This window comes from Mirounga angustirostris, unplaced genomic scaffold, assembly GCF_029215605.1.
Source record: "Mirounga angustirostris isolate CCGP_5_RB_7025 unplaced genomic scaffold, mMirAng1.0.hap1 SCAF_9, whole genome shotgun sequence".
Lineage (NCBI taxonomy): Eukaryota > Metazoa > Chordata > Mammalia > Carnivora > Phocidae > Mirounga > Mirounga angustirostris.
In genome coordinates this window covers 23,783,626-23,855,714 of record NW_026991717.1, presented here as the reverse complement: position 1 = coordinate 23,855,714, position 72,089 = coordinate 23,783,626, and positions in this window count along the sequence as shown.

Genomic DNA, 72,089 nt, shown 5'->3' with positions numbered 1-72,089 from the left:
CTCGCTGATCTTCTGGGGAGGGGCCTGTTACCGTGGTTTCCAAATGTCTCTGCTGGAGGTGGAATTGCCCCGCCCTTGCCCCCTCCCGGCTAAGTAATCTGTTCGGGTTTGCTCTCTGGGTCTTTTGTTCCCTGCGAGCTTTCCGTACAGCTTTGGAGGCAGAGAGTGAAAATGGCGGCCTCCCAATCTCTGCCCCGGAAGAGCCGAGAACTCGGGGCCCCGCTCCTCAGTGAGCCCCCAGAGAAAAGCCATCAGTCACTCCCGTCTCCCCGTTCTCTGGCCACACTCCGTGCTCACCCGGCCTCTGACCGCGCGTTTCTATCTCTGTTATCCGACGCCAGGTGGAGTCTCCAATTCCAGCAGATCCCTGCGGTGCACTCCCGTGCAGCTCTTCCCGGGGTAGGAAGGTGAGTCTCCCCGGATCTGCCACTTGTTGGGTCCCTGCTGGAGGAGCAGTGGCCCGACTATGCTGCAGATCACGGTTTATGGCCACCCCGTGCTGAAAACACGCGTCTGGGCTCCGCCTCTGCAGCTGGCTTCCCTGCTCCATTACCTGGGAGCTCTGTCACATTCAGACACCCCCGGTCTTTCTGTGACCCCAAGGGTCCTGAGACCACACTGTCCCAGAGGGTTCCACCCCCCACTTTGCCACCAGAGTGACATCCCTCAGCAGAGCAGAGTTTTAAAAGTTCCGATTTTGTGCTGTGCAGCTCTATCACTTTCCAGAAGCGGTCAATGGAGGCCCCTCCCCCGCCGTCTATCCTCCCGAATATCACCTAGGATTCACTTCTCCGCACGTCCTACCTTCCAGAAAGTGATCGCTTTTCTGATAAGAGAGTTGTTGCTCTTCTTTTCTTCCATCTCCTGTTGAGTTTGTAGGTATTCAGAATGGTTGATCCCTATCCAGCTGAATTCCTGAGAGGAGACGAAATCCAGGTCTCCTACTCCTCCGCCGTCTTGGTCTGCGCCCCCCCCCCCCCAGTTACTTTCTTATACACTAACAACACATCTGTAGAAAGAGAAATTAGAGAAACCATTCCATTTATATTAGCACCAAAAACCATAAGATACCTCGGAATAAACCTAACCAAAGAGGTAAAGGATCTATACTCTAGAAACTACAAAACACTCTTGAAATAAATTGAAGAAGACACAAAAAGACGGAAAAAATATTCCCCGCTCATGGATCGGAAGAATAAACATTGTTAAAATATCTATGCTACCCAGAACAATCTATACCTTCAATGGCATCCCGATGAAAATTCCAAGGACATTTTTCAAAGTGCTGGAACAAACAATCCCAAAATTTGTATGGAATCAGAAAGCTCCCGAATCACCAAGGAAATGTTGAAAAAGAAAAACAAAGCTGGGGGCATCACGTTGCCCGATTTCGAGCTATATTACAAAGCTGTGATCACCAAGACAGTATGGTTCTGGCACAAAAAGAGACATAGATCAATGGAATAGAATAGAGAACCCAGATATAGACCCTCAACTCTATGGTCAAATAATCTTTGGCAAAGCATGAAAAACATGCAATGGAAAAAATTCTCTTTAATAAATGGTGCTGGGAAAATTGGACAGCCACATGCAGAATGAAACTCGACCATTCTCTAACACCATACCCAAAGATAAACTCAGAATGGATGAAAGCCCTCAATGTGAGACAGGAATCCATCCAAAACCTAGAGGAGAACATAGGCAGTAACCTCTTTGACATCGCCCACAGCAACTTCTTTCAAAGTACGTCTCCAAAAGCTAGTGAAACAAAAGCAAAAATGAACTTTTGGGACTTCATGAAGATAAAAAGCTTCTGCACAGCAAAGGAAACAGTCAACCAAACAAAGAGGCAACCCACAGAATGGGAGGAGATATTTGCAAATGACACTACAGATAAAGGGCTGGTATCCAAGATCGAGAAAGGAGTTCTCAAACTCAACACTCTAAAAACAAATGTCAAAAAATGGGCAGAAGATATGAAAAGACACTTCTCTGAAGAAGACATAGAAATGGCTAACAGATACATGAAAAATTGTTCATCATCATTAGCCATCAGGGAAATTCAAATCAAAACCACATTGCACTACTGGGTATTTACCCCAAAGATACAAATGTAGGGAATCAAAGGGGTACGTGCACCCCGATATTTATAGCAGCAATGTCCACAATAGCCAAACTGTGGAAAAAGCCATGATGTCCATCGACAGATGAATGGATGAAGAAATTGGGGTATATATAAACAATGGAATATTATGCAACCATCAAAAAGAATGAGATCTTGCCATTTGCAATGTTGTGGATGGAACTGGAGGGTGCTATGCTGAGCAAAATAAGTCAATCAGAGAAAGACACGTATCATATGACCTCACTCTTATGAAGAATTCTTAATCTCAGGAAACAAACTGAGGGTTGCTGGAGTGGTGGGGGGTGGGAGGGATGGGGTGGCTGGGTGATAGATATTGGGGAGGGTATGTGCTATGGTGAGCACTGTGAAGTGTGCAAGACTGTTGAATCACAGATCTGTACCTCTGAAACAAATAATGCAATATATGTTAAGAAAAAAAGAAGAAGAAGAAGATAGCAGGAGGGGAAGAATGAAGGGGGGAAATTGGAGTGGAAGATGAACCATGAAAGGCGATGGACTCTGAAGAACAAACTGAGGGTTCTAGAGGGGAGTGGGATGGGAGGATGGGTTAGCCTGGTGATGGGTATTAAAGAGGGCACCTTCTGCATGGAGCACTGGGTGTTATATGCAAACAATGAATCATGGAACACTATATCAAAAACTAATGATGTAATGTATGATGATTAACATAATAAAAACAAAAACAAAAACAAAAGCACATTTAGATACCATCTTACACCTGTTAGAATGGCAAAAATGGACAGGGAAAAAAAAGAACAAATGTTGGAGAGATTGTGGAGAAAGGGGATCCCTCTTACACTGTGGGGTGGGAATGCAACTTGGTATAGCCACTTTGGAATACGGTGTGGAGGTTCCTCAAAAAATTAAAAATAGAGCTACCCTATGACCCAGCAATTGCACTCCTGGGTATTTACCACAGAGACACAGATGTAGTGAAAAGAAGGGCCATATACACCCCAATGTTCATAGCAGCGATGTCCACAATAGCCAAACTGTGGAAAGAGCCCAGATGCCCTTCAACAGATGAATGGATAAAGAAGATGTGGTCCATATATGCAATGGAATATTACTCAGCCATCAGAAAGGATGAATACCTAACTTTTACATCAACATGGTTGGGACTGTAGGAGATTATGCTAAGTGAAATAAGTCAAGCAGAGAAAGTCAATTATCATATGGTTTCACTTATTCGTGGAACATAAGGAGTAGCAGAGAAGGAAGGGAAAAATGAAGGGGGTAAAATCAGAGGGAGAGATGAAGGATGAGAGACTATGGACTCTGAGAAACAAACAGGGTTTTAGAGTGGAGGGTGGAGGGCAGATTGGTTAGCCTGGTGATTGGTATTAAGGAGGGCACGTACTGCGTGGAGCACTGGGTGTTATACGAAAACAATGGGTCGTGGATACCCACATCAAAAACTAATGATGTATTGTATAGTGACTAACATAATAAAATTAAAAAAAAAAATCAAAAAAAGAAAAACAAAACATTCAAGTTATAGGAGTCCCAGAAGTATAAAAGAGAGAAAAGAGGGGCAGAAAATTTATTTGAGGAAATAATAGCTGAAAACTTCCTTAACCTGGGGAACAAAACTGATATTTAGATCGAGGGGGCACAGAGAACTCCTATCAAAATCAACAAAAGCACACCAACAGCAAGACATATTGCAATTAAATTTGCAAAAAGTAGTTATAAAGGAAAAAAAAATTAAGAGCAGCAAGACAAGAGAGTAAATTACAAGGGAAAACTCATAAGGATAGCAGGAGATTTTTTGACACAAATTTTGCAAGCCCAAAAGGAATGGTTTGATATATTCAAACTGCTCAACGGAAAAATCTGAAGCCAAGAATACCCTATGCAGCAAGGCTATTATTCAGAATAGGAGAGATAAAGAGTTCCTCTAGAAAAACTAGAGGAGTTCATGACCACTAAACCACCCTGCAAGAAATATTAAAGGGGACTCGAGTGGAAAGGAGAGACCAAAAGTGATATTGAGAGCAGAAACACAAAAAACAGTAAAAATGAATATTTCTCTAAAGAATCAGTCAAGGAACTCAGAAAATAAAAGACTGTAAGATTTTACAACATATACCTAAAACACTAAAACCTGGGGAGGAGAGGATTAAAGAATGGGTTCAAACTTAAATAATCATCAAATTAATCTAGAGTGGTACAATCAGAAACGCTTTTATACAAACCAAGTGGTAACCATATATCAAAAACCACTAAAAATATGCAAAGAAGAAAAAGGAAGAAATTCAAATATATCACTAAAGAAAATCAACAAAACATGAAACAGAGAAAGACAAAAAAGGGTGAGAGAAAACTTTCAGAATCAACCATAAAACAAATAATAAAACAATAAATACATATCTATCCATAATTACTTTGACTGTAATGGACTAAATGCTCCAATCAAAAGACAGAGGATGACAGAACGGATTAAAAAAAAAAAAAAAAAAAAAAAAAGAACCATCTAATGAAGTCTATAAGAGACTCATTTCAGACCTACCAACACCTGGACATTGAAACATCTATCATGAAAATGGATCAGAAAAGAAAGCTGGAGTAGCAATAGTTATATAGGACAAAGTAGACTAAAACAAAGAATGTAACAGGAGACAAAGAAGGATGATATATAATAATAAAAGGGACAATCCAACAAGAAGATACAACAATTGTAAATATTTATGCATCCAACATAGTAGCACCCAAATACAAAAAACAGTTCATAACATAAAGAAAATTATGGGGAGTGATACAATAATAGTAGGAGACTTTCACATCCCAACTACATCAATGGACAGATCATCTAAGCAGAAAATCAACAAGGAAATTATGGCTTTGAATGACACACTGGAATAGATGGATTTAACAGATATAGTCAGAATATTCCATCCTAAAAGAGCAGAATACACATTCTTTTCAAGTGCACATGTAACATTTTCCAGAATAGATCACATATTAGGTCACAAAACAGGCCTCAACTAATTTAAAAGGATCAAAGTCATATCACACCCCTTTTCTGACCACAAAGCTATGAAACTAAAAATCAACCACAAGAAAAAAAATCTGGAATGACCACAGAAATATGGAGGTTAAATAACATGCTACTAAGCAATGAATGGGTCGACCAGTAACTAAAAGAAAGAAAAAATTACAAAGAAATAAATGAAAACGAAACCACAATGGTTCAAGACCTTTGGGATGAAGGAAAAGTAGCCCTAGGAGGGACATTTAAAGCAATACAGGCCTACCTCAAGAAGCAAGAAATATCTCAAACAATATAACCTTACACATAATCGATCTAGAAAATGAACAACACACAAAACCTAAAACCATCTGAAGGAAGGAAATAGTAAATATTAGAGCAGAACTAAAAGATACAGAAAAACAAAACAAAACAAAACAAAACAGTAGAACAGATCAATGAATGCAGGAACTGATTCTTTGAAAAATCAAGAAACTTGATAAACCTGTAGCCTGACTTGTCACAAAAAAGATAAAAGACTCAAATAAAATCACAGATGAGAGGGAAGAAATAATAACCAATACCACAGAAATATAAACAATTATAGAGAATATTATAAAAAGTATACGCCAAAAAAATGGGCAACATAGAAAAAATGGATAAATTCCTAGAAACATATAAACTACCAAAACTGAAACAAGAAGAAATGGAAAACATGAATAGACTGATGACCAACAAAGAAATTGAATCAGTAATCAAAAACCTCTCAGCAAACAAAAGTCCAGGACAAGACAGCTTAAAAAGGTGATTTCTAGCAAACATTGAAGGAAGAGTTAATAACTATTCTCAAAATATTCCAAAAAATGGAAAAGGAAAGAAAACTTCCAAATCCATTCTATGAGGCCAGCATTACCCTGATACCAAAACCAGATAAAGATACCACTAAAAAAGAGAACTAAAGGCCAATATCACTGATGAACATAGATGCAAAAATCCTCAACAAAATACAAGCAAATGGCAAGATGGCGGAGGAGTAGGAGACCTGGATTTCGTCTCCTCTCAGGAATTCAGCAGGATAGGGATCAAACCATTCTGAACACCTACAAACCCAACAGGAGATCGAAGAAAGGAATAGCAACAACTCTCTGAACAGAAAAGTGACCACTTTCTGGAAGGTAGGACGTGCGGAGAAGTGAATCTGAGGCGATATTCCGGAAGATAGTGGGGGAGGGGCCTCCGTCAGCCGCTTCTGGCAAGTGATAGAGCCGCGGAACAGAAAATCGGAACTTTTAAAAGTCTGCTCCGCCGAGGGACGTCACTCTGGTGGCTAAGCGGGGGGTGGAACCCTCCGGGACAGTGTGGTCTCAGGACCCTTGGGGTCACAGAAAGATGGGGGGTGCCTGAGTGTGGCAGAGCTCCCAGGTATCGGAGCGGGGAAGCCGGCTGCAGACGCGGAGCCCAGGCGCGGGCCCTCAGCTCGGGGTTGCCATAGACCGTGATCCGCGGCACAGTCGGGCCACTGCTCCTCCAGCAGGGACCCAACAAGCGGCAGATCCGGGGAGACTCACCTTCATTCCCCAGGAGGAGCCACACGGGAGTGCACCGCAGGGATCTGCTGGGTTTGGAGACTCCACCCGGGGTCTGGTGCCAGAGATAGAAATGCGCGGTCACAGGCTGGGTGAGCACGGAGTGTGGCCGAAGACCAGGGAGACGGGAGTGACTGACGGCTTTTCTCTGGGGGCTCACTGAGGAGCGGGGCCCCGAGTTCTCGGCTCCTCCGGGGCGGAGATTGGGAGGCCGCCATTTTCACTCTCTGCCTCCAAAGCTGTACGGAAAGCTCGCAGGGAACAAAAGACCCAGAGAGCAAACCCGAACAGATTACTTAGCCGGGAGGGGGCAAGGGCGGGGCAATTCCACCTCCAGCAAACCACGGCAACAGGCCCCTCCCCAGAAGATCAGCGAGAACAGCCAGCCAAGACCAAGTTTACCGATCAATGAGAACTGCAGAACGCCAGCGCTAGGGGAATACTGCACATAGAATTCATGGCTTTTTTACCATGAGTCTTTAGTCTTTCAAAGTTAATTTTTTTAACTGTCTTTTTTTCTTTTTTTTTGAATTTTTCTTTTTCCCTTTTTCAACCAACATCTTATCAATCCCTTTAAAAAAAAAAAAAAACATTTTTATTTTTCATTTTTAGAGTCATATTCTATCCTTTCATAGTAGTTACCCGTATTTTTGGCTTATATATATAAGTGGTTCTCTCTTTAAAATTTTGAGATAGTTTCTTCTAACAGATTAAAATATACCCTAAATCTCTAGTATATGGTATTTTCTATTCCCCTGCCTGATCACATCCTCTCCCTTTCTTTTTCTTTTTTTCTTTTTTTAAATCCTCTTCTTTCTTTTTTCAAACAACTCCGGATCAATTCCTTTTATAATTTTTTTTATAATTTCCATCTTTACAGTCATATTCCATCCCTTCATCATCTCAACCCTTATTTTTGTACATATATAAGTTTTTCTTTCTTTAAAATTTTGGGAGGCACTTTCTTCTAAAAGACCAAAATACACCCCAAATCTAGTGTGTGGCACTGATCTATATACCAGCCTGATCATATTTGATCGCATTCTGGTTTTTTGTTTTTTGTTGTTGTTTTGTTTTGTTTTTATCTTTATCTTTATCTTTATCTTTTTCTTTTTTTTCTTTCTCTTTTTTCTGTCTTTCCCTTTCTTTTCCTGCTGCTTAAGGTCTTTTCTGATTTGTTTAGAGTATATTTTCTGGGGATGTTGTTACTCTGCTAGCATTTTGTTCTCTCATTAATCTATTCTCCTCTGCACAAAATGACAAGATGGAAAAAATCACCTCAACAAAAAGAACAAGAGATAGTACCAACTGCCAGGGACCTACTCAATATGGACATTAGTACGATGTCAGATCTAGAGTTCAGAATCATCACTTTAAAGATACTAGCTGGGCTTGAAAAAAATATGGAAGTTATTAGAAAAACCCTTTCTGGAGAAGTAAAAGAACTAAAATCCAACCAAGTAGAAATCAAAAAGGCTATTAATGAGGTGCAATAAAAAATGGGGGCGCTAACTGCTAGAATAAATGAGGCAGAAGAGAGAATCAGTAATATAGAAGATGAAATGATGGAAAATAAAGAAGCTGAGAAAAAGAGAGATAAACAACTACTGGATCATGATGGCAGAATTCGAGAGATAAGTGATACCATAAGATGAAACAACATTAGAATAATTGGGATCCCAGAAGAAGAAGAAAGAGAGAGAGGGGCAGAAGGTATAATGGAGCAAATTATAGCAGAGAACTTCCCTAATTTGGGGAAGGAAACAGGCATCAAAATCCAGGAAGCACAGAGAACCCCTCTCAAAATCAATAAAAATAGGTCAACACCCCAACATCTAATAGTAAAACTTACGAGTCTCAGAGACAAAGAGAAAATCCTGAAAGCAGCTTGGGAGAAGAGATATGTAACCTACAAGGGTCGAAACATTAGATTGGCAACAGACCTATCCACAGAGACCTGGCAGTCCAGATGGACTGGCAGGATATCTTCATGGCAATAAATGAGAAAAATATGCAGCCAAGAATCCTATATCCAGCTAGGCTGTCATTGAAAATAGAAGGAGAGTTAAAAAGCTTCCAGGACAAACAAAAACTAAAGGAATTTGCAAACACAAAACCAGCCCTACAGGAAATCTTGAAAGGGGTCCTCTAAGCAAAGAGAGAGCCTAAAAGCAACATAGACCAGAAAGGAACACAGACAATATACGGTAACAGTCACCTTACAGGCAATACAATGGCACTAAATTCCTATCTTTCAATAGTTACCCTGAATGTAAATGGGCTAAATGCCCCAATCAAAGTCACAGGCTATCAGACTGGATTAAAAAACAAGACCCATTGATATGCTGTCTGCAAGAGACTCATGTTAGAACGAAAGACACCCCCAGATTGAAAGTGAGGGGGTGAAAAATCATTTACCATGCTAATGGACACCAAAAGAAAGCTGGGTTGGCAATCCTTATATCAGACAAATTAGATTTTAAAGCAAAGACTGTAATAAGACACGAGGAAGGACATTATATCCTACTTAAAGGATCTATCCAACAAGAAGATCTAACAATTGTAAATATCTATGCCCCTAACATGGGAGCAGCCAATTATATAAGGCAATTAATAAGAAAAGCAAAGAAACACATCGACAACAATACAATAATAGTGGGGGACTTTAACACCCCCCTCACTGAAATGGACAGATCATCTAAGCAAAAGATCTACAAGGAAATAAAGACTTTAAATGACACACTGGACCAAATGGACTTCACAGACCTATTCAGAACATTCCATCCCAAAGCAACGGAATACACATTCTTCTCTAGTGCCCACGGAATATTCTCCAGAATAGATCACATCCTAGGTCATAAATCAGGTCTCAACTGGTACCAAAAGATTGGGATCATTCCCTGCCTATTTTCAGACCACAATGCTTTGAAACTAGAACTCAATCACAAGAGGAAAGTCGGAAAGAACTCAAATACATGGAGGCTAAAGAGCATCCTACTAAAGAATGAATGGGTCAACCAGGAAATTAAAGAAGAATAAAAAAAATACATGGAAACCAATGAAAATGAAAACAACTATTCAAAATCTTTGGGATGCAGCAAAGGCAGTCCTGAGAGAAAAGTATATAGCAATACAAGCCTTTCTCAAGAAACAAGAAAGGTCTCAAGTACACAACCTAACGCTACACCTAAAGGAGCTGGAGAAAGAACAGCAAATAAAGCCTAAACCCAGCAGGAGAAGAGAAATAATAAAGATCAGAGCAGAAATCAATGAAATAGAAATTAAAAGAACAGTAGAACAGATCGACGAAACCAGGAGCTGGTTCTTTGAAAGAATTAACAAGATTGATAAACCCCTGGCCAGACTTAACAAAAAGAGGAGAGAAATGACCCAAATCAACAAAATCATGAATGAAAGAGGAGAGATCACAACCAACACCAAAGAAATACAAACAATGATAAGAACATATTATGAACAACTCTATGCCAGCAAATTAGATAACCTGGAAGAAATGGAGGCATTCCTAGAGATGTATCAACTACGAAAACTGAACCAGGATGAAATAGAAAACCTGAACAGACCTATAACCACTAAGGAAATCGAAGCAGTCATCAACAATCTCCCAAAAAACAAAAGCCCAGGGCCAGATGGCTTCCCAGGGGAATTCTACCAAACATTTCAAGAAGAATTAATACCTATTCTTCTGAAACTGTTCCAAAAAATTGCAATGGAGGGAAAACTTCCAAACTCATTTTATGAGGCTAGCATTACCTTGATCCCAAAACCAGACAAAGACCCCATCAAAAAGGAGAATTACAGACCAATATCCCTGATGAACATGGATGCAAAAATTCTCACCAAAATACTAGCCAATAGGATCCAACAGTACATTAAAAGGATTATTCACCATGACCAACTGGGATTTATCCCTGGGCTGCAAGGTTGGTTCAACATCTGCAAATCAATCAATGTGCTACAATACATTAACAAAAGAAAGAACAAGAATCATATGATCCTCTCAATAGATGCAGAAAAAGCTTTTGACAAAGTCCAGCATCCTTTCTTGATCAAAACTCTTCAGAGTATAGGCATAGAGGGTACATACCTCAATATCATAAAAGCCATCTATGAAAAACCTACAGCAAATATCCTTTTCAATGGGGAAAAACTGAGAGCTTTCCCCCTAAGGTCAGGAACGCGGCAGGGATGTCCACTATCACCACTGCTATTCAGCATAATTTTGGAAGTCCTAGCCACAGCAATCAGACAACAAAAAGAAATAAATGGCATCCAAATCAGCAAAGAAGAAGTCAAACTCTCACTCTTTGCAGATGATATGATACTTTATGTGGAAAACCCCAAAGACTCCAACCCAAAACTGCTAGAACTCATGCAGGAATTCAGTCAAGTGGCAGGATATAAAATCAATGCACAGAACTCAGTGGCATTCCTATATACCAACAACAAGACAGAAGAAAGAGAAATTAAGGATTCGATCCTATTTATAATTACACCCAAAACCATAAGATACCTAGGAATAAATCTAACCAAAGTGTCAAAGGATCTGTACTCAGAAAACTATAAAATACTCATGAAAGGATTTGAGGAAGACACAAAGAAATGGAAAAACGTTCCATGCTCATGGATTGGAAGAACAAATATTGTGAAGATATCAATGCTATCTAGAGTAATCTACACATTCAATGCAATCCCCATCAAAATACCATCCACTTTTTTCAAAGAAATGGAACAAATAATCCTAAAATTTGTATGGAACCAGAAAAGACCCCGCATAGCCATAGGAATGTTGAAAAAGAAAAGCAAAGCTGTCGGCATCACAATTCCGGACTTCCAGGTCTATGACAAAGCTGTCATCATCAAGGCAGTATGGTTCTGGCACAAAAACAGACACATAGATCAATGGAACAGAATAGAGAGCTCAGAAATGGACCCTCAACTCTATGGTCAACTCATCTTTGACAAAGCATGAAAGAATGTCCAATGGCAAAAAGATAGTCTCTTCAACAAATGGTGTTGGGAAAATTGGATATCCACATGCAGAAGAATGAAACTGGACCATTTCCTTACACCACACACAAAAATAGACTCCAAATGGTTGAAAGACCTCAATGTGAAACAGGAGTCCATCCAAATCCTAAAGGAGCACAGAGGCAGCAACCTCTTCGACCTCAGCCGAAGCAACTTCTTCCTAGAAACATCACCAAAGGCAAGGGAAGCAAGGGCAAAAATGAACTCTTGGGACTTCATCAAGATAAAAAACTTTTGCAAAGCAAAGGAAACAGTCAACAAAACTAAAAGACAACCGACAGAATGGGAGAAGATATTTGCAAATGACATGTCAGATGAAGGGCTAGTATCCAAAATCTATAAAGAACTCATCAAACTCAACACTCAAAGAACAAAGAATCCAATCAAGAAATGGGCAGAAGGCATAAACAGACATTTTTCCAAAGAAGACATCCAAATGGCCAACAGACACATGAAAAAGTGCTCAATATCGCTCGGCATCAGGGAAATCCAAATCCAAACCTCAATGAGATACCACCTCACACCAGTCAGAATGGCTAAAATTAACAAGTCAGGAAACGACAGATGTTGGCGGGGATGTGGAGAAAGGGGAACCCTCCTACACTGTTGGCGGGTATGGACGCTGGTGCAGCCACTCTGGAAAACAGTATGGAGGCTCCTCAAAAAGTTGAAAATAGAGCTACCCTATGATCCAGCAACTGCACTATTGGGTATTTACCCCAAAGATACAAAAGTAGGGATCCGAAGGGGTACGTGCACCCCGATGTTTATAGCAGCAATGTCCACAATAGCCAAACTGCGGAAAGATCCAAGATGTCCATCGCAGATGAGTGGATAAAGAAGATGTGGTATATATATACAATGGAATATTATGCAACCATCAAAAGGAATGAAATCTTGCCATTTGCAACGATGTGGATGGAACTGGAGGGCATTATGTTGAGTGAAATAAGTCAAACAGAGAAAGACATGTATCATATGATCTCACTGATATGAGGAATTCTTAATTGTAGGAAACAAACTGAGGGTTGCTGGAGTGGGGGCTGGGGTGGGAGGGATAGGGTGACTGGGTGATAGACTCTGGGGAGGGTATGTGCTCTGGTGAGCACTGTGAATTGTGCAAGACTGTCGAATCTCAGATCTGTACCTCTGAAACAAATAATGCAATATATGTTAAGAAAAAAATAAAGAAGAAGAAGAAGGTAGTGGGAGGGGAAGAATGAAGCGGGGGAAATCAGAGGGGTAGACGAACCATGAGAGACAATGGACTCTGAAAAACAAACAGGGTTCTGGAGGGGAGGGGCGTGGGTGGATGGGTTAGCCTGGTGGTGGGTATTGAGGAGGGCACATTCTGCATGGAGCACTGGGTGTTATACACAAACAATGAATCATGGAACACTTCATCTAAAATTAATGATGTAATGTATGAGGATTAACGTAAGAATAAAAAAAAATACAAGCAAACAGATCCCAAAATACATTTTAAAAAATCATTCACTCCTGGGTATTTACCCCAAAGACACAGATGTAGTGAAAAGAAGGGCCATATGCACCTCAATGTTCATAGCAGCAGTGTCCGCAATAGACAAACTGTGGAAAGAGCTGAGATCCCCTTCAACAGAGGAATGGATAAAGAAGATGTGGTTCATATATACAATGGGATATTTCTCAGCCATCAGAAAGGATGAATACCCAACTTTTATATCCACATGGATGGGACTGGAGGAGATTAGGCTAAGCGAAAGAAGTCAAGCAGAGAAAGTCAATTACCATATGGTTTCACTTATTTGTGAAACATAAGGAATAGTGTGGAGGACATTAGGAGAAGGAAGGGGAAAATGAAGGGGATGAAATTGGAGGGTGAGATGAACCATGAGAGACTATGGACTCTGAGAAACAAACTGAGAGTTTTAGAGGGGGTGGTGGGGGGATTGGTTAGCCTGGTGATGGGTATTAAGGAGGTCATGTACTGCATGGAGCACTGGGTGTTATATAAAAACAGTGGATCATGGATCACTACATCAAAAACTAATGATGTATTATATGGTGACTAACATAACATAATAAAATAAAATTAAAAAAATCATTCACCACTAACAAGTGGGATTTATTCCTGGGCTGCAAGGGTGATTCAAAATTCACAAATCAATTAATGTGATACATCAATAAGGAAAGGGGTAAGAATACATAATCATTTCAATAGATGCAGAAAAAGCATTTGACAAAGTACAACATCCATTCATAATAAAAACCCTCAACAAAGTATGTTCAGAAGGAACATATTTCAACCAAAGGCCATCTATGTAAAACCCACAGGTAACATCATCCTAATGGGGAAAAACTGAGAGCTTTTCCTCTATGGTCAGGAACAAAAGAAGGATGTCCACACTCACCACTTTTATTCAACATAGTACTGTAGTACTAGAAGTCCCAGCCACAGTGATTAAACAACAGCAACAACAATAACAGCAGCAACAACAACAACAACAAAATAAAGGCATCCAAATTGGTGCAAAAGAAGTGAACCTTTCACTATTTGAAGATGACATGATGCTGTATATAGAAAACTCAAATGAATTCACCAAAAACCTGCTAGAACTGATACACAAAGCTAAATAAAAGGCAAACTTCAGAATCAGAGAAGGTATTTGCAAATGACATATCCAATAAAGGCTTAGTATCCAAAATATATGAAGAACAGATACAAATGAACACCCAAAAAACAAATATTCCTATTAAAAAATGGGCAGAAGGGCGCCTGGGTGGCTCAGTTGGTTAAGCAACTGCCTTCGGCTCAGGTCATGATCCTGGAGTCCCTGGATCGAGTCCCGCACCGGGCTCCCTGCTCAGTGGGGAGTCTGCTTCTCTCTCTGACCCTAACCCCTCTCATGTACTCTCTCTCATTCTTGCTCTCTCAAATAAATAAATAAATCTTAAAAAAAAAAATGGGCAGAAGACATGAATAGACATTTCTCCAAAGAAGACAGATGGCCAACAGACACATGAAAAGATGATCAACATTTCTCATAATCAGGGAAATGCAAATAAAAACTACAGTGCATTATCACCTCACATCTGGTAGAATAGATAAGATCAAACCCCAAGAAACATCAAGTGTTGGTGAGGATGTGGAGAAAAAGGAATCCTCTTGCACTGTTGATAATGTAAACAGATGTAGCCACTATGGAAAGAACTCTGGAGGTTCTTCAAAAATTTGAAAATAGAACTGCCTTATGATCCTTCAATTACACTACTGAGCATTTACCCAAAGAATACAAACAACAACAACAACAAAAACAACAACAACACCTAATGCAAAGGGACACCTAAGCCCTTATGTTTATGGCAGCATTATTTACAATAGTCAAGATATGGAAGCAGTCCAAGTGTCCATCGATCAATGAATGGATTAAAAAAAGAGAGTTGGAGAATATTACTCAGCCATAAAAAATGAAATCTTGCCATTTGCAATGATATTGATGGATCTAGAAAGTACAATGCAAAGTGAAATGAGTCAGTCAGAAAAAAACAAATACCATATGATTTCACTCATATGTAGAATTAAGAAACAAAACAAATGAGCAAAGAGAGAAAGAGACAAACCAAAATATAGATGCTTAACTATAGAGAACATACTGATAGTTCCCAGAGGGGAGGTGGTTTTGGGGATGGGTTAAATAGGTGATGGGGATTAAGGATTGCAACACCAGGTGTTGTATGGAATTGCTGAATCACTATGTTTTACACATGAAACTAAGATATCACTGTATGTTAACTAGCTGGAATTAAAATAAAACCTTAAGAAAAAAAAAAAAAAAACCTTTGATGAGGTCTCCCTTTGGTGAGCATTCACATAAGAAATAAAATCATGTTCTTTTGCCCAATGTGAGAGGTCTATCCACAAATCTCCTCCTCGAGTTTATGTCACCAATTTTCCAACCATTTCTCTTTCAACTGTATGACCACCAAGCCAAAGCATAGGCCACAGCCCATAAATCAATACATAATCATAATTCTGGTCATTTCTACTTCTAGGAAAAGTGAACAACCAGGTTAACTGCCCCACATTCTGCCCACTGGAATGTATTCTCTTCACCGTTGTTCATAAGAGATTTCCCAGAAGGGGCTCTGTGTTTGGGGCTTTCCACTCTTGGAGCCTACCTATGGTGCAGAACCACCACTAAGCAAGGCCTATATCTATATTATCTATCTCTATCTATATCATCTCTATATATCTCTATCTCTATCTTCTATATCTATATCCATATTTATACCTATACCACATCTGTCAGCTGATTGAAGGGAGTTCATGAGGCCATAAATATAGGTTAAGAATGAGAAGGCAGTGTAGCAGAAGTAAGGAACATGAGCATTTTGGCACTTCTTCCTGTAACTTGTTATATCACCTCAGGGTGAACTATAGCCCAATCATGTAAATACCACTTTATTTTATTTTTTATTTAAATTTAATTAGTCAAAATATAGTACATCTTTAGTTTTTGATATAATGTTCAATGATTCATTAATTGCCTATAACACCCAGTGCTCCTCACAGCATGTGCCCTCCTTAATACCATTTTAAGTTCAAGTTTCAGTTTTGCAGTGTATTCCCCATTTTATGATTTTCTGGGTTCCATAATATCCATGATAGGCAGCTCTTATCACATGGTAATTTAGAGGCAAGTGTCTAGTATTCAATCTCTTGTAGGTCCAGGAGCATGCCAAAAGTTGTTTTTTCAAGAGTAGAGTAGCTTTCTGTGGATGATAGCAGGACCTTGCTCCAACATCCTAAAAGCCAGTTCTGTGATTTATTTATAAGGGCTGCCAAAGACTCCAAATAAAATCAGTGATAATAAAACTTTTAGAACCACTGGCTCTGTTGGACTATATGGTCCAAATGGCAGAGCACCATGCACAGCAGTCTGGACCTGTTTCAGCACTTTATCTTGATCTTGAATCCATGCAAAACTAGAGCTTATTGGATCATTCAACAAATGGACAAGAGTCACACACCCACATTAGCAGCAAGTTGCCTCATATAACTAAAGAGGACTACTGGGCATTGTACAACTTTGTTGGTTGTAGGAGGGGTCAGATTAAAATAAAAATTAAAATAAAAAACTTGGGCGAGATTAAAAAACAAACGAACATCCTCAGGGAAGATGGTGGGGTAGGAGGACCCTAAACACATCTTGCACCACAGATACAACTAGATAACATTGACATCAGTGCAAATAACCTATAAATTGTCCCAATGACTGGCACAACAAACTCCACAACTAAATGTAGAGAAGAGGCCTCACTGAAAAGGATAGGAAGGGAGGAGATCTAGTGGGGAACTAAATGGACCGTGGGAAGGTCTGTGGAAAGGAAGGTTCTCTAGGCAAGGAGAAAGGAGAGAAACAGTCTATCACACCAGTTGGTCCACACAGGAAAAATGATTCCCCATAACATTTGCCTTTGAAAAACAGATGTCCATTGACAGGTGAATGGATATAGAAGATGTGGTATATATATACAATGGACTATTACTCAGCTATCAAAAAAAAATGAAATCTTGCCATTTGCAGTGATGTGTATGTAACTAGAGGGTATTATGCTAAGTGAAATAAGTCATTCAGGGAAGGACAAATACCATATGATTCACTCATCTTTTGAATTTAAGAAACAAAACAGATGAACAAGGAGAAGGGAAGGAAAAATAAAATAAGATGAAAATTGAGAGGGAGGCAAATCATAAGAGATGCTGAACTCCAGGAAAAAATTGAGGTTTGCTGGAAGGGAGGTGGGTGAAAGGATGGGGTAACTGGGTGATGGGCATTAAAGAGGGCACTTGATGTAATGAGCACTGGGTGTTATATGCGCTGATGAATCACTAAATTTACCTCTGAAAATGAAAAAAAAAAAAAGAAAGAAAGAACAAAAGAAAGAAGAAAGAAGAAAGAAAGAAAGAAAGAAAGAAAAAGAAAGAAAGAAAGAAGAAAGAAAGAAAGAAAGAAAGAAAGAAAGAAAGAAAGAAAGAAAGAAAGAAAGAAAGGCAGACCAGAGGGGGTGATTTCATGAGTTCTTGCAATCTGTGGGACTAAAAGCCTAGAATTTTATTTATTTATTTATTTATTTTTAATTTTTTAAAGATTTTATTTATTTATTTGACAGAGACAGAGATAGCGAGAGCAGGACCACAAGCAGCGGGAGTGGGAGAGGGAGAAGAAGGCTCCCCGCTGAGCAGGGAGCCTGATGCGGGGCTCGATCCCAGGACCCTGGGATCATGACCTGAGCCAAAGGCAGACGCTTAACGACTGAGCCACCCAGGCGCCCAAGCCTAGAATTTTAAAAATCAACAGGCTCAATGATGGGAGAGCCAGGATGGTGACAGGAAGATAAGTCCTCACCCTTAAATAGAGAGTACAACAAACAGCCTATAGAGATTCAGCATAGGAGCAGCAGTTTGGAATATACCGGTGGCATACACGAGGAAGAGATATTTCTTTATCTCAGAGCATGTCCCTCAAGGACAGATTACTTGGACACTTCTCCAGGAACAAAGGAGCTGGCAGGTGCCATTTCGCCACCCACCAGTATAAACACACTGTGCCTAAATTTGTTACCCACGTTGCTTACAGTGCACCCCCACCTCCAACCCATCCATTGCCCTTGTTTCTCCTATCCCCTTTCCCCACCCCCACTCCCTGGCTATAGGGATCCATCCCTCCAGCCAGGCTTACTTCAGACCCTGCACAGACCCTGATGCAAAACTTGCCAACACCATGACACCCAACCTGAGCACTTTTCAAGCCCTCAGTCCCAGTGGCAGCAATAACAGATACCATCTAGAAGAGGACTGGCAATGCAAACCATGCTAAAAGAACCAGCCCTGACCCTGCATGCCTTGCAGATCTGCACAGGCAAGTCTTGGTCCTGGCAACAGTGACACATTCCTTCTCTCAGAGGTCATGTGCAAACCTTGCACCACTCCAAAGCAATTCCTGACCTGGGGAGAGGTAAAGATTACCACACACACCAGTCAGATGGCAGCCCCATCAGTGGGCTAGGGGCACACAGCTGGTGTAATTGCAGGCACCACCCACCAATGAAAGCTTCTTAGGGGACAACACAGGGAAAATGCCTTGTACTTTGATGCTACAGCATTTCTGGCAAACATTTGGTCTGGCTCAATAGAAGCCCAAGGTGACCCTGGATTGGTCCACTAATAATACAGGAGCCAAACACTGTCCACAAAAAGCAAGGAGAGCCATGGAGACAACAGGACTGAAGGGAAAAAATGGCTTAGCCACAACAGCAAGGAGCACTCAACACACATAGGAACACCCCTTAAGTGCCAGGGGACACTGCACTGCAGGGCACTATAGGACCACTTCTTCATAAGGCCAGTACTTTCAAGAGAAGGAGACATAGCTGAATTTCCTAACACAGAGAAACTGACACAAAATGAACAGGCATTATAAGGATCACAAAAGGAGAAAACAGAGGAGGCAGAAATAAAATAAAAAAATAATAATAACTGGGGAACCTGGGTGGCTCAGTCAGTTGGGGATCCGACTCTTGGTTTCAGCTCAGGTTATGATCTCAGGATCCTGGGATCAAGCCCCACATTGGGCTCTGTGTTCAGTGGGGAGTCTGCTTCAAGACTCTCTCTCTATCCCTCCTCTGCTTGTGTTCTCTCTCTCTCTGTGTCCCTAAAATAAATAAATAAATCTAAAGAAATAATATTAACTGAAAATTTCCCCAAATTGGGGAAGGAAACAGAAGTTAAGATCCAGGAGGCACAGAGCCTCCGCCCCCTGAAAAAATCAAGCTGAGAAGCTCTGCACCAAGACACATAGTAATTAAAATGGAAAAAATGTAGTGATAAAGAGAGTATTTTAAAAGCAGCAAAAGAGGGGTGCCTGGATGACACAATTGGGTAAGCATCTGACTCTTGGTTTTGGTTCAAGTCATGATCTCAGGATCTTGAGATGGAGCCCTGTGTCAGGCTTGACACTCAGCAGGGAAGCTGCTTGAGACTCTTTCTCCCCTGCCCTCTGTCCCCCACCATGCACACTCTCTTTCATTCTCTCTCTCTAAAGTAAATAAATATTTTTAAAAATAAAAGGAAAAAACTAAAAGCAGCAAGAGGAAACAGTTACAAACAAAGCAAACACTACAAAGCTATCAGCAGATTCTTCAGCAGACATTCCAAAGGGGGTGGCATAATATATTTAATGAAGGATAGTTGAAAGACAGTCAGGCAGGAACAAGGGACCCCGCCCTAAGAAGAAGCTACCCTTAAAAGGATTTTACACTATCCTGGAAGGACCCTCCACCCTTTCCCATGTGAACAACTACTTGGTAGGTAGATGAGGGCATGGACAAAAACCTGATTGGGTGACAGGCACATGGAGGGTTAATCAGATTAAAACAGTCTACCAACATTTTCATAAAAACCCCCTAGAAGTAGAAAATCAGTCTGAAGCTCCCTGCTCAGCGGGGAGTCTGCTTCTCCCTCTCATTCTCCCTCTACCGTTTCCTCCGCTCATGCTCTCTCTCTCTCTCAAATAAATAAATAAAATCTTCAAAAATAAATAAAATGCCTATACTCAGAGCAATCTACACATTCAAGGCAATCCTTATCAAAATACCACCAGCTTTTTTCACAGAGCTAGAACAAACTATTCTAAAACTCGTATGGAACCCCCAAATACCCTGAATAGCCAAAGCACTCTTGAAAAAGAAAAGTTAAGCTGGAGGCATCACAATTTTAGACTTCAAGTTATATTTCTATAGTTTGTTACAAGTTATATTACAAAGTGGTAGTGATCAATACAGTATGGTACTGGAACAAAAAGAGACACATAGATAAATTGGAACAGAATAGAAGACTCAATAATAAACCCACAACTATTTCACCAATGTAGCTTTGACAAAACAGGAAACAATATCCAATGGTAGAAAGAGAGTGTCTACAATAAATGTTGTTGGGAACACTGGACAGCAACCTGAAAAAGAAAGAAACTGGACCACTTCTTATACCATGCACAGAAATAAATTTTAAATCAATGAAAGACCTAAATATAAGACAGGAAACCATCAAAATCCTAAAGGAGAACACAGGCAGTAACCCCTTTGACATCAGCTGTAGCAACTTCTTTCTAGATATATCTCCTAAGGCAAGGGAAACAAAACCAAAAATAAACTATTGGGACTTCATCAAGATAAAAAGTTTCTGCATAGCCAAAGAGACAATCAACAAAATTTTAAAAAGTAACCTTCAGAATGAGAGAAGATATTTGCAAATACACATATCTGACAAACGGTTAGTATCCAAAATACATACAGAACTTATAAAACTCAACAACACAAAAGTGAATAATCCAGTTAAAAAGTAGGTAGATGATATGAATGGACATTTCTTTTTTTTTTTTTTAAGATTTTATTTATTTGACAGAAAGAGAGAGACAGCGAGAGAGGGAACACAAGCAGAGGGAGTGGGAGAGGGAGACGCAGGCTTCCCGCTGAGAAGGGAGCCCGAAGCAGGGCTCGATCCCAGGACCCTGAGATCATGACCCGAGCTGAAGGCAGTCGCTTAAACAACTGAGGCACCCAGGCGCCCCATGAATGGACATTTCTTCAAAGAAGGCATACAAATGGCTAAGAGGCATGTGAAAACTTTCTCAACATCACTCATAATCAGAGAAACACAAATGAAAACTACAATGAGATACCACCTCACACCAGTCAGAATGGCTAAAATTAACACAGAAAACAACAGGTGTTGGTATGAATGCAGAAAAAGGGGAACTCTTTTACACTGTTGGTGGGAACGCAAACTGGTGCAGCCACTCTGGAAAACAGTATGGAGGTTCCTCAAAAAGCTTAAATGAGAATTACCCAATTATCCAGCAATTGCACTACAAGGAATTTACCCAAAGGATACAAAAATACTGATTTAAGGTAATAGACGCACCCCAATGTTTATAGCAACATTATCAACAATAGCCAAATAATGGAAACAGCTCAAGTATCCATCAACTGATGGTGTGGTGTGATGTGGTGTGTGTGTGTGTGTGTGTGTGTGTGTATGTATGTGATGAAATATTACTCAACCATAAATAGAATGAAATCTTGCTATTTGCAAAGATGTAGATGGAGCTAGAGTGTATTATGCTAAGTGAAATAAGTCAGAGATAGACAAATACTATATGATTACACTTACATATGGAATTTAAGAAATAAAACAAAAGAACATAGGGGAGAAAAGAAGAAAGGCAAACCAGAAAACAGACTCTTAACTATAGAGAAAAAACTGAGGGTTACTGGAAAGGAGGTGGGCAGGGGGGTGGGTTAAATGGGTGATAGGTATTAATGAGGGCACTTGTTGTGTTGAGCACTGGGTTCATATATAAGTGATGAATCACTAATTTTACACCTGAAAGTAATATTACATTGTATGTTAACTAGCTGGAGTTTAAATAAAAACTTGAAAAAGATAGTATATTTTTTGTATCATTCATTTATAATCTTTTTTAAAATTTTATATTATTTTATGTTATGTAGATCACTACATCAAAAACTAATGATGTATGGTGACTAAAAAGGTAGTATATTAAAAAAAAAAGCTTCTACACAGTGAAGGAAAGAATCAACAAAACTAAAAGGCCACCTATAGAATGGGAGAAGGTATTTGCAAATAACATATATGATAAAGGGTTAGTGTCCAAAATATATAAAGAACTGATCCAACTCAACACCCAAAAAAACAAATAATCCAATTTAAAAATGGGCAGAAGGCATGAACAGATATTTTTCCAAAGAAGACATGCAGAGGGCCAAGAGACACATGAAAAGATGCTCAACATCACTCATCATCAGGGAAATGCAAATCAAAACTACAATGCAGTATCATCTCATGCCTGTTAGAATAGCTAAAATCAAAATCCCATGAAACATCAAGTATTGGTGAGGGTGTGGAGAAAAAGGAACCCTCTTGCACTCTTGGTGGGAGTGCAAATATGTGCAGCCACTGTGGATAACAGTATGGGCATTCTTAAAATAATTACAAAATAGAACTACCATATGATCCAGTGATTGCACTAATGGGTGTTTATCCTAAAAATCCAAGCCACTAATTCAAAAGGATACATGCTCCCCAATTGTTATTGCAACATTATTTATAATAGCCAAATTGTGGAAATAGCTCAAGTGTCCATTGATAGATGAAGGGATAGAGAAGAGTTGGTATATGTAATAGAATAAAAAGTAATTTAATCTTGCCATTTGCAACAACATGCATGGAGCTACAGAGTATAATGCTAAGCAAAATAAGTCAGTCAGAGAAAGACAAATACCATATGATTTCACTCATATTTGGAATTTAACAAAACAAAGAAACAAAGGGAAAAAAGAGATAGAGAAAGACAAATCTGGACACAGACTCTTAACTATAGAGAACATAATGATGGTTACCAGAGGGGAGGTGGATGGTGGGATGGGTTAAATAGGGAATGGGGATTAAGTAGTACACTTGTGATGAGACCCAGATGATGTATGGGATTGTTGAATCATTTTGTTGTACACCTGAATCTAATATAAAACTATTATGTTAACTATAGTGGAATTAAATTAAAACTTCATATAAAAAAAGAAAATAATAATTAAAGGTAGAACTACATATGATCCAGTATTTGCACTCCAAGTATTTACCCAAAGTATAGAAAAACACTAATTTGAAGGAATATATGCACCTCTATGTTTACTGCAGTATTATTTACAATAGTCAAATTATGGGAGCAGCCTGAGTGTCCACCAATAGATGAATGGATAAGTAAGATGTTACACACACACACACACACACACACACACACATACTGGAATGTTGTTTATCCATAAAAAAGAATGAAATCTTGCCATTTGAAACAACATAGATGAATCTGGAGAGTATAATTCTAAGCAAAATAAGCTAGTCTGAGACAAGTACCATGATTTCACTTGTATGTGGAATGTAAGAAACAAAACAAAAAACAATCAGGGAAAATAAGACAAATCGAAAAGCAGACTCTTAACTCTAGATGAAAAACAGATGGGGGAGGGGAGGGAAAAGATGGTCAGAAGAGTAGGGGACCCTACTCCAACTGGTCCCCGGAATTGAGCTGGATATCTACCAGACCACTCCGAACACCCACAAAATCAGCCTGAGATGTAAGAAGATCTGGATCTCTACAAACAAAATATCTCAGGCAGTTGATTTCAAGGTACGAAGCAGGGAGCCGTGATTCCGAGGGCAGATACCAGAGGATAAATGGCAGCGGGAGGGAGCCTGGCCATGGGGATCCTACACCACCGGTGAGTGATAGCCTCCTGCCCTGGGGATGGGGCACAGACCCACAGGCTGGTAGCAGCAGGGAAAGGACTTTAGGGCAGCCCCCCTGATGGAAACCGGAGCAGCGGGGCCACACATGTGAGCTGGGCCTGGCTGGCGGTTTTAGAAGCACAAAGCTCAGAGACGAGCCTCAACCTGGAGGCGATGACTGGGAGTGCTGTGGAGGGGCACACAACCCAGGATGCTGCAGTTTATAGAAGCACAGACAGAAACAGGGGTAGTGTGGCCTGGAGAGCTCACTGAAGAACAGACTGCATGATCTCTCTGCTCTGAGACAGAGGGTTGGAAATGGTCTCTTCTGCTCTAACTCTTGGAAGAGATGCAGAAAGCCACCAGGGAAAGCTGCCAGAGAACAAAAATTAAAAAAACAACAACAACAAAAAAAAACAAAAAAAAAACATACTACTGAGCCCATCCCCTGCCACAGGGGGCAGGGCAACTCTGCCCAAACAGGGTTGCCTGAGTAAGAGAGTGACAGGCCCCTCCCCCAGAAGACAGGATGGGAAAACAAGAGGCCAGCAACCCTAAGGTCCATATAAAACAGATGCATCTTGTTTGGGTTCTGGTCAATAATTTGGACTCTGTACATTCCCTCAACAACCCATCATCAGAATGACTAGGAAGAGGAACTCCCAAAATAAGAAAGACTCAGAGATTATGACTTATGCCACAGATTTACAAATGGATTCAGATATAACCAAGATGTCGGAGATGGAATTCAGGCTAGCATTGTGAAGACAGTAGCTAGAATGAAGAAATCAATTAATGGCAACATAGAGTCTCTAAGGGCAGAAATGAAAGCTGAATTGGCAGAACTTAAAAATGCTATCAGTGAGATCCAATCTAATCTAGATAATCTAACAGCTAGGGTAACTGAGGCAGAAGAACGAATTAGTGACCTGGAAGGCCATTTTAATAGATAAAAAGGGAAAAGAGGAGGCCAGGGAAAAACAACTCAGAATCCATGAAAATAGAATCAGAGAAATAAGTGACACCATGAAGCATTCCAATGTCAGAATTATTGGAATCCCGGAGGGGGAGAAGAGAGAGAGAGGACTAGAAGATATATTTGAGCAAATTGTAGTTGAGAACTTCTCTAATATGGGGAATGAAACAAACATTCATGTCTTAGAGGCAGATAGGACCCCTCCCAAGATCAAGGAAAACAGGCCAACACCCTGGCACGTAATAGTAACACTCACAAATCTTAGAACGAAGGAAACCATCTTAAGGGCAGTTAGGGGGAAGAGCTTTCTTACATACAGAGGGAGGAACATCAGAATAATGTCAGACCTATCCACAGAGACCTGGCAAGCCAGAAAGGCCCGGCAAGACATATTCAAGGTACTAAACGAGAAGAACATGCAGCCAAGAATACTGTATCTGGCAAAACTGTCATTTAGAATGAATGGAGAGATGCAGAGCTTCCAAGACTGGCAGAAACTGAAAGAATATGTGACCACTAAGCCGGCCCTGCAAGAAATATTAAGGGGGATTCTATAAAAGGAGAAAGACCGCAAGAGTGGTATACAACAGAAATTTACAGGGACCATCTATAAAAACAACGTCTTCACAGGCAACATGATGATAATTAATTCATATCTTTCAATAATCACTCTCAACGTGAATGGCCTAAATGCTCCCATAAAATGGCACAGGGTTGCAGATTGGATAAAAGGACAGGACCCATCCATATGCTGTCTACAAGAGACTCATTTTGAACCTAAAGATACATCCAGACTGAAAGTGAAGGGATCGAGATCCATCTTCCATGCCAGTGGACCTCAAAAGAAGGCTGGGGTAGCAAATCTTATATCAGACAAATTAGATTTTAAACTAAAGTCTGTGATTAGAGACACAGAAGGACACTATATCATTCTTAAAGGGTGTATCCAACAAGAAGATCTAACAGTTGTAAATATCTATGCCCCCAACATGGGAGCAGCCATCTACATAAGCCAACTGTTAACCAAAATAAAGAGTCATATTGATAACAATATGTTAATTGTAGGAGACCTCAATACTCCACTCTCAGCAATGGACAGATCATCTAAGCAGAAAATCAACAAAGAAACAAGAGCTTTGAATGTCACCCTGGACCAGATGGACCTCATAGATATATACAGAACATTCCACCCTAAAACTACAGAGTACTCATTCTTCTCGAGCACACATGGAACTTTCTCCAGAATAGACCACATAGTGGGTCACAAATCAGGTCTCAACTGATACCAAAAGACTGAGATTATTCCCTGCATCTTCTCAAACCAAAATACTTTGAAACTGGAACTCAATCACAAGAAAAAAATTTGGTAGAAATTCAAACACTTGGAAGCTAAAGATCACTCTGCTTAAGAATGTTTGGGTCAACAAGGAAATCAAAGAAGAACTTAAACAATTCATGGAAACCAATGAGAACAAAAATACATCATTCCAAAAACTATGGGATACTGCAAAGGCGGTCCTAAGGGGGAAATACATAGCCATCCAAGCCTCACTCAAGAAATAGAAAAATCTCAACTTCACCAACTAACTCTGCACCTTAAACAACTAGAGAAAAGGCAACAAACGATACCTAAGCCATGCATTAAAAGAGAAATAATTAAGATTAGAGCAGAGATCAATGAATTAGAAACCAGAAACACAGTAGATCAGATCAATGAAACTAGAAGCTGGTTTTTGAAAGAATTAATAAGACCAATAAACCCCTGGCCAGACTTATCCAAAAGAAAAGAGAAAGGACCCAAATTAATAAAATTATGGATAAAAGGGGAGAGATCACAACTAACACAAGAAAATAGAAACAATTATTAGAAATTATTATCTACAACTATGTGCCAATAAATGGAGCAATCTGAATGAAATGGATGCCTTCCTGGAAAGCTATAAGCTGCCAAGACTGAAATAGGAAGAATATGACAACTTGAATAGGCTCATAACCAGTAATGGGATTGAAGCAGTTATCAAAAAGCTCCCAAAAAACAAGAGTCCAGGGCCTGATGTATTCCCTGGGGAATTCTACCAAGCATTCAAAGAAGAAATAATACCTATTCTACTGAAGCTGTTTCAAAAAATAGAAACAGAAAGAAAGCTTCCAGACTCACTTATGAGGCCAGCATTACCTTAATCCCCAAACCAGGCAAAGACCCATCAAAAAGGAGAATTTCAGACCAATATCCCTGATGAGTATGGATTCCAAAATCCTCAACAAAATCCTAGCTAATAGGATCCAACAGTACATTAAAAGTATCATCCATCACAACCAAGTGGGGTTTATCCCCAGGATGCAAGGTGGTTCAATATTCGTAAATCAATCAGTGTGATAGAACACATTGATAAGAGGAGAGAGAAGAACCATATGGTCCTCTCAATTGATGTAGAAAAAGCATTTGATAAAAAAATAGCATCTTTTCTTGCTTAAAACTCTTCACACTATAGGGATAGAGGGAACATTTCTCAAGTTCATAAAATCCATCTATGAAAAACCCACAGGAAATGTCATCCTCAATTGGGAAAAGATGAGAGCCTTTCCCTTAAGATCAGGAAAATGACAAAGATGCCCACTCTTGCCACTATTGTTCAACATAGCACTAGAAGTCCTAGTAACAGCAATCAGAAAACAAAAATAAATAAAAGGTATTCAAATTGGCAAAGAGGAAGTCAAACTCTCTCTCTTCACAGATGACATGATACTTTATGTGGAAAATCCAAAAGACCACACCCACAAATTAATAGAACTCATACAGCAACTCAGTCATTTCACAGGAAAGAAAGTCAATTCACAGAAATTAGTTGCTTTCTTATACACTAACAATGCACCTGTAGAAAAGAAATTAGAGAAACGATTCCATTTACAGTAGCACCAAAAACCAAAGATACCTCGGAATAAACCTAACCAAAGAGGTAAAGGATCTATACTGTAGGAACTACAGAACACTTATGAAAGAAACTGAAGAAGACACAAAAAGATGGAAAAATATTCCATGCTCATGGATTGGAAGAATAAACATTGTTAAAACGTCTATGCTACCCAGAGCAATCTATAACTTCAATGCCATCCTGATCAAAATTCCAATGACATTTTTCAAAGTGCTGGAACAAACAATCCTAAAATTTGTATGGAATCAGAAAAGACCCCGAATCGCCAAGGAAATGTTGAAAAAGAAAACCAAAGCCGGGGGCATCACATTGCCCGATTTCAAGCTATATTACAAAGCTGTGATCACCAAGACAGCATGTTACTGGCACAAAAAGAGACATATAGACCGATGGAACAGAATAGAGAGCCCAGATATGGACCTTCAACTCTATGGTCAAATAATCTTCGACAAAGCAGGAAAAAACATGCAATGGAAAGAAGACAGTCTCTTCAATAAATGGTGCTGGGCAAATTGGACAGCCACATGCAGAAGAACAAAACTCGACCATTCTCTAACACCATACACAAAGATAAACTCAAAATGGATGAAAGACCTCAATGTGAAAGAGGAATCTATCAAAATCCTAGAGGAGAACATAGGCAATAACCCCTTTGACATCGGCCACAGCAACTTCTTTCAAGATACATCTCCAAAAGCTAGTGAAACAAAAGCAAAAATGAACTTTTGGGACTTCATCAAGATAAAAAGCTTCTGCACAGCAAAGGACACAGTCAACAAAACAAGGAGGCGACCCACAGAATGGGAGAAGATATTTGCAAATGACACTACAGATAAAGGGCTGGTATCCAAGATCTAGAAAGAACTTCTCAAACTCAACACCCAAAAAACAAATAATCAAGTCAAAAAATAGGCAGAAGACATGAACAGACACTTCTCCAAAGAAGACATACAAATGGCTAACAGAAACATGAAAAAATGTTCATCATCATTAGCCATCAGGGAAATTCAAATTAAAACCACATTGAGATAACACCTTACACCAGTTAGAGTGGCAAAAATTGACAGGGCAAGAAACCACAAATGTTGGAGAGTTTGTGGAGAAAGGGGAACCCTCTTCCACTGTTGGTCGGAATACAAGTTGGTACAGCCACACATTACATCATTAGTTTTTGATTTAGTGTTCCATGATTCATTGTTTGCGTATAACACCCAGTGCTCCATGCAGTACGTGCCCTCTCTTTAATACCTATCACCATGCTAACCCATCCCCCCACCCCCCTCCCCTCTATAACCCTCAGTTTGTTTCTTAGGGTCCATAGTCTCTCATGGTTCATCTCCGTCTCTGATTTCCCCCCCTTCATTTCTCCCTTCCTGTTGTCTTCTTCTTCTTCTTCTTCTTCTTCTTCTTCTTCTTCTTCTTCTTCTTCTTCTTCTTCTTCTTCTTTTCTTCTTCTTAACATATAATGTATTATTTGTTTCAGAGGTACAGGTTTGTGATTCAACAGTCTTACACAATTCACAGTGCTCACCATGACACATACCCTCCCCAATGTCTATCACACTGCCACCCTATCCCTCCCACCCCCCACCACTCCAGCAACCCTCAGTTTGTTTCCTGAGATTAAGAATTCCTCATATCAGTGAGGTCATATGATACATGTCTTTCTCTGATTGACTTATTTCGCTCAGCATAATACCCTCCAGTTCCATCCACATCATTGCAAATGGTAATATTTCATTCCTTTTGCTGGCTGCATAAAATTCCATTATATATATATATACCACATCTTCTTTATCCATTCATCTGTTGATAGACATCTTGGCTCTTTCCATAGTTTGGCTTTTGTGGACATTGCTGCTATAAACATTGGGGTGCGTGTACCCCTTCAGATACCTACATTTGTATCTTTGGGGTAAATACCCAGTAGGGCAATTGCTGGGTCATATGGTAGCTCTATTTTCAACTTTTTGAGGAACCTGCATACTCTTTTCTAGAGTAGCTGCACTCTTTGAGTGGGAAGGAAAAACCATAAGTAAGGGTAAGAAAAGTAGGAAGCACAAAATCAATAAAAATAATATATCTACAAAAATCAGTAAAGGGACTCACAAAATAAAAATTTGTAAAGTATGACTCCATAAACAAAATCATTGGGGAAGAGGAGTAAAGAAGAGGTTCAAACTTAAGCAATCGCCAACTTAATAGAGACTGCAATATACAGAAGATATATACAAACTGTATGGCAACCCACAAATCAAAAAGCTGCAATATATATGCAAAGAATAAAGAGAAATAAATCCAAGTATATCACTAAAGAAAGCTAACAAACCATGAAAGAGATCAAGAGAAGAAAGGATCATAGAAAAACTACAAAACAACCACCAAACAAGTAACAAAATGGCACTAAATGCATACCAATCAATAATTACTTTGGACATAAATGAACTAAATACTCCAATTAAAAGACATAGGGTGATGAGATATGTGGGAAAAAAAAAGAAAAGACCCATCTATATGCTGTCTACAAGAGACATATTTCAGACCTAAAGACGCCTGCAGATTAAAAGTCAGGGAATAGTAAAACATTCAACATGCAAATGGATATCAAAAGAAAACCAGGATAAGGAAGAAAGAAAGAGAGAGAGAGAGAAAGAAAGAGAGAAAAAGAAAGAAAAAAAGAGAGGAAGGAAGGAAGGAAGGAAGGAAGGAAGGAAGGAAGGAAGGAAGGAAGGATGGAAGGAAGGAAGGAAGAAGGAAAAAGAAAGATAAAGAAAGAAAGAAAAAGAAAGAAAGAAAGAAAGAAAGAAAGAAAGAAAGAAAGAAAGAAAGAAAGAAAGAGGGTTAACAAATAGCCTTTAAAATAAAGATTGTAACAAGAGACAAAGATGGACACTATATAATCATAAAGGAAACACTCCAACAAGAAGTTATAGAAATTGTAAATATTTATGCACCCAACATGAAAGCACCCATATACATAAAGCAGTTAATAACAAACATAAAGTGAATAATTGGTAGTAACACAATACTAGTAGAGGACTTTCACACCCCACTCACATCAATGGACATCATCCAAACATAAAATCAAGAAGGAAAAAAGTGGCTTTGAATGAAATATTGGACCAGAAGGATTTAACTGATATTCAGAACATTCCATTTTAGAACAGCAAAATACACATTCTTTTTCACGTGTACATGGGACATTCTCTAGAATAGATCATGAATTAGGCCATAAAACAAGTCACAGTGAATTAAAAAATTGAAGTCCTACCATGCATCTTTTCTGACCCCAACAGTATGAAACTAGAAATCAAGCACAAGACAAAATCTGAAAAGACCACAAATACATAAAGGTCACATAATGCTACTAAACAATAAATGGGTCAGCCAAGAAATCAAAAAGGAAAATAAAAAAATATGTAATGACAAATGAAAATGAACACAATTATATTATAGCAATACAGACCTACCTAAAGAGCTAGAACAATCTCATACACACAACCTAACCTTACACCTAAATAAAGGAGCTACAAAAAGAAGAACAAACACAACCCCAAACCAGCAGGAGGAAGGAAATAATGAAGACTAGAGCAGAAATAAATGAAACAGAACCTAAAAAACAATGGAACAGATTAGTGAAACCAGGAGCTGATTCTTTGAAAATATCAACAAAATTGATAAGCCTTTACCCAGACTCATCAAAAGAAAAGACTCAAACAAAATCAGAAATCAAAGAGGAGAAATAACAATAAACACCACAGAAATACAAACAATTATAAGAAAGTATTATAAAAATTATACACCAACAGAATGGACAACCTAGAAGAAATAAATACATTTTTTGAAAAAAATATAACTTCCCCAAGCTGAAGCAGAAAGAAATAGAAAATTTGAACAGATTATCAGCAATGAAGTTGAATCAGTAATCAAAAAACTCCCGACAAACAACAGTCCTGGACCAGACAACTCACAGTTGAATTTTACTTAACATTTAGAGTTAATAACTATTCTTCTCAAACTATATCCCCCCCAAAATTGAGTTCATTCCAAATTCATTCTATGAGGCCAGGATTACCCAGCATGCAATCAATGAAAATCTATACCCAGAATCAATCTCTACTCCAGTATGGATAAAATTCTACCCCTTTCACAATAGAAACACTCCAATGTAATTAACCTGCTAGCAGGTTATCTGCCTGAAAACCCCCTCAAATGTGCCATATGAGGAATTCAGTGTTTCTATCCATTTATGGTTGATAAGGAACTCAATCTTGGTGAGTGGAAGTACATGTCAATAAGCACATGCACAGCCTCCATTCCTGCCACCATAGGCTCACTGTTTATGAACCCACTGGGGAATAACTGTTATGGTATAGAAAGAGGCTTACTGGTATCCATAGAATGTTTCCTTATATACACTTAATTATTGAAATCCTTCACTGCTGAAGTCAACACTTGGTAAGTATTCACATGGACACAAATGTCTTAATTTTTCTCCTATTGAGAGATGTCTATCCACATACCTCTTCCCCAAATTTAATTGCCACCAATTTTCCAATCATATTCCTTTCAAGTCCTTGACCATCAAGCCAAAGAATTGATTACAGCCTAAAACTATTATGTAATCACACTTTAGGCCATTTCTCTTTCAAATAATATGTGCAACCCAATTCACTGCCCAAACTTCTGAACACTGGAATTATTTTCTTACTCCGCTGTCTTTGAACAATGTCCTAGAGAGGGTCTGTAGGACTGCAGCTCTCCACTTTCAGGTGATGTCTCCAAGTGGTGCAGAACCATCTGTAAAACAGACCCACATCATTTTTACACTGTCCACTGATTTTAGGGAACTCCACCTTTTGGGATAGGTGTTGACTGGTAGAGAGGAGAAAGTACAGCAGGATATTAACAATAAGCCCTTGGGCCTCTTCCTCATGTAACTTCTGCATTCATGGCCTGTCCAGACCCAGTCATGTATACACCACTTCCATTTGATGTAGTATTTCTGTTAATGCCCAACTTCAAGAATTATTAGTTAACCCTCAGTTCAGGCAGCTCCAGTCATATGGTGATTTAGTGGCCTGTGGAAAAGCACTCAGTAACTGATAAAGCCCAGTAGCAGGATAAGAGTTGTTTTTCAGAAGGAGAGTATTTATCTGAGGTTGACAGCAGCACCTTGTTCTAAAATTATTAACACCTGTGCTGTGATTCACCTGAGACTGCCAAAAGCCTCAAAAAGCATCCCTATGAAATAGTGGAGAGTCAAGAAATATTAGATCTTCCTGGGTTATATGGCTTAACTGGCAGAACAGCTTGAATAGCATGCTGGAACTGTTGCAAAGCATTCTTCCATTCTGAGCCCAATGAAAATAGTAGCTTCCTGGTCGCTGGACATATGGGATGAACTAACACACCCAAATGTGGAATATGTTTCTTCCAAAATCCAAAGATGTTCACTAAGCATTGTGCCTCCTTCTTGGTTTTAGGAGGGAGCAGATACAATTTACCCTTTACCTTAAAAAAATATATATGGGTAAATGCCACATTTTTGGATCCCTAGAAATTTCACAGAGGTAGAAGTCTCCTGAATTTTAGTGTTTTTCCCTACTCTCTGATACACAAAAGCCTTATTGTTGAGTTGAGAGTAGCTACTATCTCCTCTCACTAAGTCCAGTAGGCATAATATCATCAGTGAAATGAACCAGTATGATATCTTGTGGAAGAGAAAGGTTATCAACATCCTGCAAACAGAGAGTTGATGTATCTTTAAGGTAGAACAGTGAAGGTGTATCACTGGCTTTGTCAACTACAAGAAAACTGCTTCTGGTAGGCATTGTGATGAGTCATGCAGGAAAAAAAAAAAAAGCCAGATCAATAGCCACATACCTGGTATCAGGTTAAGTGTGAATTTGCTATATAAATAAAAAAATACACCTGGTACAGCAGTTACAGTTAGAGTCATCCCTATGTTAATCTTGCAATAATCCATTGTCATTTTTTCAATATATCTGTCTTCTGCCCAAATCAAATAGAAGAGTTGAAAGTGGGACTTTTAGGCATTGGCCCTTAAAGTCAATCTTAGTTCCTAAAGCTCCTGGACCATATCTAATTTGATGTACATCATTCTCAAATACAAATTCCAGCGAAAGCCTTAGTAATATAAACAATGTTTCCAACTATCGCTTGTTACAATAAGAATATATTTTATTGAACAAATGAAAATAATTATATTTCCATTGTTACGGAACCTGGACTGAATCGCCTAATGGAAGAACCAAGCGGCACTCGGAGATCTTGGAGGATAGGAATTTTATTTAATGCTGGCGGGCTCAGAGGAGAGTGATCTCCAAAGGTCTGAGCCCCAAGCACAAACTAAGGGGGCAATTTATGCACTTCTAGTTCTGCATACTTGACACTTTTGGCGCGTGTGTGAAGCGGGACAGGGAGAAGAATCTGGAAGGGCCCCAGGGAAGGACTGGGATTCTCTCACTGGCTCAGTCAGCCATCTTAGGACAAAGATTTTCCTTATCAATCCCCACTTTGATGCCCCTTTAAACACCTAGTTTAGAGGACATCATTCTGTTTGACTGAGGGTTGACTGCAAGGCTTGGCGTGAATACAGACTTAATCATAAACTTGGCCATGGGGTCAGTCCCTATAGAGTGATACTGGCCCAACAGGAGAGTGATTCTTGTGGCCCATGATGGGGCATTGGGTTCTAGGACTGAGAAAGTGAGCAGTATACAGTGATTGTTAGGGCAAGAGGATGGGGTGGCATTGCGTGACAAGGAAATCCAGATGTCCCTGTGCTGTTTGCGGCTCCACCACCCATTGGACCATTGTTCCATTCCTGGCCAAGTTGCCACCCATGACTCGCATCCCTAGGTCTGTGAGCAGAAATGAGGGCAGGTGTTTGGCCATTGAGGCATCAAGAGGCTGGCATCCATCAAAATGGAGGTTAAACTTTGGTGTGCGTCCAACCCAGGTGGAAGAAGTCAGTGGGGGCACTGGTGCAGGATTGAGGAAGATAAGCTGGAAAGTCCATTTGCCAGTAATGGTGATATGAGAGTTTTCTCCCCTTGCCTGGCCAGGCAAGCTAGAGGCAGTGAGGAGGAACAGCACACCAGGTAGCAGAAAACGGGGACTGACTGGGGCCAGGAAAACCATGGTGAAATGCATGCAGGAGCAGATAGCAGAGGGCCAGTAAAAGTGGGATCTATGACCTTAGGTAGAGGGAACCATTATGGCTAACCCATCAGCAGATGAAATCCGTGGACAGTAATATACCCTAGGGACACCCAATAAGCAATGAGAGTAGTAAGCCTCTGGGGGAAAGTCCAGTCAGGGGGGGCAACAGTGTACAGTCTGACTCCCAAGATGAGGGAAATCATGCCAATGAGAGCCAGGGACCACAGTGAGCAGGTGTTCATCAGTCAGTGGGGGCTCATCAAAGGTGAAGCCAGAGTGGGTTCGTGAAGTCTGGCTGGACTCTCCACTGGTGCAGCTCCTCATCCAAATGATGAGCTTTCTCCATTCTGAAGTGGTGGACCCATGGGGTGACAACTGAGACCTTGAGGGCAGTAGGGGCAGAGGGGCCCTGTCCACTGAGGTTTGAGGGGGTCTTTCTTCCAATCTTTGACCCAAACTGAGTCCCCTGTCTGGAAGGAGTGTACCTGAGACCCTAAGGAGATTGAGGCCCTCTCAATGGTGTACTTTTGTAATTTATTTAGGGTGGCCCCCAGGGCCTGAAGCTACTCCTTTATCCCTTTATCTCCAATCTGATGCAAGTTTCCTGGAAGGGTTCCCAAGCATGGGGTAGGCCATCCGTATGTTAATTCGAATGGGGAGAAACCTGAAGTCCCGGGTGTGCAGCAAGCACGCAGGAAAGCTAGGGGTAGCAGATCCGGCCATGCGAGGTTTTTCTCCTGACAAAATTTTGCTAAGGTTCCTTTGAGGGTGCAATTCATTCGCTCTACTTTCCCTAAACTTTGGGGCTGGTAAGCGGTATGGAGTCTCCAGGTGATGTTGAGAGATTTGGTCAAGACCTGTACAGTGTCTGCCACAAATGTGGGTCCATTGTCACTATGGATTGTTAATGGCAGGCGGAACTGGGGCATGATCTCCCACAAGAGGACTTTAGCTACTTCCCTGCTTTGCTCTGTCCTAGTCGGGAAGGCTTCGGCCCATCCAGAGTATGTGCAAACTATTACTAGGAGATATTTGAACCCCTTGCTCAGCTGCACATCTATGAAATCTATCTCTAGATCTTCAAAGGGGGTTTCTCCCATCCTCTGGACACCTGGTGGGGGCCATGGAGTAGACCGAGCATTATTTTTAGCGTATGTTATGTATCATTCACTCTGGTATCCCGAGTCTGACAGGAGCTGTAGGAGGGTCTTTGTGCCTTTTGTGCTGTCTACTTGTGTGTCACTGGCAAGGAGGAGTTCATCCACATAATGGAGGAGGGTGCATCCTGTGGCCTCTCTTGGGAAGCTGGCAAGGTCCATGGCCAGCGCTTCCCCAAAGAGGGTTGGTGAGTTTTTACTCCACGGGAGGAGTGTCCAAGTCAGTTGCATCTGGCGCCCTGTATCCGGTTCAGACCATTCAAAGGCAAATAGTGGCTGGCTCTGGGGAGCTAAGCGGAGGCAGAAGAAGACATCCTTCGAATCTAGGCAAGTGAACCATCTGGTCGACCCTGGGATTTGGCCGAGGAGGGTGTATGGATTTGGGACCACTGAGTGAAGAGAGATGGTCACCTTGTTGATGGCCCGCAGGTCTTGAACTGGACGGTATCCCCCTACTGCTTCTTGACTGGCAAGAGTGGGGTATTCCAGACCAACAGGACTTGACTAGAATACCTGCTTCTTTGAGTTTGGTCAGATGTTCTTGGATGCCAATCTTAACTTCATGTGGAAAGGGGTATTGCCTTTGCCTCTGAGGTTGGGCTCCTGGGATCAGTTCAACAATGATAGGGGCCCAATTCTGGGCTAGTCCAGGTGGGTTGTTTTCAGTCCATACTGAATGGAAGGTGAGTCTGAACTCCAGTGGGCTTCTTGGTTGGGCCTGAGCAGAGAATAGCCTCCATTCTTCTTCCCTTGTCATGGTAATTGCTATTATTAGAGACCCCATCTCCTCTTGCCTTGGGTTCAATCGTAGCCTAGTGTGTCCAGTGGGCTCAAAGGTTATCTGAGCCCCAAGCTTGGAGAGTATGTCTCAGCCCAGGAGGGGATGGGGCAATCAGGCAGATAAAGTATTCATGTCAGACCTTGTGGCCCCCAATTTCACACTGGCGAGCCTGGCAAAAGGGCTGTTGTATCACCCGCATCCCAGTGGCCCCGAGGATGATCACAGTCCTTTTGCTGAAGGGTGCCACTGGGGAGCTGACAACAGAGTGCTCAGCCCCAGTATCAAATATAAAACTTACTGGTTGCCCCTCCACCTTCATTTTGACCATGGGCTCATGGGGGCCAATGAGGAAAGAGCTGAGTCCCCCTCAGTCTGAGTCCATTCCTGAAAGGCCTATGAGGTCCTCCTCTCAGGGTTCTTCCTTGTAGCGGCTGGGCTTTTGAGCCTTTCCCTGGTTCGGACATTTGTTTTTCCAGTGCCCTTTCTCTTTATGGTAGGCACATTGATCCCTTGCCAAGGGAGTTCTCGGCTTCCCCGCTTTCGGTGGTTGGGGTCTCCCTGCCTTTGTGTTATCCTTTTCTTTCAGGGGGTGTTGAGGAGGATGACTTTCTTTTTCATCTTTTTGTTGGCTTCCCATTTGGCTACGACCTCCCTGTTCACATAGACCTTATTGGGAATCTCTATTAGTTAGGTGATGTTCATCCTGGCAAAACTTTCTAGTTTCTGAAGTTTTTTTCTGATGTCTGGGGTGGCCTGAGCCATGAAGGAGGTGTTTACCATCTGTTGGCTTTCCTGTGCCTTGAGGTCAAATGGAGTGTATATCCTGTAGGCTTCACATCTTTCATAGTAGTCTCCAGGGGAATCCCCTGGTTGTTGAGTGACCAAGGATACCTTAGTCATGTTCATGGGTTTCTTAGCTCCTGCCCAGATTCCCCAGAGGAGGGCCTCCTGGTACCAGCAGATGTGGGCCTGTCCCTCAGTTGTGGTGAAATCCTATGCTGGGCGCTGTGCAGGTGTGGCTGCATTAGCCCAGGCAGCAGGGTCAATGACTCCCACTGGTGTGTGCTCTTCAGGTACCACCATGCACCTTTCATCATTCTCCTTTCTTCTGTGTTAAACAGGGTGCAGAGTAACTGTTGGCAGTCTTCTCAGGTTGGCTGATGAGTCTGGAAGAGGGATTCCAAGAGGTCTACCATAGTTTGTAGTTTCTTAGAGTAGGATGCGGTGTTATGTTTCCAGTTGAGGAAGTTGGTGGTGGAGAAGGGCTGATAATACATCATGGAATGGCCAGGTTGGACTGTCCCGTCTTCTTTGTGCCCCTTGAGTTCCCGCGTCTCTCGTACTGGCATTTGGAGGGCACTTGCATCTGGCCTGGGGCACAGCCTGGCTGCTGGTCCTGGAGAAAGTGGATCCTCTAGGTCTGGGGGCACTCGTGAAACCAATGACGGGTGGAGTGTCTGGAGCTGAAAGGTCAGGTGTAGACAGTCTTGGGGATATGTATGGTGGGGGCTGGATCAGTTTATCCTCAGGATCTCTGGCTAGGATTTGTGGAGACTGGGGCTTTTGCTGATTTTCTTTAGGTCGCTTGGATGAGGCGATTAAGACCCTGGCCGGTCCCTGCCGATTGCAAGCAAATCGCACCCAGGGGAAAACGGTCTGAGCAATTCCTAGCCGGGAGTCAATGTCCAGAAACTGGTCAGGGTGTCCTTGTTTTCCTTTTATGACTTGCCATACTCAACGAATCGTTGGGACATCCAATGTCCCTTCTGAAGGCCACCGAACATCAAAGGTGGGCCACTCCAATTCACATAGGGTTCTCAACTTGCCAGGGTTCATCCTGACTCCATAGTCTCCCAAAAACCCCTGTGGTGGCACAGAGACAGACAAAGGGGGTGCCTCCTGAGGTGAGGAGACCAATCAGATGCCGTGTCCTGAAGGAGCTTAGGTAAGGCTTAGCCATAGAGGTCTCAGCATTGTGACTTAACAATCAGAAACTATTCTGATGCTGCCATAGACTGTATGCCACTCACCACGGTATTGCAGATGGGCCCACTCAGACTCCATAGGCTTCTGGGGACCTTATGGGTGCCCGCCCATAGAGTCACAGAATCAGTCTGCTTGAGCAAGCCAGGTCGGACTGCACATTCACTCGCACATTCACACTCCAGAAGTTATTACATTCCCTCCCTGGGAATCCCTACCTGTGAGACCTCTAAGAGGTCTCTGGGAGGTGATCAGGCTCCCCTTCCACCCCAATGGGGGTGGGCCTGTCTGGGACCTGGGGCCCCGGGCCTTATCAGAATCCGACACTGGGACCAGGTCCTCACTTGCCAAGTCTCCTCAAGTCTGGCAGGAACAGTGGAATGGGCCTGGCCTGAGGTGACCGGGGAGGGAGACTGCCAACAATTAGGCAGGGTGAGCCTTCTCCGTTAGGATCCCTCGTTCTGTCACTGCCCCACCATTGCCCCAAACCAGTGGCAACAATGGGCCAGTGCGGTTGGGTTTCCTGGTCAGGGAACCAAATGTTATGGAACCTGGACTGGATCACCTGACAGAAGAACCAAGTGACACTCGGAGATCTTGGAGGATAGGAGGTTTATTTAATGCTGGCAGGCTCAGAGGAGAGTGATCTCCAAAGGTCTGAGCCCCAAGCACAAACAAAGGGGGCAATTTATACACTTCTACTTCCACATACTTGACAATTTTAGCACCCATGTGCGAAGCAGGGTAGGGAGAAGAACCTGGATTGGTGCAAGAGGGAAGGAGAGCAGGGGGAAGAACCTGGAAGAGCCCCAGGGCAAGGACTGGGACTCTCTCACTGGCTCAGCCAGCCATCTTAGGACACAGATTTTCCTTATCACCATAAATATAAGAATAATCACTGAGTTTCAAATTCTGGAGGGTCCAAGTAGAAGGAAGAAGTATTTGTTTCATCTTTGTTTACAAAGATATACTTTATAAACTGTGTGTTACATATAGCTTAAGATAAGTTTTCATGGAGAGGTAACATGGCAGAGAAGTACAGGACCCTAATTTTGTCTCGTCCCTGGAAATCAGCTGGATAGTTATCAAATCATTCTGAATACCTGCAAAATCAAATGGAGATCTGAGAAAAGAATTACTAGAATTCTATAAATAGAAAAGTGACCAGTTTTGACAAGGTAGGAGGTGCAGAGATGTGAATCCAAGGTGATGTATCAATGATAAACCACTTGGGTGGGGGAGGAGAGCCTCCATAAGCCAGGTACCAGAAAGTGTTACAAGCAGCAGAGCACAAAATTGGAACTTTTAGAAGTTTGCCTAAAAGGCACTTAGGAGGTAAAGTGGGGCAGAATCCCAGGTGGGACAACATGGCCTCAGGATTCCCAGCACAAAAAGAACTGGGGTGTGCCTGAGATAAAAACGCTTAGTCACAGGAGGGGTAAACACAGAGTTCAGACAGAAAACAGGGAGACAAGAGTGACTGAGTGCTTTTCTGTCAGGGCTCACTGAAGAATGGGGGCCATGAACTTTTAGCTCTAGAGCTAGAGATTGAGGCACTGCCATCTTCATTCCCCACACTGGCTCCAGAGCAGCATACACTGAGCCTGGCACGCTGGCAAGGAGGCTGAAATTCCACACAGTCAACAACACCTGAGAATCAACACAACAGGCCCCTCCCCCATAAGACCAGCAGAAACTTCTGGCTAATATCAAGGTTACTGATCATACACAACTACAAAACTCCAGGTCTTGGGGAAAAAATTATATAGCATGAGTGGTTTTTTTCTTGTTATTCTTTAGTCATTCAGTTTTATATTTTATTTTCCTTTTCAGCTATTTTCTTATTTTATCAATTATTTAAGTCTTTTTTAATTTTCATTTTTACACTTGTGGTATATATATATATATGGCTTCCATTCATTGTATTCAACTTCATTTTTGTATATATGTAGGTTTTTTTTTTTTTCTTTCCTATTTTGGGATGTAGTTTCATCTAATAAACAGAACAAAATACACCCAGGATCTAGTTTACTGTTCTGTTCAACTTCTTGTTTGATTTTATTTTCATTTCTTTTCTTTTCTTTTCTTATTGGTTTCTGTTCATTTCTGATTTGTGTAGTGTATATTTTTCTGGAGTCATCATTGCTATTTTCCCTCTTTTTCTCCTACTCTTTTCTGGACATAATGATAAGATGGAAGAACTCATCCCCAAAAAAGAACAAGAGGCAGTACTCACTGACAGGGATTTAATCAATATGGATATAAATAAGATGTCAGAACTAAAAGAATAGTAGACCATATCAACAAAACTAGGAGCTGGTTTATTGAAAGAATTAGATTGATAAACCCCTAGCCAGATTTGTCAAAAGAGATAGAGAGAGGACCAAAATAAATAAAATCATAAATGAAAAAGGAGAGACCACAACCAACACTGGAGAAATACAAACAATTATAAGAACATATTATGAGCAAGTATATGCCAACAAATTAGGCAATCTGGGAGAAATGCGTGCATTCCTAGAAACTTATAAACTACCAAAACTGAAACAGGAAGAAAAAGAAAACCTGAAAAGACCCATAACCAGCAAGGAAATTGAAGCAGTAATCAAAAATCTCCCAATAAACAAGATTCCAGGGCCAGATGACTTCCCAGGGGAATTCTACCAAACATTTAAAGAACTAATACTTATTCTTCTGAAGCTGTTTCAAAAAATAGAAATGAAAGGAACACTTCCAAACTCGTTCTATGAGGCCAGCATCACCTTGGTCCCCAAAACAGACAAAGACCCCACCAAAAAGGAGAATTAGAAACCAATATCCCTGATGAACACAGATGCCAAAATTCTCATGGATACTATAGGATACTAACCAATAGAATCCAGCAGTATATTAAAAGGATTGATTATTCACTACAACCAAGCTGGATTTACTCCTGGGCTGCAAGGGTGGTTCAACATTCACAAATGTGATACATTAATGAAGGAAAGGACAAAAACCATATGATCCTCTCAATAGATGCAGAAAAAGCGTTTGACAAAATACAGCATAATTTCTTGATTAAAACTCTCTGCAGTGTAAAGATAGAGGTAACATACCTCAATATCATAAAAGCCATCTATGAAAAGCCCACAGTGAATATCATTCTCAACAGGGAAAAACTGAAAGCTTTTCCCCTAAGGTCAGGAACATGACAGGGATGTACACATTCACCACTGTTGTTCAACATAATACTAGAAGTCCTAAACTCAGCAATCAGACAACAGAAAGAAATAAAAGGCATCCAAATCAGCAAAGAAGTCAAACTCTCACTCTTTGCAGATGACATGATACTCTACATGGAAAACCCAAAAGACTCCAACCAAAAATTGCTAGATCTCATACAGGAATTTAGCAAAGTAGCGGGATATAAAATCTATGCACAGAAATCAGTTACATTTCTATACACTAACAATGAGACAGAAGAAAGAAAAATTAAGGAGTTGATACCATTTACAATTGCAACAAAAATCATAAGATACCTAGGAATAAACTTAACCAAAGAGGGAAAGGATCTGTACTCTGAAAATGGTAGAGCAGTTATGAAAGAAATGCAGGAGGACATAAAAAATTGAAAAATTTTCTATGCTCATGGGTCCGAAAACTAAATATTATTTAAGTATCTAATCTACCCAAAGCAATGTACACATTCAATGCAATCCCTGTCAAAATACCATTAATATTTTTCACAGAGCTGGAAGAAACAATCCTAAAATTTGTATGGAACCAGAAAAGTTCCCAAATAGCCAAAAGAATGTTGAAAAAGAAAACCAAAGCTGGTGCAATCATAATTCCAGACATTAATCTGTATTATATAGCTGTAATCATCAAGACTATGTGGTACTGGCACAAAAACAGACACATAGATCAATGGAACAGAAAAGGGAACCCAGAAAGGGACCCTCAGCTCTATGGCCAACTAATCTTCAACAAAGCAGGAAAGAATATCCAATGGAAAAAAGAAAGTCTCTTCAAGAAATGGTGCTGGGAAAACTGGACAACCACATGCAGAAAATTAAACTGGATCACTTTCTTACACCATACACAAAAACAAATTCAAAATGGAGGGTATTATACTAAATGAAATAATTCAATCAGAGAAAGACAACTATCATATTTTTCACTCATATGTGAATTTAAAACACAAAATGGATGACCATAGGGAAAGGATGGGAAAAATCAAATAAGATGAGATCAGAGAGGCAGACAAACCATAACAGACTCTTAACTATAGGAAACAAAATGAGGTTTGCTAGAGCGGAGGTGGGTGGTGGGATGGGGAAACTGAGTAATGGCAATTAAGGAGGGCATGCGATTTAATGAGCACAGGCTGTTATATGCAACTGATGATTAACTGAACTCTACAACTGAAACTAATGATACACTGTATGTTAAATAATTGAATTTAAATAAAATAAGATTTTCAAAAAAATGAAAATGGAAGAAAGACCTAAATGTGAAACAGGAATCCATTAAAATCATACAGGAGAACACAGGCAGCAACCTCTCTGACTTTGGCCACAGCGACTTCTTGATAGACATCTCTTCAGAGGCAAACAAAAGCAAAAATGAACTATTGAGACTTCATCAAGATAAAAACCTATGCATAGCAAAGGAAACCATTGTCAGAACTAAAAAAAAAAAAAAATAATAATAACCTACGAAATGGGATAAGATATTTGCAAATATTTTATCAGATAGAAGGCTAGTATCCAAAATCTATAAAGAACTTGTCAAACTCAACACTCAAAAAACAGATAATCCAGTAAAGAAATGGGCAGAAGACATGAACAGACACTTCTCCAGGGAAGACATCCAATTGCCAACAGACAGGGTGCCTGGGTGTCTCAGTCGTTAAGCATCTGCCTTCGGCTCAGGTCATGATCCCAGGGTCCTGGGATCGAGCCCTCCATCGGGCTCCCTGCTCTATGGGAAGCCTGCTTCTCCCTCTCCCACTCCCCCTGCTTGTGTTCCCTCTCTCGCTGTGTCTCGCTCTTTCAAATAAATAAAATCTTAAAAACAAAACAAAACAAAACAAAACAAATGGCCAACAGGCACATTAAAAACTGCTCAAAATCACTAGGCATCAGGGAAATGCAAATCAAATCCACAATGAGATACTACCTCACACCAGTCAGAATGGCTAAAATTAACAACTCAGGAAACAACGGATGTTGGGGAGGATGTGAAAGGGGACCCTCTTAAGCGTGGTGGGAATGCAAATTAGTACAGCAACTCTGGAAAACAGTATGGACATTCCTCAAGAAGTTAAAATAGTTACTGTATGACCCAGAAATTGCACTACTCGGTATTTATCCAAAGGATACAAACATGGTGATTTGAAGGGGCATATGCACCCCAATGTTTATAGCAGCAATGTCCACAATAGCCAAAATATGGAATGAGCCCAGATGTCCATCAACAGATGAGATATATATATATGTGTGTGTGTGTGTGCATGTGCGTGTGTGTGTGTGTGTGGTATATGTATACAATGGAATATTACTCAGCCATAAAAAAAGAATGAAATCTTGCCATTTGCAACAATGTGGTTGGAACTAGAGGGTATTATGCTAAGCAAAATAAGTCAGTCAGGGAAAGCTAAATACCATATGATTTCACTTATCTGTGGAATTTAAGAAACAAAACAGATGAACATAGGGGATGGGGAGGAAAAATAAAATAAGACGAAATCAGAGAGACTCTTAACTCTAGGAAACAAACTGAGGGTTGCTGGAGGGGAGGTAGGTGAGGGATGGGGTAACTGGATGATGGGCATTAAGGAGGGCACATGATGTAATAAGCACTGGGTGTTATATGCAACTGTAGATAAACATGTTCTGTAATTATTTTGTCTTACTTGGAAATAATTTAGATGTTAATGAATATCTATTATTTATGTTAACTTAGTATAACTTAGTATATCTCTAAGGTTTCTAGTTACCAGAAAAGTTTGAGGAGGAGGTGTTAAGATCATGGAGTTATAGGGGTGTTGTGAGCTTGCTTTTTCCCTCAAACACAGCTAGATCAACATCAAATCATTCTGAACAACTAGGAAATTGACCTGAGGACTAGAAAATAATCTGCACAATTGGAGGGAGACTACAGGGCAGATATGAGGTTCAGAGCTGTCAATTGAGGGAGAGAAAAACCACAGTGCCCCAAGGGGATGAGCCCTTTTCGCAGGGCAGTCAGGAAGAGAGGGAGAAAGCAGGAGAGAGAGTGGTGTGTAGGGCTGGGACAATAAGCCACGGTCTGGGGGATCCCCTGGGTCACACAGGGAGAGATGGCTCCCCTTCCTGGAGTACATTTGGAAGAGGTTATTTTGCCTCTCCAAGGACAATAGGCCAACCAGAAGTCATTGAGCAGCTGTTCAGCAGCAGGGGACAGAGGTGCACAGAGGGCAGATAACCTGGTCGAAGCTTTTCCCTGGGCATCACAATATTCCAGCCACCGTGCACGTCTGGGTTAGAACAGTGGTGGGCGTGATGCAAGGCTTTCCTCCCAAGGAGGGGAATGGGTCCACACCTTGCCTGGCCTTTTAAGATTTATAATTTTGAGTCCTAGTCACCGGCCAGAGATAAAACACAGAAGAACTGTGGCCCCAGGTGTACCAACAACCAGGCATGGACTGGTTGAGAGCAGCACTCTGACAGTAGCCTGGGATACAGAAGAGGAGACTGTTTGCTTTTCTGTGGGAGCCTCCTGAACAGTGGCGGCTGTGAGCTCCCCTCCCTGGGGAACGAGAGGTCAGGGTGAGGTCATCTTCCACCCCCCGCCCCCCCAAGCACAATAGGACTTCAGAGAGAAACACAGTGCCTCCAGTGGAGGCCAGAGTCACACCAAACCCTGACACCCCCCAGAACCTAGCAGAGGCATTTTTGCAAGAGCAAGTCTGAAAGTGAGCAAGAGCAGTGGGCCTCTCCCTCAGAAGACCAACAGAAGTCCCCCGGCATGTACCAAGTCTACTGATCATAGCATGCTCCAAAGCAACAGTGTCAGTTCTGGTGGAAATAGAACCAGGCTTCTTCCCCCACCCCCCACCTTTTTTTTTTTTCCCCTTGGTAACAGCCTTATAGTTTTTTGTTTGTTGGTTGCTTTGTTAAATCAGGCTTCCTTTTTTTTTTTTTTTTTTCTTTTCTTCTCCTTTCTTTCTTTCTTATTCTTGGAAGCAGGCATATAGTTTTTTATAGTACATTTGTTTGTTTGCTTTTTTATTCCTTTTCTTTTCTCTTTTCTTGGATCAGGGCTTTTTTTTTTTTTTTTTTAATCAGGCTTATCTGAAACAAATCAAAGCACACCTAGTTAAAGGTCCAAACTCTCCCCACTGCAAGTAAGGAGGAACTCTGCAGAGGAATAACCTGTGAGAAAGAGCAGCCAAACACAACAGCAAAGTGCACACAGCATACACCAGAAACACTTCCTGAAGTGCCAGGTCCTGGACAGTGTATGAACCCTTCTTAATATAGCATTACTCTCAAGAGCAGGAAACTTAACAAGCTTTCATAATACACAAAAGACAGAAACCTAGACAGAATGACAAGATGGAGGAATTCTCCCCAAAAGAAAGATCAAGAAGAAATCACAGCCAAGGACTTGCTCAAAACAGACATAAGCAATATATCTGAATAAGAATTTTAGAAGAACAGTCATAAGAATACTATCTGGCCTTGAAAGAAGCATAGAAGACCCCAGAGAAACCTTGGCTGCAGAGATAAAAGACCTAAAAACTAGTCAGACCAAAATAAATACTAGAACTGAGATGCAGAACCAACTAGATGTAATCACAAAGAGGATGGAAGAAGCAGAGGATCAAATAGGTGATATACAAGTTACCAAAAAAGTTTGAGAAACTATCATTAGATATATTATAAATCATAATTATGTTGAAAATTTTCACTTATAAATTTTATCACACCTCTAATTCACTTGTACTTGCCAATTATGTGCAAATTAATCACAAAAATTTCTTTAAGTAAATAAATCTAGTCATCATCCTAAGTTATTTTTCTTGTTGACAAATTAGGCATATATCAAAAAATTTAAACATTTAAACATATAGTTCTTATGTCTTTACTTTTTTAAAAATAGAACTGTGGGGCGCCTGGGTGGCTCAGTTGGTTAAGCGACTGCCTTCAGCTCAGGTCATGATCCTGGAGTCCTGGGATCGAGTCCCGCATCGGGCTCCCTGCTCGGCAGGGAGTCTGCTTCTCCCTCTGACCCTCCTCCCTCTCATGCTCTCTGTATCTCATTCTCTCTGTCTCAAATAAATAAATAAAATCTTAAAAAAAATAAAATAAAAATAGAACTGTGTTCTATTGTATGTATGTATATGAACATGCATCATAAAATACATTATTATTGTACATTTCATTCTTAGTTTGGATTTTTAGTTTTATAATCTTAAACATCTAGTAGAATTAATATGTGTGTTTGAATACTAAACTTAGAAAAAAGTATGTCTGCATTACATTTGATGTTGACAACTCTGAAAACATGTTTGTTTTTATTTTACCAAGTATTTTAAAAACTAGCTTTAACAGAGATTATCTCAGATGATGTAAATTTAAAAACATTAGATTGGTTTATATATTGCTGAGAGTTTTAAGAACATTTAACATATAGTAGAGCTCATTTCTCTCTAAGCCAATTTGAATAGAACTCTTTTAGGGGATTTTATAAATTAACTTGGAAATAATTTTGGGAGGTAGAAAAATGTCATGTATGCATAAAATACATGTATAAATACATAAACATATATAAACAAGACAGATGTAAACAGTTTTTAAACCTTTTAATTTTTTTTAGTTAAATTAAATTTAATTAACATATACTGTATTATTAGTTTCAGAGGTAGAATTTAGTGATTCATCAATTGCATACAACACCCAGTGCTCATTACCTCCAGTGCCCTCCTTAATGCCCATCACCCAATTACCCCATCCTCTCACCCCATGCCCCTCCAGCGACCCTTTTTCCTGTTTCCTACAGGTAAAGATTCTCTTATGGTTTACCTCCCTTTCTGCTTTCATCTTATTTTATTTTTCATTCCCTTCCCCTAATTTCATCTGTTTTGTTTCTTAAATTCCACATATGAGTGAGATCATATGGTGTTTGTCTTTCTCTGACTAACTTATTTTGCTTAGCATAATACCCTCTAGTTCCATCTTATTCTAAGATTTTACCCATGGCTCACTACAACATAGTAACACAATCTAACTTGTTTTATCTCTACTTTATATATTTATCTGAACTGTATTTCTGGCAAGTGGAAAAAGTAAAGGTTACCTATTTAACAATATTTGTGGAGTAGACACTTAAGATTTTCTTTTGCCTTAACATGTAACTGAAGGAAGCTGTGGACCAAATTTTAGGCTACTGATGAGGGAAACATCTACCAGCTGTCTGGACGTCTTCAAAACAAAACTGAGTGGACAAAACATTCAATTCTATTCCAAATAGCTTTTTGTTCTCTTTTCAGCCTCAGTTGGTTGCTTTGGGGGTCTTTAGTTCCTTGAGAGCCCTTGATGAAGGGCAGGGAACCTAAAATTCAAGTGACTTTAGGGAGCTGAGGTGGTGAATTGCAAGGGAAAAAGTCTGGCAAGCTGAACAGAGGGATGGTGGAGATAGCGATCTGAAGGGGGACATATCAAAGGATTTAAGGGAACTGGAGGGAAGATCCAAAGCAGTAAAAGGAAGAAACTGGAACAGAGGTGATGGGAACAGAAAGGTTTAAGAGGAAACAGTTTGGGAAGACCTTAAATTTCCCAAAAAAGCCACTGAATTTCTGAATTGCCCTTAGTAAAATCATGCCAACAAGAAATGAATTAGACAAAGTTGGCAAAACACTGTTTCAGCAGGGGTTCAAGAAAGGGTTTCAGTCTGCTGAGAAGCTCCCAAGTTCTTAACTAATGGCACCTTTATACTTATGAACATTGAGTTTGGGACTCCAATACAGCTTATGCTTCCCTATCTTCTACAAACAGAGAAACCTAGCACTTTAACACAGCATGTCTTTCACTGGGACTCTAACCTACCTTCTAGAGTATACTCAATTCTTAAAAATCAACATCTGTCCCTACCTGTTAAAGGGGACATTTGTCTGGGTCAGTGGTTTAGGTGTGACACTCACTAATGGATCCCTGATCACTAGTCAGTCAGGAGTGAAGACAAAGGCTTCAAAGGTGCATACTTAGGGTCCTGGGGGAGTGCTCTGGGGATCCAATGATGAAACTGATCCTATCCAAGTCACAGCATAGTAACTGTCAAATAAGAAAAAAAAAAAAAAACATAGCTGGGAATTATTTAAAGTGGTCATAACAGATTTTATTCAGGATTATTGAAATAGGAAGAAAGAGACCTTAGTATAGAATCAAGCTCGATGACAACTACAGCAGGGGCAAGTGGGAATTTATAGCCAATGAACCTTTTGGAAGTCAGTCAATGGAAAATTCTAAGAGGAAAATTAAGGGTAAAGGAGTTTCTGGCTAAATTGACCTAACAGGATTCTTGCTGAAGACAAGGCAGTCTTATTAGATATCACCTGGTAGATGGTGGAAGATGAGAAACCTGATGGCTACTGAGAGAGATCAGACATGGAGGATGAAAGACCCTTGTGAAACTGATTAATCAGGGTTCTTGCTAAGATTTTTACAAGCAAGTATTCATATGGGCCTATGATAAGCTTCAGAAGCCTGACTAAAGTTTAATCAAGCAAATAATCTTAGTTGATATCAAAAGGGGACTTTGACAGTTACTCCACAGTGGACATAAGTAAGAGTATGTCTGGAATACAGAACAGATCTTAAGAGTTTTTCATGGATATCATGCCCTGTGATTAAAGTCAATGGAAAACTACAACAATCTTATCCAAGCAACACTAGCAATGTCCCAGATCCTTCAGGAATAAAAGTTTGGGCCACCCTACCTGTTAACAAACCATAACCAGCTGAGGAGATTGCTGAAGCAAAGAAAATACAGAATTTTTAGGGGGAAAGGCAGTTATAAATACCAGCTACAATTAAGTGACCAGTTACAGAAACAAAGATTATGTCTGTCATGAGTATTTCCTCTCTCTCTCTCTCTCTCTCTCTCTCTCTCTCTCTATATATATATATATATATATATAAAGTAAATATCTTTGTTTTTTATACTTTCTTATTTCCTTATCATGTAACATGAAATGTACTGAATTTATATCATAATAAGTATTGTTAATTTTGCATCACAATATTTGTTCCTAGATATCAAAGATAAGAGTGATCTTTACACTAGGACTTTACCTCCTCTTCTGGGGAAGGAGTTAGTGTGTTTCTGATTGTATGATGGATAGTTTTATCATGCTAGGCAGACTTATGACCTTGTTATTACCTTTGTTTGGAGATTTATTATGATTTAAGGTGATGCTTCTAGGCATCAAGTTGGCAAGGGGAGGGCTGTGATGATTAATTTTATGCATCAACCTTACTGGGTTATCCAGATACCTCATACAGCATTATTTCTCTATGTGTCTATGAAAGTATTTCTTCAAGGGATTAGCATTTGATTCAAGAAACTGAATAAACAGATCCATGCTTGCCGGTGTGGGTAGGCATCATCTGATCAGAATAGAAAGCCTAAATAGACCAAAAAGGCTGAGGAAGGGCAAATTCCCTCTCTCCCTTCTTGGGCTGGAGGTCTATCTTTTCTTGCCCCAGGATATTAGAGTTCTTGGGTTTTTTGGACACTGAGCTTTCACCAGTGCCCTCTGGTTCTCTGTTCTTTCATCTTGGACTAAATTATACCAGCTTTTCTGGTTCTTCAGCTTGCTGATGGCAGATTGTGGGACTTCTTGAGCTCCATAATTTCATATCTGTATCTTTTCTTTACATATCAATATCTATATAATCTATATCTATACCTTTTATTAGTCCTGTTTCTCTGGAAATCTCTAATACTATATTTCACTGTAAAATGAAATGGTGTATATTTCAAAAGAGTAACAATAAAATATTCCAAATGTAAATATCGATCTAAAAACAAACAAACAAACAAATGACCTCTTCCAACAGTGAGAAAGCTCGGTTCTCTTAAATAATCAAGGGTATGATAAAAGAAACATGCAGCCTGGGATATTATCTTGAATAAGTTACAGACAGTATCTTTGTTTTCTAGGTAGGTTACTCAAAAGTAAAAAAAAAAAAGAAAACTCCTATGAAGAACAGACCAGGGGGCGGGGCAAGATGGCAGAGGAGTAGGAGACCTGGATTTCATCTGGTCTCAGGAATTCAGCTGGATAGGGATCAAACCATTCTGAACACCTACACACTCAACAGGAGATCGAAGAAAAGAATAACAACAACTCTCTGAACAGAAAAGCGACCACTTACTGGAAGGTAGGACGTGCGGAGAAGTGAATCTGAGGTGATATTCAGGAGGATAGACAGCGGAGGAGGGCCTCCATTGGCCGCTTCTGGCAAGTGATAGAGCTGCGGAGCACAAAATCAGAACTTTTGGAAGTCGGTTCCTCTGACGGATGTCGCACCAGTGGCTAAGCTGGGAGTGGAACCCTCGTGGGACAGTGTGGTCTCAGGACCTTTGGGGTCACAGAATGACTGGGGGTGACTGAGTGCAGCAGAACTCCCAGGTATCACAGCAGGGAAGCTGGCTGCAGAGACGAGCCGAGGTGCGGGCTCTCAGCTCGGGGTTGCCATAAACCGTGATCCGTGGCACAGTCAGGTGCTGCTCCTCCAGCAGGGACCCAACAAGCGGCAGATCCAGGGAGACTCCCCTTCCTCCCTGGGAGGAGTGGCACGGGAGCGCACTTCAGGGAACTGCTGGGTTTGGAGACTCCACACGAGTCGGGTGCCAGAGATAGAAATGCTCGGTCACAGGCCGGGTGAGCATGGAGTGCGACTGGATACCAGGGAGACGGGAGTGACTGCCTGCATTTCTCTGGGGGCTTACTGAGGAGCGGGACCCTGAGTACTCGGCTCCTCCAGGGCGGAGATTGGGATGCCACCATTTTCACTCTCTGCCTCCAAACCTGTACCAAAAGCTTGCAGGGAACAAAAGCTCCTGAGAGCAAACCCGAGCAGATGACTTAGCCCGGACGGCAAGGGCGGGGCTGTTCTGCCTCCGGCAAAGACAATTGGGAACCAGGGCAACAGGCCCCTCCCCCAGAAGATCAGCGAGAACAGCCAGCCAAGACAGGTTACCGATCAATAAGAAGGGCAGAACTCCAGCGCTAAGGGAATAATGCACATAGAATTCATGGCATTTTTACCATGATTCTTTAGTCTTTCAAAGTTAATTTTTTTTTAACTTTTTAAAAAAAAATTTTCTTTATCCCTTTTTCAACCAACATCTTATCAATCCCTTTTAAAAAAAAAAAAAATTTTGCATTTTTAGAGTCATATTCTATCCCTTCATAGTAGTTACCCATATTTTTGGCACATATATATATATATATATATATATATATATATATATATATATGTTGTTCTCTCTTTAAAATTTTGAGATAGTTTCTTCTAACAGATCAAAATATACCCTAAATCTCTAGTGTATGTTTTTTTTTTACTCTCCTGCCTGATCATATTCTCTCCCCCTTTTTTTTAAACCTCTTCTTTATTTTCTCAAACAACTTCTTATCAATTCCTTTTATAATATTTTTTGTAATGTTCATCTCTACAGTCATATTCCATCCCTGCATCATATCAACCCTTATTTTTGTACATATATAAGTTTCTCTTTCTTTAAAATTTTGGGAGGCACTTTCTTCTAACAGACCAAAATACACCCAAAATCTAGTGTGTGGCATTAATCTATGCACCACCCTGATCATATTTGATCATATTCTGTTTTTTGTTTTGTTTTGTTTTGTTTGCTTTTTGCTTGTTTTTATCTTTTTCTTTTTCTTTTTTTTTTCTTTTTCTTTTCTTTTTCTTTTTTCTCTCTTTCCCTTTCTTTTCTCCCTGATTCAGGTCTTTTCTGATTTGTTTAGAGTGTATTTTCTGGAAACGTTGTTACCTGTTAGCATTTTGTTCTCTCATTAATCTATTCTCCTCTGGACAAAATGACAAGACGGAAAAAATCACCTCAACAAAAAGAACAAGAGGTAGTACCGACTGCCAGGGACCTACTCAATACAGACATTGGTATGATGTCGGACCTAGAGTTCAGAATCATGATTTTAAAGATAAAACTGGGCTTGAAAAAAGCATGGAAGTTATTAGAGAAACCCTTTCTGGAGAAGTAAAAGAACTAAAATCTAACCAAGTCGAAATCAAAAAGGCTATTAATGAGGTGCAATCAAATATGGAGGCGTTAACTGCTAGGATATATGAGGCAGAAGAGAGAATCAGTGATACAGAAGACCAAATGATGGAAAATAAAGAAGCTAAGAAAAAGAGAGAGAAACAACTACTGGGTCACAAGGGCAGAATTCAAGAGATAAGCGATACCATAAGATGAAACAACATTAGAATAATTGGGATCCCAGAAGAAGAAGAAAGAGAGAGAGGGGCAGAAGGTATAATGGAGCAAATTATAGCAGAGAACTTCCCTAATTTGGGGTAGGAAACAGGCATGAAAATCCAGGAAGCACAGAGAACCCCTCTCAAAATGAATAAAAATAGGTCAACACCCTGACATCTAATAGTAAAACTTACAAGTCTCAGAGACAAAGAGAAAATCCTGAAAGCAGCTCGGGAGAAGAGATATGTAACCTACAAGGGTAAAACATTAGATTGGCAACAGACCTATCCACAGAGAACTGGCAGTCCAGAAAGGACTGGCATGATATAGTCAGAGCACTAAATGAGAAAAATATGCAGCCAAGAATCCTATATCCAGCTAGGCTGTCATTGAAAATAGAAGGAGAGATAAAAAGCTTCCAGGACAAACAAAAACTAAAGGAATTTGCAAACACGAAACCAGCCTTACAAGAAATATTGAAAGTGTCCTCTAAGTAAAGAGAGAGCCTAAAAGCAACATAGACCAGAAAGGAACACAGACAATATACAGTAACAGTCACCTTACAGGCAATACAATGGCACTAAATTCCTATCTTTCTATAGTTACTCTGAATGTAAATGGGCTAAATGTCCTAATCAAAAGACACAGGCTATCAGACTGGATTAAAAAACAAGACCCATTGATATGCTATCTTCAAGAGACATATTTTAGACCCAAAGACACCCCCAGATTGAAAGTGAGGGGGTGGAAAACCATTTACCATGTTAATGGACACCAAAAGAAAGCTGGGGTGGCAATCTTTATATCAGACAAATTAGACTTTAAAACAAAGACTGTAATAGGAGATGAGGAAGGACACTATATCCTTCTGAAAGGGTCTATCCAAGAAGAAGATCTAACAATTGTAAATATCTATACCCCTAACATGGGAGCAGCCAGTTATATAAGGCAATTAATAACAAAAGCAAAGAAACACATCGACAACAATACAATAATAGTGGGGGACCTTAACACCCCCCTCATTGAAATGGACAGATCATCTAAGCAAAAGATCAACAAGGAAATAAAGACTTTAAATGACACACTGGACCAAATGGACTTCACAGACTTATTCAGAACATTCCATCCCAAAGCAATGGAATACACATTCTTCTCTAGTGCCCATGGAACATTCTCCAGAATCGATCACATCTTAGGTCATAAATCAGGTCGCAACTGGTACCAAAAGATTAGGAACATTCCCTGCCTATTTTCAGACCACAGTGCTTTGAAACTAGAACTCAATCACAAGAGGAAAGTCTGAAAGAACTCAAATACATGGAGGCTAAAGAGCATCCTACTGAAGAATGAATGGGTCAACCAGGAAATTAAAGAAGAATTAAAACAAAATTCATGGAAACCAATGAAAATGAAAACACAACTATTCAAAATCTTTGGGATGCAGCAAAGGCAGTCCTGAGAGGAAAGTATATAGCAATACAAGCCTTTCTCAAGAAACAAGAAAAGTCTCAAGTATACAACAAAACCCTACACCTAAAGGAGCTAGAGAAAGAACAGCAAATAAAGCCTAAACCCAGCAGGAGAAGAGAAATCATAAAGATCAGAGCAGAAATCAATGAAATAGAAACTAAAAGAACAGTAGAACAGATCGACGAAACCAGGAGCTGGTTCTTTGAAAGAATTAACAAGATTGATAAACCCCTGGCCAGACTTATCAAAAAGAGGAGAGAAATGACCCAAATCAACAAAATCATGAATGAAAGAGGAGAGATCACAACCAACACCAAAGAAATACAAACAATGATAAGAACATATTATGAGCAACTCTATGCCAGCAAATTAGATAACCTGGAAGAAATGGATGCATTCCTAGAGATTTATCAACTACCAAAACTGAACCAGAAAGAAATAGAACACCTGAACAGACCTATAACCGTTAAGGAAATTGAAGCAGTCATCAAAAATCTCCCAAAAAACAAAAGCCCAGGGCCAGATGGCTTCCCAGGGGAATTCTACCAAATATTTATTTATTTATTTATTTATTTATTTATTTATTTATTTATTTATTTTAAACATTAAATGAGTCACTTATTTTTTTTTAAGATTTTATTTATTTATTTGAGAGAGTGAGAATGAGAGAGAAAGAGAGCATATGAGAGGGAGGAGGGTCAGAGGGAGAAGCAGACTCCCTGCCGAGCAGGGAGCCCGATGCGGGACTCGATCTTGGGATTCCAGGATCATGACCTGAGCCGAAGGCAGTCGCCCAACCAACTGAGCCACCCAGGCACCCCTCTACCAAACATTTAAAGAAGAATTAATACTTAGTCTTCTGAAAATTTCCAAAAAATAGAAATGGAAGGAAAACTTCCAAACTCATTTTGTGAAGGCACCATTACCTTGATCCCCAAACCAGACAAAGACCCCATCAAAAAGGAGAATTACAGACCAATATCCCTGATGAACATGGATGCAAAAATTCTCACCAAAATACTAGCCAATAGGATCCAACAGACATTAAAAGGATTATTCACCACGACCAAGTGGGATTTATCCCTGGGCTGCAAGGTTGGTTCAACATCAGCAAATCAATCAATGTGATACAATACATTAACAAAAGAAAGAACAAGAACCATATGATCCTCTCAATAGATGCAGAAAAAGCATTTGACAAAGTACAGCATCCTTTCTTGATCAAAACTCTTCAGAGTATAGGCATAGAAGGTACATACCTTAGGTGCCTGGGTGGCTCAGTCATTAAGCGTCTACCTTCGGCTCAAGGCATGATCCCAGGGTCCTGGGATCGAGTCCCACATTGGGCTCCCTGCTCTGCAGGAAGCCTGCTTCTCCCTCTCCCACTCCCCCTGCTTGTGTTCCTGCTCTCGCTATGTCTCTCTCTGTCAAAAAAATAAATAAAATCTTAAAAAAAAAAAGAAGGTACATACCTCAATATCATAAAAGCCATCTATGAAAAACCTACAGCGAATATCATTCTTAATGGGGAAAAACTGAGAGCTTTCCCCCTAAGGTCAGGAATGCGGCAGGGACGTCCACTATCAGCACTGCTTTTCAACATAGTATTAGAAGTCCTAGCCACAGCAATCAGACAACAAAAAGAAATCAAAGGCATCGAAATTGGCAAAGAAGAAGTCAAACTCTCACTCTTTGCAGATGATATGATACTTTATGTGGAAAACCCCAAAGACTCCACCCCAAAACTGCTAGAACTCATACAGGAATTCAGTCAAATGGCAAGATATAAAATCAATGCACAGAAATCAGTGGCATTCCTATACACCAACAACAAGACAGAAGAAACAGAAATTAAGGAGTCAGTTCCATTTACCATTGCAGCCAAAACCATAGATACCTAGGAAAAAACTAACCAAGGAGGTAAAGGGTCTGTACTCAGAAAACTATAAAATACTCATGAAAGAATTTGAGGAAGACACAAAGGAATGGAAAAACATTCCAGGCTCATGGATTGGAAGAACAAATATTGTGAAGATGCCAATGCTACCTAGAGCAATCTACACATTCAATGCAATCCCTATCAAAATACCATCCACTTTTTTCAAAGAAATGGAACAAATAATCCTAAAATTTGTATGGAACCAGAAAAGACCCCGGATAGCCAGAAGAATGTTGAAAAAGAAAAGCAAAGCTGGCGGCATAACAATTCCAGACTCTCAGCTCTATTACAAAGCTGTCATCATCAAGACAATATGGTACTGGCACAAAAACAGACACATAGATCAATGGAACAGAATAGAGAGCCCAGAAAAGGACCCTCAACTCTATGGTCAACTCATCTTTGACAAAGCAGGAAAGAATGTCCAATGGTACAAAGACAGTCTCTTCAACATATGGTTTTGGGAAAATTGGACAGCCGCATGCAGAAGAATCAAACTGGACCATTTCCTTACACCACACACAAAAGCAGACTCAAAGTGGTTTAAAGACCTCAATGTGAGACAGGAGTCCATCAAAATCCTAAAGGAGAACACAGGCAGCAACCTCTTTGACCTCAGCCACAGCAACTTCTTCCTAGAAACATCACCAAAGGCAAGGGAAGCAAGAGCAAAAATGAACTATTGGGACTTCATCAAGATAAAAAGCTTTTGCACAGCAAAAGAAACAGGCAATAAAGCCAAAAGACAACCGACAGAATGGGAGAAGATATTTGCAAATGACATATCAGATAAAGGGCTAGTATCCAAAATCTAGAAAGAACTTATCAAACTCAACACCCAAAGAACAAAGAATCCAATCAAGAAATGGGCAGAAGGCATGAACAGACATTTTTCCAAAGAAGACATCCAAATGGCCAACAGACACATGAAAAAGTGCTCAACATCGCTCGGCATCAGGGAAATCCAAATCAAAACCTCAGTGAGATACCACCTCACACCAGTCAGAATGGCTAAAATTAACAAGTCAGGAAAGGACAGATGTTGGCGGGGATGCGGAGAAAGGGGTTCCCTCGTATACTGTTGGTGGGAATGCAAACTGGTGCAGCCACTCTGGAAAACAGTATGGAGGTTCCTCAATAAGTTGAAAATAGAGCTACCATACGATCCATCAATTGCACTATGGCATATTTACCCCAAAGATACAAATGTAGGAATCCGAAGGGGTACGAGCACCCCGATGTTTATAGCAGCAATGTCCACAATAACTAAACTGTGGAAAGAGCCAAGATGTCCATTGACAGATGAATGGATAAAGAAGATGTGGTATATATATACAATGGAATATTATGCAGCCATCAAAAGGAATGAAATATTGCCATTTGCAATGACGTGGATGGAACTGGAGGGTATTATGCTGAGCGAAATAAGTCAAACAGAGAAAGACATGTATCATATGACCTCACTGATATGAGGAATTCTTAATCTCAGGAAACAAACTGAGGGTTGCTGGAGTGGGGGTTGGGGTGAGAGGGATGGGGTGACTGGGTGATAGACACTGGGGAGGGTATGTGCTCTGGTAAGCACTGTGAATTGTGCAAGACTGTTGAATCTCAGATCTGTACCTCTGAAACAAATAATGCAATATATGTTAAGTAAAAAAAGAAAAAGAAGATAGTAGGAGGGAAAGAATGAAGGTGGGGGGGGAATTGGAGGTGGAGATGAACCATGAGAGACAATGGACTCTGAAAAACAAACTGAGGGTTCTAGAGGGGAGGTGGTTGGGAGGATGGGTTAGCCTGGTGATGGGTATTAAAGAGGGCACGTTCTAAATGGAGCAATGGGTGTTATGCACAAACAATGAATCATGGAATACTACATCTAAAACTAATGATGTAATGTATGGTGTAATATATGGTGATTAACATAACAATAATAAAAAATAAAAAATAAATAACAGTCAAAAATTTTTAAAAAAAGGAACAAACCAGTAATCTAAGAAACTATCACTTTAACAGAGAGAAAAATCAAACTTTCAGTTTATATCAATACCTTATTGGACTCATTTTAAAATGGATTTTATAGAGGAGGCAGCTAAGATGGTGGTGTAGTAGGAAGACCCTAGGCTTGTCTCATCCTCTGAACACACTCGTTAACTATCAAATTATTCTGAATAGTTAAGAAGTCAACCCGAGGACTGACAGAACAAACTGGACAACTAGAGGGAGAGGAGAGGCCACACTGGAAAGTAGGAAGTGCAGAGATGTTGGGGGGAGAAGCAGATCATGAGTGCTGCAAAGTGGCGGGAGCCCTGGTCATGGAGGAAGGTGAAAGGGAGTGGAACACACAGAGATAAACACAAGGAGAACACTTCCCCAAGGCCATTGGCTGGGAAAATGAGAGGGGCTGATTTTCATGAGTTTTTGCAACCAGCAGGGCTCAAAGACTGACATTTTAGCGGTCAGCAGTCTCAGCTGGGATAAAGACCTGAGGACACTGCTGTACTCCTGGAGAGAGGGCGCACAAGCAACCCTGGGACAGAGGGCACAATCTGAGGATCACCTAAGGCATATGAGGGAGACATTGCTCTTTTTGGAGTGCATCTATGAGAGGGGGCATTGCCTTTCCAGGGACAAAAGAGTAGTCAGGTGCCATTTCCCTTCTGCATCTCTCAGCATAGGCACAGATAGGCTTGCTGAAGGCAGCAAACCCAGACACTGGTTATTTAGCCTGCTTTACTCCAAATCCCATACCTGTGTGCACTGGTGTGACTGCCCTTTCTGGTCAAACCTGCATCAGTTCCAGCATGGTGAGACCCTCCCAGAGAAGGCAGTACAGGTCCCCACTACACCAGGTCCCTAATGTATGGAGTTTTAAAAGTCAGTAGGTTTGTCTGGGATAGAGCCCAAATTGCACTGCACTGCTCCAGGCAGGCAAACAACCTGGAAACAGGCAGCACGAAAAGAGTGATCTGAAAAATGCCTGGGATGCATGAGGGGAAATAATTTGCTCTTCTGGGAGTGTTACCCTGAGAGTAGCAACCATGGAGACCCCTCTCCATGGACAAAGAAGTGGGCTGGCACCATTTCCTTCCCCTGCACCTTTGTAAAAACTAACTTTAGTAAGTAGCACAGTGCTTAATCTGGCTGCATAATCTGCTTACACTAAGTCCTGTCCTCCTGTGCTCTGCTGGTACTGCTTTTCCTGGGCAAGTGAGCATAAGGTCCAGCACAGCAAGGCCCTTCCCCAGAAGGCCAGCAGAAACCTCTGCATGCACCACATCTACCAACCATAGAGTTCTGCAAGGTTTTAGGCCTAGTGGAAGTATCATCAGGTATCATTTAACAAGCAGACCAGAGCATGCCTAGTTAAAACTCACTTCACTCTGGGCACCTGGGTGGCTCAGTCGGTTAAGCATTTGCCTTCAGCTCAGGTCATGATCTCAGGTCCTGGGATCGAGTCCCACATTGGGCTCCTTGCTCAGCAGGGAGCCTGCTTCTTCCTCTCCCTCTGCTCCCCTGCTCCTGCTCTCTCTCTCTCTTAATAAACAAATAAAAAATCTTAAAAAAGAAAAAAAACAAAACTCACTTCACTTTGCTTAAGGTCCAAACACTGCCCAGTGCAGGCTAAGACAGCCTCTGTAGACAACTGACCTGAGGGATAAAGAAGCCAAAACACAGCAGCAGAGTTAATACAACACACACCAGAAACACTCTCTGAAGTGACAGGCCCAGGATACTATATGATCTCTTCTTCATAAAGCCATTAAGCTTAGAAGCAGGAAACACAACAGGCTTTTCTAACACAGAGAAGAAGATAGAGACCCAGATAAAATGAAAAGACAAAGGAATTCACCCCAAAGTAAAGAACAAGAAAAGATCACAGTCAGGGATCAAGTCAAGACAGATATAAGCAATATGCCTGATGGAGAAATTAAAGCAACAATCATAAGGATACTAGCTGGGCTTGAAAAAAGCATGGAAGACATCAGGCAGACCCTTAACACAGAGATAAAAGAATTAAAAACAGTCAGAAGTGAAAAATGCAATAACTGTGATTTGAAACCACTGGATATATGACCACAAGGATGGAAGAAGCAGAGAAACAAATAAGTGATAGAGAAGATAGAATAATAGGAAGAAATCAGAAAGGGAGACAAACCATGAGAGACTCTGGACTCTGGGAAATAAACTGAGGGTTCCAGAAGGGAAGGGAAGGGGGATGGGGTAACCGGGTGATGAGTATTAAGGAGGGCACGTGTTGTGATGAGCACTGAGTGTTATATGCAACTAATGAATCATTGAACACTAATAAAAAAAATGGAAAATAATGAAGCTGAACAAAAGAGAGAAAGAAGGATGAATCACAAGAGTAGACTTAGGGAACTCAGTGACTCCATAAAGCATAATAAATTTGTATCATAGGAAGGGAGAGAAGAGAGAGAGGAAGAGAGAGAAAAGGAGGAAGAAAGTTTATTTGAAGAAATAATAGCTGGAAACTTCCCTAATCTGGGAAAGGAAACAAACATCCAAATCCAGGAAGCACAGAGAACTCCCACCAAAATAAAAAAAAGCAGATCCATACCAAGACGTATTGTAGTTAAATTTGCATAATGTAGGATAAAGAAAAAAAGCAGGACAAAAGAAGTCCCTAACCTACAAGGGAAGACCCATAAGGCTACCTATACATCTCTCCACAGAAACATGGCAGGCCAGAGAGAATGGCAGGACATATTCAATGTGCTGAATGGGAGAATACTGAAGCCAAGAATACTTTCTCCTGCAAAGCTATCATTCAGAATAGAAGGACAGATGAAGAGTTTCCCAGACAAATGAAACCTAAAGGAGTTTGTGACCACTAAACCAGACCTGCAAGAAATATTAATGGGGACTCTTCGAGTGGAAAGGAGATACCAAAAGTGACAAAGACTAGAAAGAACAGAGAAAAATCTCCAAAAACATCAACAAAACAATAAATAAATTGACACAAATAACATAGATAGATACATACCTATCAATAATTACTCTGAATGTTAGTGGACTAAATACTCCAATCAAAAGACATAGTGTGACTAAATAAATAAAAAATAAGACCCATTTATATGCTTCCTACGAAAGGCTCAATTTATTTTTTTAATTTTATTTTATTATGTTATGTCAGTCTCCATACAATACATCATTTGTTTTTGATGTGGTGATCCATGAATCATTGTTTTCATATAACACCCAGTGCTCCATGCCGTACGTGCCCTCCTTAATACCCATCACTAGGCTAACCCATCCCCCCACCCCCCCCTTTTAAAACCCTCAGTTTGTTTCTCAGAGTCCATAGTCTCTCAGGGTTCATCTTTCCCTCCAATTTCCCCCCCTTCATTTTCCCCTCCCTTCTCCTAATGTCCTCCACGCTATTCCTTATGTTCCGCAAATAAGTGAAACTGTATGATAATTGACTTTCTCTGCTTGACTTATTTCACTTAGCATAATCTCCTCCAGTCCCATCCATGTGGATGTAAAAGTTGGGTATTCATCCTTTCTGATGGCTGAGTAATATTCCACTGTATATAGACCACATCTTCTTTATCCATTCATCTGTTGAAGGGCGTCTCAGCTCATTCCATAGTTTGGCTATTGTGGACATTGCTGCTATGAACACTGAGGTGCATATGGCCCTTCTTTTCACTACATCTATGTCTTTGGGGTAAATACCCAGTAATGCAATTGCTGGGTCATAGGACAACTCTATTTTTAATTTTTTGAGGCACCTCCACACTGTTTTCCAAAGTGGCTGTACCAACTTACATTCCCACCAACAGTGGAAGAGGGTTTCCCTTTATTCACAACATCTCCAACATTTTTTGTTTCTTGCCTTGTCCATTTTGCCATTCTAACTGGTGTAAGGTGTTAACTCAATGTGGTTTTAATTTGAATTTCCCTGATGGCTAATGATGATGAACATTTTTTCATATTTCTGTTAGCCATTTGTATGTCTTCTTCAGAGAAGTGTCTGTTCATGTGTTCTGCCCATTTTTTAACTTGATTATTTGTTTTTTAGGTTTTGAGTTTGAGAAGTTCTTTCTAGATCTTGGATACCAGCCCTTTATCTGTAATGTCATTTGCAAATATCTTCTCCCATACTGTGGGTTGCCTCTTTGTTTGGTTGACTGTTTCCTTTGCTGTGCAGAAGCTTTATACCTTGATCAAGTCCCAAAAGTTCATTTTTGCTTTTGTTTCACTAGCTTTTGGAGATGTATCTTAAAAGAAGTTGCTGTGGGCGTTGTCAAAGAGGTTACTGCCTATGTTCTCCTCTAGGATTTTGATGGATTCCTGTCTCACATTGAGGTCTTTCATCCATTTTAAGTTTATCTTTGTGTATGGTGTTAGAGAATGGTCGAGTTTCATTCTTCTGCATGTGGCTGTCCAAATTTCCCAGCACCATTTATTGAACAGACTGTCTTTTTTCCATTGCTGGTTTTTTCCTGCTTTGTCAAAGATTATTTGACCATAGAGTTGAGGGTCCATAGCTGGGCTCTCTATTCTGTTCCATCAGTCTATATGTTTGTCTTTGTGCCAGTACCATGCTGGCTTGGTGATCACTGCTTTGTAATATAGCTTGAAATCGGGCAGCGGGATGCCCAGACTTTGTTTTTCTTTTTCAACATTTCCTTGGTGATTTGGGGTCTTTTTTGATTCCATACAAATTTTAGGATTGTTTGTTCCAGCACTTTGAAAAATGTCATTGGAATTTTGATCGGGATGGCATTGAAGGTATAGATTGCTCTGGGTATCATAGACATTTTAACAATGTTTATTCTTCCGATCCATGAGCATGGAATATTTTTCCATCTTTTTGTGTCTTCTTCAATTTCTTTCATGGGTGTTTTGTAGTTCCTAGAGTATAGATTCTTTACCTCTTTGGCTAGGTTTATTCTGAGGTATCTTATGGTTTTTTGGCACTATTGTAAATGGAATCATTTCTCTAATTTCTCTTTCTACAGTTGCATTGTTAGTGTATGAGAAAGGAACTGATTTCTGTGCATTGATTTTGTATCCTGCTTCAATACTGAATTTAGACCTAGAGACACCTGCAGTTTGAAAGTGAGGATGGGGGCGCCTGGGTGGCTCAGTCGTTAAACATCTGCCTTCGGCTCAGGTCATGATCACAGGGTCCTGGGATCGAGCCCCGCATCAGGCTCCCTGCTCCGCGGGAAGCCTGCTTCTCCCTCTCCCACTCCCCCTGCTTGTGTTCCCTCTCTCGCTGTGTCTCTCTCTGTCAAATAAATAAATAAAATCTTAAAACAAAAAAAAAAGAAAGTGAGGATGGAGAAATATGTATCATGCAAACAGAGATCAAAAGAAAGTCAGATTAGCCATACTTAGACAAATGAGGTATTTTCTTTTCTTTTTCAGGTTTTTAATTTAAATTCCAGTTAGTTAATATATATGGCAAAATTGGTTTCAGGTGTAGAATTTAGTGATTTATCACTTACATACAACATCCAGTGTTCATCACAAGTGCACTCCTTAATGCCCATCACCCATTGAGACCATCTCCTCAACCACCACCATCCAGAAACCCTCAGTTTGTTCTCTATAGTTATGAGTCTCTTATGGTTTGCCTCCTTCTCTCTCTCTTTTTTTTTTTTTTGTTTTGTTTCTGAGATTCCACATATGAGTGAAATCGTATGGTATTTGTCTTTCTCTAACTGACTTATTTCACTTAGCAAAATACACTCTAGTTCTATCCATGCCGTTGCAAATGGCAAGATTTCATTCTTTTTCATGGCTGAGTAATATTCCATCACACACACACACACACACACATCACTTCTTCTTCTCTATCCACTCATCAGTTGAAGGACGTTTGGACTCTTTCAATAGTTTGGCTATTTTTGATAATGATGGTAAACACATTGGGGTGAATGTGCCCCTTTGAAACTATATTTTTGTGTCCTTTTGGTAAATACCTAGTAGTGAAATTGCTGGGTCATAGAATAGTTCTGTTTTTAGAGAGAAAGAGGGGTGGAAAGAGAGAGAGAGTGTGCATGCACACAGAGAGGGGAGGGACAGAGGGAGAGACTTAAGCAGACTCTGCACTGAGCATGGAACCAGACATGGGACTTGATCTCATGATCCTGAGATCATGACCTGAGCCAAAAACAAGAGTCATTCACTCAACTGACAGTGCCACCCTGTTGCCCCTGGATTAGATGGTCTTAACAGATATATTCAGAACATTTAATCTTGAAGCACCAAAATATACATTCTTTTCAAGTGCACCTGGGACAGTCTCCAGAATCAATCACATACTATGTCACAAATATGGTCTCAACAAGTACAAAACGACTGAAATACTATGCATATCTTCTGACCACAATACTATGAAAGTTGAAGTCAACCACAGGAAAAATATTGGAAACACCACAAATACAGGGTGGTTAAACAACATGCTACTAAACAATAAATGGGTCAACCAGGAAATTAAAGAAGAAATTTAAAAAAATACATGGGAAAAATGAAAATGAAAACACAATAGTCCCAAACGTCTGGGACTTAGCACATGTATTCATAGGAGGGAAGTATATAGCAATACAGTCAGACCTGAAGAATCAAGAAAAATCTCAAATGAGCAACGTAGTCTTATACCTAATGGAGCTAGAAAAAGAACGACAAACAAAGCCTAAAGCCAGCAGAAGAAGGGAAATACTAAAGATCAGAGCGGAAATAAAAGATAAAGTAATGAAGAAAATAGTAGAGCAGATCAATGAAACCAGGAACTGGTTCATTGAAAAAAAAAACAAAAAAAACCCTAGCCAAACTTAACAAAAAGAAAAGAGGATGGACCCAAATAAATAAAATCACAAACAACAGAGGAGAAAAAACAAACAAACAAACAAAAAACAAAAACAACAGCACAGAAAACAAACAATTGCAAGAGAATATTATGAAAAACTGTATGCAAACAATTTGGACAACCTGGAAGAAATGAGTTAATTCGTGGAAACTTAAAAACTACCAAAAATGGAACAGGAAAGACCCCACTAAAAAGGAGAACTACAGGTTAATATCCCTGAGGAACTCTGATACAAAAATTCTCAAAAAGATACTAGCAAATGGAATCCAAGAGAACATTAAAAGAATCATTCTCCATAGTCATGTGGAATATATTCCTGGACCGCAAGCATCATTCAATATTTGTAAATTAAGCAAAATGATACACTACTTTAATAAAAGAAAGGATAAGATCTATGTGATCCTCTCAATAGACGCAGGAAACACATTTGACAGTACAACATCATTCTTATAAAAACCCTCCACAAAGTAGGTTTAGAGGAAACATACCTCAACATCATAAAGGCCATATATAAAAGACCCATGGCTAATATCATTCTCAATGAGGAAAAACTGAGAGCTTCTCCCCTATGTGCATGAACAAAACAAGGATGTCCACTCTCATCATTGTTATTTAACTAGTACTGGAAGTCTTAACCTCAGTAATCAGACAACAACAAGAAATAAAATGTATCCAAATCAGCAAGGAAGAAGCCAAACTCACTATTTGCAGATGACATGATACTGTATATACAAAACCATAAAGACTCCATTAAAAAATTGCTAGAACTGATATACAAACTTAGTAAAGCCACAGGACACAAAATCAATGTATGTAAATCTGTACACCAATAATAAAGCAGCAGAATGAGAAATCAAGAAATCAATCCCATTTACAATTGCACAAAACCCATAAAATATCTAGGAATAAACCTAATCAAAGTTAGACTGGAAAAAATTGATAAGGCAAGAAACAACAAATGTTGGAGAGATTGTGGAGAAAGGGGACCCCTCTTACACTGTTGGTGGGAATGCAAGTGGGGATACAACCACTTTGGAAAACAGTGTGGAGGTTCCTCAAAAAATTAAAAATAGAGCTGCCATATGACCCAGCAATTGCACTACTGGGTATTTACCCCAAACACAGATGTAGTGAAAAGAAGGGCCACGTGCATGCCAATGTTCTTAGCAGCAATGTCTATAATAGCCAAATTGTGGAAAGAGCCAAGATGCCCTTCAAAGGATGAATGGATAAAGAAGATGTGGTCCATATATACAATGGAATATTACTCAGCCATCAGAAAAGATGAATACCCAACTTTTGCATCAACATGTATGGGACTGGAGGAGATTATGCTAAATGAAATAAGTCAAGGAGAGAAAGTCAATTATCATGTGGAACATAAGGAATAGCATGGAAGACATTAGTAGAAGGAAGGGAAAAATAAAGGAGGGGGGAATCAGAGGGGGAGACAAACCATGAGAGACTATGGACTCCAAGAAACAAACTGAGGGTTTTGTAGGGGAGGGCGGTAGGAGGATAGGTTAGCACAGTGATGGGTATTAAGGAAGACATGTATTGCCTAGAGCACTGGGTGTTATTCTAAAACAATGAATCATGGAACACTACATCAAAAACTAATGATGTACTATATGGTAACTAACATAACATAATAAAAAAATAGGAAAACACAACAGTAAAAAAAAGAGGTAAAAGATCTGTACTCTGCAAATTATAGAACACATATGAAAGAAATTGAAGATGACAGAAAGAAATGGAAAAAAAAACTTTCTATGCTTATGGATTAGAAGAAAATATATAGTTAAAATGTCTATACTACCCAAAGTGATCTATACATTTAATTTAATCCCTATCAAAATACCAACAGTGTTTTTCACAGAGCTAATACAAACAATCCTAAAATTTGTATGGAACCACAAAAGAATCCAAATACCTAAAGCAATCTTAAAAAAGAAAAACAAAGCTGGAGGCATCGCAGTTCTGGACTTCAAGCTATATTACAAATCTGCAGTGATGAAGACAACATGGTACTGGTACAAAAACAAACACACAGGTCAACAGAACAGAATAGAAAACCCAGAAATAAACCAAATCTGTATGGTCAAATAATCTTCAACAAAGCAGGAAAGAATATCCAATGGAAAAAAGACAGTCTCTTCAACACATGGTGTTGGGAAAACTGGACAGCCACATGCAGAAGAATGAAACTGGACCCCTTTACTATGCCCTATACAAAAATAAAATCAAAATGGATGAAAGACCTAAATGTGAGATAGGAAACCATCAAAATCCTAGAGGCAACCACAGGCAGTAACCTCTTTGATGTTGGCTGCAGCAAATTCTTTTTAGACATGTCCCTGGAGGCAAGAGAAATAAAAACAAAAAAATAGTTCAAAAATGAACTATTAGGATCTCATCAAGATAAAAAGCTTCTGCATGGTGAAGATATCAATCAACAAAACTAAAATGCAGCCTCTGGAATGAGAGAAGATATTTGCAAATGGCATATATGATAAAGGGTTAGTATCAAAAATCTATAAAGAACTTATCAAACTCAACCCCCCCCAAAATAATCTAGTTAAGAAATGGACAGAAGACATGAATAGATACTTTCCCAAAGAAGACATACAGATGGCTGACATATGAAAAGATTCTCAAAATTACTCATCATCAGGGAAATACAAATCAAAATTATCATGAGATATCACCTTACACCAGTGAGACTAACTAAAATTAGTAACACAGGAAATAACAGATGTTGGCAAGGATGCAGAGAAAGGGGAACCCTCTTGTACTGTTGGTGATAATGAAAATTGGTGCAGCCACTCTGGAAAACAGTATGGAGGTTCCTCAAAAAGGTAAAAATGAACTACCCTACTATTCAGCAATTGCACTATTAGGTATTTACCCAAAGGATACAAAAATAGTGATTTGAAGGGATACATGCACCCTGATATTTATAGCAACATTATCAACAATAGTCAAATGATGGAAAGAGCTCAAATATCCATGGCATGATGAATGGATAAAGAAGTGGTACATATTTACAATGGAATATTACTCAGACATGAAAAAGAAAAGAATCTTGCCATTTTCAACAACGTGGATGGAACTGGACAGTATATGCTAAGAGAGATGAGTCAGTCAGGAAAGTCAAATACTATATGATTTCACTCATATGTGGAATTTAAGAAACAAAACAAATGAGTACAGGGGAAAAATAAAAGATGAGGCAAACAGGAAACAGACTCTTGACTGTACTGAACAAACTGAGAGTTACCGGAAGGATGGGAGATGGGTTAGGTTGCTGATGGGTATTAAGGAGGGCACTTGTTGTGAGCACTGGGTGTCATATGTACGTAATGAATCACTAGATTCTACACCTGAAACTAATAATTATTCTGTATGTTAAGCAACTAGAATTTAAACAAAAACTTGAAAAATTAAAACAAATAATTAGAATCTTATAAATGTATCCATTTAATCTTAGCCAGATTTGACCTCACAGAACAAAATTCTTTTCCCATAAACCTGCAACCTTCTATATCCATTCAGGTTCTATATTATTCTTTTGTTTCTCTTTTCTCATTTTTTAAGATATTTTATTTATTTATTTGAAAGAGAGAGAGAGAGAGAGTGTATAGGCAGGGGGCAGGGCAGAGGGAGAAGCAGACTCCTTGCTGAGCAGAGAGCCCTATGTGGGGCTCAGTCTCAGGACACCAGGGATCATGGCCTGAGCCAAAGGCAAATGCTTAACCAACTGAGCCACCCAGGTACCTCTCTTTTCTCATTTTTTAAAGGAAAAATTACTCCTATTTTTTTTCCCTAACAAACAAACAAACAAAAAACAGATGTCTTACATTCCTTGCATTCTTTTCATATACAAGCATATTAAAGTTGCTTTTCATACTCTGTATAAAAGTTTTTCCTTCACTCAATTTCTAGTAGTTATATTTTAATATATTGATGATAATTGTTAACCAATATAATCTTTATTTTACAGAGAAATCTAGGAAGTAAACCATTATAAATTGTCTTATACAGTACTCTGCAGTAGATTAGCAAATTTTATGAATGTACCATCTCACACCATCTCTAGAGGTATACGCTTTGTATGATAAAATTCTCCATGTTTATTAACAAAACCTAATATATTTAGCCTTTTTGTACCATATGAAAATAGGAAGCTAAACATATGTAAACTTATGCTTAATAATAAATGTTTCAGCACTTTAGCTTATCTAGAAATTATTTAGATATTCAATGGATATCTATTACTTAATTTTGCATAACTCTAAAGTTGTAAGTTACCAAAATATTTTGGAAAATATTTTGAAGCAGACATATTACAAAACACAATTATTGTTAAAATGAAGTTTGTCAGAATAATGACTCAATTTTATTAAAATTAATTTTATTTGTATAATCTTAAACATCTAGTATTTATAATATTAGTTTATTTGACTAGTAAATGGAAGTAGAATAAAATGTATTCTTGCATTATATTTAATGTTCTCTGAGGATATACCTGTATTTTTAAATCAACAATGTTAAATTAGTCTTCTTTATGTATGGAATTATTGAATCACTATATTGTACACCTGAAACTAATATTACACTGTATGTCAACTAACTGGAATTAAAATAAAAACTTTAAAAAAGTAGTCTTCAGCGCGGACCACAGGGGAATGGAGGGGAAAATGTACAGGAAGATATGAGAGAGGGATACAAACCATGAGAAACTATGGACTCTGGGAAATAAATTGAGGGTTATAGAAGGGAGGGGGGTGGCGGATGGGGTAACCAGGTGATGGGTATTAAGGAGGGCACATGTTGTGATGAGCACTGGGTGTTATACACAACTAATGAATCACTAAACACTACATCAAAAACTAATGATGTAATGTATGGTGATTAACATAACAACAAAAATTTAAAACAAAAAACAAAACAAAACAAAAACTAATGATGTACTATATGCTGGCTAACTGAACATAATAATAAAAAAAAGTAGTCCTATTTACCAAAGATTTACCTAAACCATGTACAGTTTAAGACATTTGAGCTGAAGGGTGCTTGCATTGCTCAGTCGGTTAAGTGTCTGGCTCTTGATTTCTGTTCAGGTCATGATCTCAGGGTTGTGAGATCAAGCCTTGCATTGGGCTCCACACTCAGCACAGAGACTGCTCGACATTTTCTCCCTCTCTCTGCCCCTTTCTATGCTCACTCTCTCACGCTCTCTCTCTCTCAAAATAATAAATAAAATATTTAAAAAATAAAACATTTCAGTTGGTTCCTATATTTCTGGGATATAGAAATATTTAATTTATATAAGTGTTTATTTCTCTCTAAGCCAATTATGATAGAAATCCTTGAAGGAATACCTATAAATAAATTAGGTAGTACCATCAGAAGATTGGAAAATTACACACACACACACACACAAATGCAAGGAAAGATTTTATGATTTTCAGTTTTAAAATTTTAGCTAAGAGTCAGGCATAAACATAATACAAAACTCACTAGCTTATATAAGAGTTGGTTCTCTCTTTTTTATTGCCCCATTTTATATTTTTATTGCAAATGTATTAATGGCAAATGGGAAATGTTAAAGATTATCTGTTCAATATGAGGTTTAAGCTTTTTACCAATAATTATGGAGAAGTCTTTTAAGATTTCCCTTGCTCTGGGGCACCTGGGTGGCTCAGTCATTAAGTGTCTGCCTTCGGCTCAGGTTATGCTCCCAGGGTCCTGGGATCGAGCCCCACATCAGGCTCCCCCCTCCATAGGAAGCCTGCTTCTCCCTCTCTCACTCCCCCTGCTTGTGTTCCCTCTCTTGCTGTGTCTCTCTCTGTCAAATAAATAAATAAAATCATTTAAATAAAAAAAAAAAGATTTCCCTTGCTCTGATAGGTAATCTTATAGGGCTGTGGAATACATTTTAGGAGAGAGACTGAGGTGACATAGAGCAGCTCTCTGGCCATCTCTAAAGCCTCTCTGAGTGGACTATGGGTTCTGAGAAACAAACTGAGGGTTCTAGAGGGGAGGGGGTGGGAGAATGGGTTAGCCTGGTGATGGGCATTAAAGAGGGCACGTTCTGCATGGAGCACTGGATGTTATATGCAAACAATGAATCATGGAACACTACATCAAAAAAAAGTAAAAATAAAGCCTCTCTGAGTGGATAAAATATCCATTCTGTTTCCAATTAGATTTTTTTTTT